Source organism: Pongo pygmaeus, chromosome 22 (assembly GCF_028885625.2).
Source record: "Pongo pygmaeus isolate AG05252 chromosome 22, NHGRI_mPonPyg2-v2.0_pri, whole genome shotgun sequence".
Classification (NCBI taxonomy): Eukaryota; Metazoa; Chordata; class Mammalia; order Primates; family Hominidae; genus Pongo; species Pongo pygmaeus.
The window spans coordinates 57,839,701-57,908,934 of NC_072395.2; the positions used below are offsets into that span (position 1 = coordinate 57,839,701).

Here is a 69,234-nt window from a genome sequence, read left to right on the forward strand (position 1 = left end):
GGCTGGAGAGGAGGTGTAGACGGCTGGAGAGGAGGTGTAGATGGCTGGAGGGGAAGTGTAGACAGCTGGAGAGGAGGTGTAGATGGCTGGAGGGAGGGCAGACAGACATCCACTTTCCTGCTTTGCTTCTGCCCTGGCCAGGCTCCGCCGCAGGCACCTCTTTGGTGGGGCCACCACCGTTTACAGAAATGCACCTAGGATTTGGGACAGGGGCTCAGAGTGGGGCTCTGTACGGACCAGCAGGTGAGGAAGGAAAAGGGAAAACAGAACCTGCCCCACGGTCTGAAGCCAGCTGTGTGCCTGTGTGGCAAAGGTCAGCGGGCAGGACAGGGCCCACGTGCGCCTGGCCACCTTGCCAGTTGGGGGAATACAGCGGACACAGTGCCCAGTTTCCATGGACAGCCTGTATTGAAGTTTTATTTTTTTTTCTATGTACATGATTGATTAACAGTATAATTAATGGGATGTCATTTTATACCCTGACAAGTTTAAATGTAAATAAATTGGCACCACCTTTAATCAGACTGATGTCCTGACTTGCACAGGAAACATGCACCTAACCTCACCAGCCTCAAGCCCTCCCTTCTCAAGTCTCCATGCAAAGACTGTGCTGGTCAGAGTGGGGCTGTCCCCCCGACGAGCCCCCAGAAGCACCCAGCCGGCCACGGCTGTCATTTTGAGGGCGGAAAATAACTGGATTTCTGGTTAATTGGTGACATCCTCAAGAGCTGTCGCAAGCCACGTCTCGGCCACGTGATGGGGCAGACACGGTGGGTCCTGACGGCCTTGTCTTCACCAAGTGCTCCTAACTCTCAGCAAACTTAGGGTTCATGACCGTCGTGGTGGCGCTCTTGAAAAGGGGATTATCCTGGTGGGAAATGCAAACAGGAGCTTGTGAGTGTGGGAGGTTTACAGAGCAGAATCTTTCTCCCTGAGGACACTCCCCGCATGGAAGCCGTCGCTTCGAGGAAGAGCTAGACATGGGGCAGCCCTCCCAGGGTCCCAGCACCGGCGGCCAAGCTCACCCACAGCGGCGGACGCCCAGAGGACAAGCTGCCCAGGGAGGCTGGGGTGCAGCCACACACGGGTGTCCACGGCCTCCCACAGCAGGAGGTCGCGTAGTGTGGGATGCACGTGCCCCTCTGCGTGGGACCCCCAAGGACGGCCACTTACGTTGTTCCACTGGGACTTGAGCTTCTCCTTCTCAAAGCGCCTGTACTCCCGGAGGTCACTCAGGTGGATCAGAGCCTTCCAGATGGCCAGGAGGAGGATGCCAATCAGCACGATGCCTGCCACGGTGCCCCCGACGATGGCGGCGATGTTGGGGCCTGCCACACACTCTAGGGAAGAAGCAGCACACCCGAGTGTCAGTCCAGCCCCATCTCACTGAGCCGTGTGTGCCCACAGGTCTGAGGTCACCCCACAACACAGCACTTAGGGAGGTGGAGGTTCCCAGGGCCGGGGCTCACCATCCATCACCACGGCCAGGGGTCAGTGAGAACCTGGCCCAGCCCCTGCTGGATTCCAGGCCAGGCCCTGTGGTTCCAAATGAAACCTAAGGGCCATTGCTACCACCCCTGCTGACAGAGAAGAAGGCAGGGCCAGGGTACCAGGCAGCCGGGACAGAGTGCTAATACTTGGGGATAGGAGACAGTGTGAGGGACCCTGCTCTCCTACATCAGAATTCAGAACCAGGCTCAGGGTCCCTGCTGGAGTTCGCTCCCCTACTGTGAAGGTGATTTATGGTCATCAAGGACAGGACCAGAGACCTGAGCTCAGCAGGTGAGGCCAGTGCCAGGATGAGCAACGCAAGGTCCTGGTTCCCGCGGCAGCTGTGCCCGCCTCCTGAGCATGGGGGCTGTGGGCCATCGTGGGCCAGGCCCACAGCTGCTGACCCTGGGACAGACACTAGTGTTCAGTGCAGTCCCTGGCCTGGTCTGGCATCCTCACTCCCTGTACCCCCTCCTGCCATCCTGACTTTCCTGGGGGGCCTGCCTTCCTTCACCTGTCCTCAAAGGTGAAGTGACTTGGCCAGGATTGCACAAACCAGACGTGACCCAAGTCTGTCCCTCAAAGTGGCCTACAGGGGTTCCTGCCCTGGCAGGTGGGGGTCTGCAGCCCCAGGCCCACATGTGGGTTGTGAGCTCCAGGCATGTCGCCTACAGGCTCAGAGACCCCCACCGCCTGCCTCGGGTCCCTTCCTGGGGAGGGAGGAGCTCCCAGGTCTCAGTTCTGCAAGTCCTGGCTGGCTGCTGGCCATGCCTGATGGAGTCCGCCAGCGGTGCCCCAGCCCCAGCCCCTCTGCCTCTCAGGAGCCTGTGGAACATGAGACCTGAAGAAGGAGGGCCAGTGTCGCCAAGGTCACTGTGGGGCTGGGCCTGGTTCCAACTGGAGCCGAATGAGACAGGGTCAGTGCCACCAAGGTCACTGTGGGGCTGGGACTGGTTCCGACTGGACTGGAGCCGAATGAGTGATGTGCAGAGAGTGTTGGGGGACGGTGGTGCCTGGTGGCCCTGGGCCCCTCCGGGGCTGAGAGCCGAGCACCAGGATCTCCCAATCCCCTCAGGGGAGCCTCACGCAGCAACCTGACCACGGGCCACCCCCAGGGACCTAAAACTCCGAGCCTTGCCCCATGAGGCATCCAGTGGGAGATGGCCCGGGCCGTGTGGCATGCTGGTGGGCCTGCCCGGTGTGGAGCAGCGGTGCCCCCAGGGAACAGGCCATCTGCTGCCCAGTTTGATGTGCGGTCAGGTGAGAGGGGAGGGAAAGGGGAGGCTGCTGGGGGTGGGGGGACTGGCCTCTGGCCTCCTTGCGATGCCACCAAGGGCATCCCGCATGGCTCACCCACCCTGCTGGGCCCACACCACTGGAGGTGAGATCCTCCTTCTGCATCACCCTCGCCTCTGCGGAGACCCCACAGCCAGAGCTCTGGAGCCGGTCCCCGCTGCACCCCAGTGGCCTCACCTCGGCTTTCATCCACATAGATGAGGTAGCGGTCCATCCCGTCCTGCTGCTCCAGTGTGTAGGTCACCCAGCAGCCCTCTGAGTCCCTCTCCTTGCAGGTCTTGCCCTTCACGGGGTTGTTCGACAGCTGCCGGCGCTGACACGCCGCACTGCAGTTCTTCCCGAGGGGGCCCTTTTCAAACTTCAGGCACTCGGCACAGGAGCTGCGGGGAGCCAGGCGTCAGCATGGGTGTCAGTGTGTGCGGGGGCTCTGGCATCGGGGGCTCGGGCTTGGGTGTGTGTCCACCAGGTGGGGTAGGTGGGGTTGGGGTGCCCTCAGGCCAAGGAGGGGGCCCAAGTGGGGCAGATGCGGGTGCAGTGGGTGAACTGGAAGCCTGATCCCAGGGACAGCGGCAGGTGCGCACAGGAGGGAGGAGGGGCACGGGCACGGCGGCTGCTGAGGGCCCCTCAGTCCAGATGCACCCGCAGAGAGCCCCGCGGTGCAGAGGTGCCCACTGGGGTCCCCGAGTGAGCGTGGCTGCTGGGTAGGTGGCCGGGGAGTGGGGATCCCTACCCACCCTGCCTGCTCCGCCTGCACTCACATGAGCTTGCCGCAGGGTGAGGGGCAGCCGGGGCACTCCTGGCACAGAGGCGGCTGGTAGCCTGAATGGCACTCACATACGTTGCAGCGGCACCGGCCACGGCCACTGCACTCAACGCGCCGCGGGTTCAGGCAGCCCTCGGTGGTCCTCTCGCACTGGCACGCGGAGCCCTCGAAGCCCGGGAGGCAGCGGCACTTCCCGCAGAAGCAGAGCCCCCTCCCTGGAAGACGGGGCAGCACGGCTAAGCTCCTGCTTGGCCTGGGAGACCCGCCCGAAACCCCACTGCCGTTGCTCCCTCCGGCCCGCCTGCCTCCTCCAGCCTGGGGGATGTGCCTGAGCAAAAGGCACGGGGCCACCAGCCAGGCCTTTCTGCCCCCGCCAGCCACGTGGCCACCTCCTGGCCAGTCTGGGCCTCCCCCTGCCCTGCTGTGAATGGGACCTCAACAGGGCTGTGACCGTTCCTCCTGTGGGTCCTCCCCACAAGGACACCTTGTCCTCATGGACACAGAAACTGAGGCAGGGCGGGGTACAGGGTCATCCGAGTTCCTGCTGACGCCCGGTGGCTGGGCGAGACTTGCGCTGTCTGTCCTCAGGATCCCCCCTTTCTGTTCCACTTGTTGAATGGTCCAGAACGCACCCCCCAACGCCAAGTCTGTGCCGCAGGACGGCCGTTGTCCCGCAGGGACCCACGGGCTCACCCGGGCCGCCGCAGACCTGGCCGTTGTAGCGCTCACAGTTGACGGTGTCACACTCGCAGTACTGCCCATATATCTGCTTGCCAGGGACGTCGCTGGTGTGGCACAGGCACTGCCCGCAGACACAGTCCCCCAGCCCTGAGCAGACGATGGAGTTGTTGTCCTTCCGGCAGCTTCCTTCCAGCTCCTGTCTGCTCCGGCCCTGTGTCTGGCACTCACAGTTTTTCCCAATGTAGCCGGTGTCACACCTGGGGACAGGAGGGGCCCCAAGGTCAGGCTCCCCCCCAGTGATGTGGGACGGGGACAGCCACCCTGTCCTCCAGGCCCCTTGCCCTTGGTGGAGAACAACCCTATGGCACATTGTCTGTGCTTTCCTTGAGGCCTACTGAGCACCTGCCACGGACTAAATGTGCTCAAAACGTGCAGGGGCCCTGCGTTCCCTCCCCAGGATGTCCCGAGGGGAAAGCAGAAGAAACCTGGCCTTGGCCTGTGCATGCAGTGGCCCGGCAGGCTCACTGTGGAGCTGTGTTGCAGCCACGCACGTGGACTGTGCTGCGATACCGGTGCTCGTGAGTGGCTGGTGTCTGCTCCTGCATGCGCCACATGGTGGCCAGTGGGGACTTGGCACTGCCACCTGCCACAGCCCCGCCCTCCCTCCTGTGTTTGTGCACTGACAGGCCAGGTTGTGGGAGAATGCAGGGACAAGGGGCTTTTACAGATGTGGAAGCTGGCATCAAGCCGCTGGCAGGCAGGAGCCACACACACCCTGAGGCATCCTCAGAGACGGCCCTGCCACGCGCTCTCCTGCTCCCCAGAGGAGGAAGCCTCTCCTGCTCCCCAGAGGAGGAAGCTGCAGGACCGAGTGTCTGAGTACCTGTGGCAGGGCACCCCCCGACACCTGCCAAGTGTTCCACTGAGTCACCCCTACAGTCCCGTGAAGAGGCTGCCCCAGGGCTGCACACCCAGGACAGTGGGCAGGGTGGCCACTGAGGTACGGGGACAGCAACAGGGACCACCAAGACCACAGAGACCATCACTGTCCTCAGATATGGGAGGAGGCTGGGGGCAGCGGGACCTGCAGGTGGGGAAGGGCGCTGCCACTGGGACATGGATTGGCACAGCGGTCAGGAGAGGGGAGGAGGTGGCCAGAGCAAAGGAGGCAGAGCCCTAGGAGGTCAGCCTAGCAGCTCTGGCCAGGCAGGCAAGGAAAGGGGGACAGCCATCCAGCCCCAGGGCAGGCTGCCTGGCTGAGTGCCATGTGAACCTCCCCACTGGGTCCACCTGTCCCCCGCTTCTCCCTGAGGTGGAGTGCCCACGCCTGGCAGGGAGTGTGCACGCCCGAGGGGTGGCCTATGGGGCCCAGGCTGCCAGAAGCCGTCACCTGTCCCAGGAGGCTCTCTGGCCACCCATGCCCCAGGGCAGCCAGCCTGATGGCCTTGGGTCCCCAAGGTCAGAGAGAAGCCAGCTCCTAGGGTCAAGGAAGGTCAGGCAGAGAAAGTGACCCACTCAAGGCCATGGGCACGCCCAGTGGGGACTCCTTGTGCCCCTGAGATGGGCCTCCATCCTCTGGTGAGGGGGTCCTCCTGCCCACTAGTCCCCTGCCTTGGGTCCTCCATGGCCAGAGAGTGTAGAATACAGGCTGGCATCGCTGGTGCCCTGGCTCAGGAGCACGGGTGAGGCCTTGCCGAGGGATTCTGGGTTCCAATCCCAAATCTCCCCACCTCCTGCGGAAGGGGGCCCCCAGGATGCCTGCTCCATGGAGTGGGGAAAGGGATGGAGCCACCTGCGCCCACCTCACCTGCCGACACCTGCCCTGTGGGGTGGGGCTGGGGGAGGGTTCAACAGGGACCTGCGCCTGCCTCACCTGCAGACACCTGCCCTGTGGGGTGGGGCTCGGGGATGGTTCAACAGGGACTTGCGCCTGCCTCGCCTGCAGACACCTGCCTTGTGGGGTGGGGCTGGGGGAGGCTTCATGGGGACCCACGCCCGCCTCACCTGCAGATGCCGCACTCCAAGAAGCCCTTGCCATGGCAGAGGCTGCGGTCTCTGCTCTGGTCCCGGCACCGGCACTCGCACTGGGGAAGGACCTGCACGGTCACTATGTCCGTGAAGCCCAGCGCCCGGATGACAAACGACTGCTCCTGGATGCACTCTGTAGCCGTGACCTTCACCTGGAAGGTGATCTGCAGGGCAGTGCTGGGCTCAGGTGGGGACCCTCGGCGGCCAGGGTCACAGCCTGGCTCCCAACCCTCGCCTCCTGGCCTCTGCAGGGGTTCTGGGGAGTTCAGCGTGGGGAGGAGGGGATGACCGGGAGCAGGAAGAGCTGATGCTCAGATCCGAGAAGCCGAAGTCAGCCGGCAAGGAGGTGCTCTGCCCGTACTCCCGCTCTGGCCGGCACCAGGATCTCCCGGGCCACACATCAGCAGAGACATGTGACATGCAGACAGCAAATCAGGATAAGCTGAGGACACTCCCACTCGAACCACCCAACATGAGGGAAACGTTCTGAGAATCCATGGGACGGCCGGGCGCCACAGCTCACGCCTGTAATCCCAGCACTGTGGGAGGCGGAGGTGGGTGGATCATCTGAGGTCAAGAGTTCGAGACCAGCCTGGCCAACATGGCGAAAGTCTGTCTCTACTAAAAATACAAAAATTAGCCGAGCGTGATGGCGCACGCCTGTAGTCCCAGCTACTCAGGAGGCTGAGTCAGGAGAATCACTTGGATTGTAGTGAGCCGAGATCGCGCCAGTGCACCCCAGCCTGGGTGACAGAGAGAAACTCCATCTCAAAAAAAAAAAAAAAAAAAAAAAAAATCCACTGGCAGCATTTAGGAAGAAACGTGATTGAGGGAATTCCAAAGTCATATTAAGAAAATGCAATGAAAGCAAGTGTCTTACTGAATATTATTTCACAGCTAGCGAAAAAAAAAAATCAAATGATTGGATAATGATTGGATAATGATTCCCTAATAAAGATTAGGGAAGGAACTCAGTGTCCATTCCTAATCACCTGTGTGGCCCATGCCTTAATGTTTCTGTCAAAAAACAAAATGAAACACGCAGAAAATCATGAGAACCAACCCAACCCGGGTTTGCTGTTTTTGCCTGTTCCGTGAGTCCGGCATCTGCCCCCAGGGGGTGCAGCCATCACTCCGTCCCTCAGTCTACACTGGCCTGACCCAGGGAGTGCATCCGGCGTCTGCCCCCAGGGGGTGCAGCCATCACTCCATCCCTCAGTCTACACTGGCCTGACCCAGGGATTTGGGGCTCCAGGTTGATGAGTAGGACTCTTGGGCCAAGGCATGTGTGAAGAACCCTCCCAGCACCCTCTCACTGAGAAGCACCCTCCCGGCACCCTCTCACTGACGTTCCTGACATCAGCTTCACAAGGAAAGCGTCTGGCCTCGACAGAGAGGAGGTGAAAGAAAGAAACAGGGACCTGCCAGTGGATGCTGCCTGCTCCCAGACAGCCTCTGATGCCTGTGTGCCCCTCCCTGCCCCCGTCAGGGTGCTGGGATGGGGACCCTGGCTCCTTCTGGCTGTCCCCAGAGCCCCTCAGCGTGCTGGGATGGGGACCCTGGCTCCTTCTGGCTGCCCCCAGGACCCCCCAGCGTGCTGGGATGAGGACCCTGGCTCCTTCTGGCTGCCCCCAGGACCCCCCAGAGTGCTGGGATGGGGACCCTGGCTCCTTCTGGCTGCCCCCAGGACCCCTCAGCATGCTGGGATGGGGACCCTGGCTCCTTCTGGCTGCCCCCAGGACCCCTCAGCGTGCTGGGATGGGGACCCTGGCTCCTTCTGGCTGCCCCCAGGAACCCCCAGCGTGCTGGGATGGGGACCCTGGCTCCTTCTGGCTGCCCCCAGGACCCCCCAGAGTGCTGGGATGGGGACCCTGGCTCCTTCTGGCTGCCCCCAGGACCCCTCAGCGTGCTGGGATGGGGACCCTGGCTCCTTCTGGCTGCCCCCAGGACCCCTCAGCGTGCTGGGATGGGGACCCTGGCTCCTTCTGGCTGCCCCCAGGACCCCTCAGCGTGCTGGGATGGGGACCCTGGCTCCTTCTGGCTGCCCCCAGGACCCCTCAGCGTGCTGGGATGGGGACCCTGGCTCCTTCTGGCTGCCCCCAGGACCCCTCAGCGTGCTGGGATGGGGACCCTGGCTCCTTCTGGCTGTCCCCATGAACCCCTCAGCGTGCTGGGATGGGGACCCTGGCTCCTTCTGGCTGCCCCCGGGACCCCTCAGCGTGCTGGGATGGGGACCCTGGCTCCTTCTGGCTGCCCCCGGGACCCCTCAGCGTGCTGGGATGGGGACCCTGGCTCCTTCTGGCTGTCCCCGGGACCCCTCAGCGTGCTGGGATGGGGACCCTGGCTCCTTCTGGCTGTCCCCGGGACCCCTCAGCGTGCTGGGATGGGGACCCTGGCTCCTTCTGGCTGTCCCCGGGACCCCTCAGCGTGCTGGGATGGGGACCCTGGCTCCTTCTGGCTGTCCCCGGGACCCCTCAGCGTGCTGGGATGGGGACCCTGGCTCCTTCTGGCTGTCCCCGGAGCCCCTCAGCGAGCTGGGATAGGGACCCTCATGGCCAGGCTCACCGGGACATTGATCTGCACGCCATCACAGTCACCTCTGGGCTGGTTCCTGTGCGTCACTCCATTGCTGCAGAAGGAGTCATAGGTGACTTTCAGGGTGTCGGGGAGGGCGTTGTGATCCAGGAAGACCCTGGAGGAGAGTTTCTGCGGGCAGAGAGCGGCCACTTTTAGGGGCGAGTCTTTCTGTTGGCCTGGCCCTGCCTGGCCCAGCAATTTAGACCCATCTCCACTCCTCTCCCTGCAAGTCCCCAGTGTCAGCTAATGACACAGAGGAGAGCACAGCAGGATGTGCTGAAGATGGCAGGGCTGCCAGGGCCACAGTCCTGCCCTCGAGACAGCCCGACCACAGGGACTAGCATGGAGCCAGGGTATGAGCCTCAGGGATGGGAGCTTCTGCTGCTCCTCAGCCTTGAGTCCCCGGGACCTAGCACAGGGCAGGAGCTGGATAAATTCTTCAAGCGATAAGAGAGATGGGGAGAAACAGAGAGAGGCAGAGACAGACAGAGATGGGCAGAGCCAGAGCCAGAGACAGAGAGACAGCGAGAAACAGAGAAAGGCAGAGACAGAGACAGACAGAGATGCGGCAGAGACAGAGAGAGACAGAGAAAGAGAGACAGAGACAAAGACTGAGAGACAGATGGAAATTGAGAGGAGGCAGAGGGACAGGTTCATAGGGGCATCGGGTGAATGGCCAGGACAGTGGCGTCACCTGCATCCTCTGTGTAAGGACAGAAACACCTCGGGCAGTGGCTGGCACCCAGGAGGGCCTGCTCTGGGGGTTTGGGGCTCACAGGAGGCTACGAGAAGCAAATGGCACCTCCTCCACGGGCCTTCAGTTCAATTCAATGACCTAGCGTTTGTCAGAGGTACTGATGTGCTGAGCTCCCTCAAGCCAGCAGGACCTTTGGCCTAGAAGGATCCACGCCAGAATTCTGAGAACATCTCTCACCTGGGGGTAGATTTCCAGAGCAGTTGAGACCTCTGGTGCCTGGGGCCCTGAGCCACACCTAGTGCGCACCTGCGCCTACCTATACCCACCAGGGCCACGGGCTCCCCAGGGGAGCAGCCCAGGGTGCAGCTTGATGGGCTGTGCACCAGGGAGAAATTCAGAGGGTGAGGGCTTCTCTGGGGCTTGCCCAGGACAGGTGAACAGAGCAAGAGGAATTCCACCCCCCAGGGTGTCTTCCCAGGGCCCAGGTCCACCGTGGGGGTTTCCTGTCGCCTCCTCCTGCCCCAGCTGCAGTGTCTGCCGCCAGAGCTGTCCACCTCCTTCTCCATAGAGACCCGCAGAGAAGAGTCCAGAATGAAGAGGGCCTGAGCTCGGGTTTCAGGGCGCATCGCCTACACCATCAACGAGAGAGGACCCAGAGCTCCCCGTGGAAGTGCCAGGCCAGGGTGTCCTGGAGGCCCGAGGGCTGGTCTGGAGGCTGCGGCCGGCCCACAGGGCAGGGGCCTTCCTCCCAGACCACCCTCCTGCTGACCTGCAGTGGGGAGATTGTTGGCCACCCCATGGGTCTCAGCTGAATGGTGCAGGAGACTCACATTGTAAGCATTCTTAATGAGCTGGACCACGTTGCTGGAGTCCTCAGACAGCTCCCCCACGGCTGACTTGGGGATGATCTCGGTGAGTTTCTGTTGGGCAAGAGGACCAGACATGGCACGGCTAGGACCTGTGCCATGGCATCTCCACGCACTGGGCTCACCCCAGGGGCTTCTGCACCTGCAGAATGGCTGGGACGGTCCTCAATGCAGTTTTGCACTTGGTCCCCAGAGTGTGTGGTCAGTGATGTGTGGTAAGAGGTTCTTGGGGGTAAAAAGCCCTGAGCTGCCCAGGGGCCATGCCTGGAATCCCAGCACTCAGGAGGCCGATGTGGGAAGATCGCCTGAGCCCAGGAGTTCAGGGCCAGCCTGGGCAACATAAGAAGACCCCATCTCTACAAAAAATACAAATATTAGAGTGGTGTGGTGTCACATAGCTGTAGTCCTAGATACTCGGGAGGCTGAGACAGGAGGATCACTTAAACCCAGGAGGTGGAGGTTACAGTGAGCTGAGATCGCACCACTGCACTCCAGCCTGGGCGACAGAGCAAGACCTTGTCTCAAAAAACAAAACAAAACAAAACAAAAAACCCAGGCCAGGCATGGTGGCTCACACCTGTGACCCAGCACTTTGGGAGGCCAAAGTGGGTGGACCACTGAGCTCAGGAGTTTGAGACCAGCCTGGCCAACATGGTGAAACCCTGTCTCTACTAAAAATACCAAAATTAGCTGGGCGTGGTGGGGGGCGCCTGTAAGCCCAGCTACTCAGGAGACTGAGGCAGGAGAACCTGGGAGGTGGAGGTTGCAATGAGCTGAGATCACACCATGGCACTCCAGCCTGGGCAACAAGAGCAAAACTCTGCTCAATAAAATAAAATAAAATAAAATAAATAAAAAATAAATAAAATTTACTGTTGCATCATGAGGATAAAAAAAGAAAGCAAAGCCCTGAGCTGCAGCGTTGTCCAGGCCTGTGTGAGTGCTCCCGCCTGCGGTGTGAGTGCTCCCGCCTGCGGTGTGACTGCTCCCGCCTGCGGTGTGAGTCCTTCTGCCTGCGGTGTGAGTGATCCCGCCTGCCGTGTGAGTGATCCCACCTGCGGTGTGAGTGCTCCCGCCTGCAGTGTGACTGCTCCCGCCTGCGGTGTGAGTGATCCCGCCTGTGGTGTGAGTGATCCCGCCTGCCGTGTGAGTGCTCCCGCCTGTGGTGTGAGTGATCCTGCCTGGTGGATTTCAAGCTGGCGACATCACTGGGTTGGGAGGACGTGCATGGTGGCCATTGTTGGCCAGCATTTCCACCACACAGCTGTGGTAGGTGGAAGTAGCCCCACGAGGGTGGATCACAGTAAAATCACCAGGAAGCAACAGGCTCTGGGCACTCTACTGAGTTTCCATGGGTGTTAAACAGCCCAGTGACATCGGTTCTGGCCGGCCAGATGCACAGGGGTGCAGCCAGCCTCCCCCACGCTCACACATGCTCAGCTTCTTTCACGGAAGATTGTGGCATCATTTCACCTTCCAGGAGCACAGAGCAGATGGTCGGGTCACCTCCCCGCCCAAACCCTCTCATGACTGCCCTGAATGGACCCAGTCCCTTCCATGGAGCTCCTGGGGCCGGTCACAGCCTGGCCACCACCCTCCTCTGTGCCCTCTGCCCACCGCCCACCTCCATCCGTCCCAGTCTGGGGCCATCCCTGTCTTGGGAGAGCTGGGCCCTCCCACATCCTGTCCCACTGAGCCTCCTGTGCGCTTGGTGCAGAAACACATTCGGAGGGGGCGCGGCATGTGCATCCACACTCGCTGCCCGCTGCCTTGACCACCCCCGAAGGTGACCAGGAAAGGCTGAGGAAGGCTTGTGTGCCCCAAGGCTCAGCAGTAGGCATGGGGTGCGCTGTTCCTGCCTCCAGTGCCTGGCCCTGGTGCCACACCATTGCCCGGAGCCTGGCTCCCATGACAAATGGCAAAGGATTGGGACCTGCTACTGCTGGTGAGGAGGGGACCGTCATGGCCACCTACAGATGGGACACAGGGCTGTGACATCCCGACCAGCTGGTGGTCTCTGTGGATGTCCGGCCCCAGCCCTGCCCTGCGCTGACCCACTGTCCTGGCAGCCTGACCAGCTCTGGGTGCCCACTCGGCGGGTCCCCCAGACACCTGCCCCCATCTCGTGTCTCCCGCAGGGTCCTGCTCCCACTCCAGAGCCTGGGGAACCTATGGCAGGAGCCGCTGGTCTCGCTGTCGGCCCCAACACACCATGAGGTTGAGCTTGTAGGTGGAATACGGGCCTGACAACGGACCCCTGTAGTTCAGCAAATGTGCACTTTACAAAAGCAGCAGCACCCCCGGCACTTTCCTTCCCCAAACCCCAAGCATGTCTCCTCAGCCTAAGCAGCAGGGCAGGGGCTGTGAGGCTGCCCAGCTGGGCAGAGCCCCGGGCAGGGGGAAGAGGGGGCCCTGGTTTCCCGTGTGCCATTTTGAAGAAGATGGCGGTGATGGCCCTGGAATGGCCAGCAGGTCGGTCACTGTCTGGATGAGGATAATCGGGCCCTTTAGGGCAGTTGCTCTGTGAATTCCTGAGAGGGTGAGCTCAGTACCCACGACGCCCTGCCGGCCGGGCACCACTGCCCCTTTCACAGATGAATAAATTGAGGCCTCGTGGTAAGGAAGGGCCTGGGGCGTCCTGTGGTAAGTAACAGAGCTGGGTGTGAGGTGAGCCACCCAGGGCCCTGTCCACCCTGAAGAACGGGGCACGTGGCTGTGTAAAGTACAATGACAACCACCTCCTTCCTCCAGCTCAGTCCTTCTGTCCCTGCGGCCTCGGGGCCACACACTGTGCAGGCTGCTATGGGCGGAGGCTCCTTTCAGGAGGGTGTGCAGCGTTTCCTTCCTTCTAGCAAATCCCTGTTACGCAGTAAAAGCTCCACCTAGCAGGCCTGGCTGGCCACACTCCACACTTGCCGAAGAGTGGTAGGACCCTGGCTGAGCTCCTGAGAGGTGGCCTCTGAGCCCTTGGTACGTCCTACCCGTTGGGGGTGTCATTGTTCCTGGGGCCTCAGGTCATACCGGATAGTCCCACAGTGTGATTTGGGGTGGGGCCCTGGACAGTTTTCAGCTTGACCTCTGGAGGGCTAGAGACTGAGGTCAGCTGTGAGGTGTCAGCCGCACCGCTGTGACTGACCCCCAGTAGACACCGAGGCCCAAGAGCCTCCCTGGGGACCATGTTCTGTGCATGAGGCCACACGTCATCGCTGGGAGGCGTCATCGCCGCCCACACCCCCGCAGGGAGGGGACACTGGGAGCTTGTGCCTGGTTTCTCTCCTGTGCACCTTTGACCTTTGCTGACTTTTGTCTGTATCCTCCTACCTCGGGCAGCGGCTGGCACCCAGGAGGGTCTGCTCTGCAATAAACTGTAACTGTGGGTTTACTGGTTCCTGAGCTCTGCAAGTCCTTCCAGCACATCACTGACCCCGAGAGTGGTCTTGGGAACCCCGACAGCACCTGAGCATCTTGACGCACTAGCCTGCTCAGGCCAGGCTGAATACATGGCACTAGCGGTGGAAATACAGGATGAATGTGTTTCACTGGGGGCCTCTGCTTCTACGAGCAGAGGGTGGTTATCGGCTGTGCTTCCTTCGTGAAATTCATCCCACTCTGCACTCCAAGGTTGTGAACGTTTTTGTGTAATTTTATCTTCATGGAGAGTGTTGATGTTCAAATGTATGTGAGCATAAAATAAGTGTGTTTCCGTAAAATAAAGAATTGTGCTGTATTCCAGGAAAAAACCAGAAATATCACCAATGCCAAGACATGCTGTTAACACAGCTGAGTTTCAGGGACAGGGAGGAATTCCTCCTCCTATTGACACAAAGGTGTCCTGTCCCTGACGGGAAGCCTCAGGCTCCTCACCCAGGGGGATCCGTGACCCGGGCCAGCTGGTTGCTGACATGCCCAGCATGCGGAGGTGGCACTCAGACCTGCAGTGGCGCTGGGTCTGGCCTGTGGCTGAAACGTGCACCCGCCCGATGGATGCTCAGGACCCAACAGCACTCACCTCGTAGGTCTTCACCATCCTACTGGTCACCGCGAAGATGGGCTGGATGTTGTTTTCAGCCAGCTTGTGTGCCAGCTGGCCCACCGATGGGTAGTCCTGGAGAGAGGAGGTCCTGCTCAGCTGGCCCCGAGTCCGGGACAAGCCTTCCAGGTGCCTGCCCCTGTCCGCCCCGCTCAGCCTTAGCCCGGCCAGTGCTTCCGACCCTCTCTGGGGAAGGCTGGAGAGGCAGAGGCTGCTGTGCAGGAGTGCAGGGCAGAGAGCTGCCAGGCCTCTGGGCAACGTGTGCATAGACTCGGGCTTTCAGAGTCCAGGCATGAGCAGCATTTGAGGCGTCTCACTGTGGGACTGGGGATGTCCACGGGGGCAGAATCCCAGCCTTCCCCACACGGTGGACCTGCTTTCGCACTGAGGGACACTCAGTTTCGGCAGAGGCCATGAGTGTCAGGTGCGGCTCTCCCTACCCGAGTTCCGGGACCCGAGGGCCGTCCCTCCCGTCTGTGGCTGCCGGCAGAGGACCTGAGTCTTGTATCTCTAAAGTCCTTTGCGGCCCCCAGAGCCTACGATGTCAGGCCGCAAGAGCATCGCACCACGGCCAGTGAGGACAAGCCCCTTGTGACCGGTGGTTGCCTCTCGGCCCACGGCTGATCCCAGCCAGAGGTCCTGGCCCCTCTGAGCCATTGAGATGCCTTCCCAGAGAGAGGCTCATCCTAAGCCCGTGCATCCTGGGCCCCTTCTCGCCTCTGTCCCTCCCTGCATGTTCCTCATGGTCCCCGCAGCCCCTCACCCAGCTCAGGCAATGGGGGCAGGGAGGGGCCACACTGGAGGAGGCGGACTCAGGGGCAGCAGGGAACGTACAGGGGAGGCCGGGATGGGGAGGAGGCGGTTGCTCAGGGATGGGACCCTGGCCAGAGGCGGGGACGGCAGGGTGCAGCTGTAGCCTGGGGGCGGTTACTATACCTCCACAGCAGCTGTCAGCCCGGGTGGGGGGCAGTGGGGCTGGAGACCAACAGGGCCTGGGTGTCCCACAACGGCGAGGCCGGGCCTCAGCCTGGCTGCCCCCACCAAGCCCATCATCCCCTGGCCTGAGGCCAGTCCAGGAAGACCCCACACTGCCACTTGGGGCTTCCAGAAGTTTCCTCAGGAACCTGCTCCTTGGGTCAGAAGGAGGCTCTGTCAGGTGGAGACCCCACCCTTGTCTCCTCCGTCAATGGTGTCCTGCCAGGCGGTGCCTGGGTGCCTGGGGTGGGGACTTACGAATTCATTGCTCTTCTTGTACATGTTGTCCTCCAGGTGACAGCGGCCATCGTTGGGGGTCAGGATGGCGCCCAGCTTCCCGTCGCCCGCGAAATGGAAGCCGTCATCAGTGGCAAACACCAGCAGCCGCGTGACGTTGCGCCAGCCGATTTCCTCCTGAGAAGAAGGCGTGCGGGGCAGGGTTACCTGCCTCAGTTTCCCAGACTGGGCCCTCTGGAGCAGAGGAGACGATGCAGAGCTGGTGGGGTGGCCCGGAGGCTGGTGCTGGTACCCCTTTCCCCCGGGTCTCAGGGATCCAGCTGTGTCCCCCCAGATGCCACGCCCAGGAGGAGACGACGGCCCCCAAACACCCCGTGCATGTGTGAGGCGCAGGGAGCGGAGGCACGCGTGGAAAGGCAAGGAGAGAGACATGGCTGTGGTCCCTGCACTTCAGAGCTGGGAACAAACCCTCAGGAAACCATCCCCAAGGGGAAAAACCCTCGCAGACGTGTGGGCCACACGCAGAACGAGTGCAACACAGAGGAAAACGAGCCTGAGGAGCCCAGCAGGCCTTGAGTCCACCATTGACAGCCCCTGGCAGGCGCATGTGTGGGCCGCGCGTGTCCTAGGCTGTGACCTCACACTCGTGAGCGTGTGTCTGAGCTGGGACCGCAGGGAAGCAGGAGAGCTAAGGCAGGTTGTGAGGGGAGGACAGTGCGCGGCCTCAACATGGCCCAGGGGCTGTGGCGGCTCTGTTAGGCTCACAGTCACAGACTGCATGGGTGGGACGTGGAGAGCGACACGCACTGGGCAGCCAGCGCCCACCCGGCCTGGAGGGAGGAGGGTGGTTCCACCCCAGGAACCACGGGACCAGCTGCCTAGCAGCCCTGTTCCACCCTTGGCCACTCGCAAAATGTTTAGGCTTCGTAAGGTTTGCCCAGGGTCACAAATTTAACTCACAGCAAACAACGAAATCAGCGCATGATTTTCGAGCCGTCGTGGCCACCCTCCCTTCCTCCTGCCCTTTCCTGCACGGGCAGCAGCAGGGTGAGGGGCTGCTCTCCCCAGGCCCAGGCTGGAGTCCCTTAGACAACCTGCCGGCCAGGGTACCCCCCTGCCCCCCCCACAGCGCCTGACAGAGCCCCCCACACTGGGGGAACGTGGGGACCCAAGAAGGGGCAGCGGCCTCACCGGGCAGGCGGCGACCTGCATCATGGCGTCCAGCCCACCCTCGGGTGCATCCAGGTTTCCGGAAATCAACTGCTTCCCGACTTCGGTCTGAAACTGGTTGGAGTTGTCGGTCAGCTTCAGCACGTGCCTGAAGGCAAACGGGGGCTGGCACTCTTTCTCCTTGTTGGGGCAAGGGTTTCGCAGCTTCTCGGGGTGCGTGTTCACGAACGGCAGCACGGTCTTGTCCACGAAGGACCCAAAGCCTGCAGGGCACATGTTGGGGCTGGGGAGGCGGCAGGCTGGGCCCAGGTAGGAGGGCCAGCTTCAAAGGGGCACAAGGGCAAGCCTGTTTCCTCTCTCCTAGCAGGGAAGTGGAGAAAGCAAGATGGCACATGTGGAGTGTGTGTGAGCATGTGTGTTGTGCAAGCATGCATGGGAACGTATGTGGGTGGGTGTGTGAACCTGGGAGTGTGCAGTCATGTACATGTGTGAGCATAAGTGTATGCATGTGTGTTCCTGCATGTATGTGTGTGACCAGGTATACATGTGGGCATGTGAACACGTGCGTATGTGTATCTGTGTGTGTGCAGCCATCTGCATGTGTAAACATGAGTGTGTACATGCATAGCACAACTGTGTGTGCACGTATTCCTGTATGCATGTGAGCATGTTCAGGTATGGACACACCTAGTTCACATACGTGACCAGGTACATATGTGGGCATCTGTGTTTGTGTATGATTTATACGTGTGAGTGAAGACATACATGGGTGATCATGAGTGTGCATGTGAACATGTCTGTGTGCACATGTGGTCTTGCACGTGTGTATGACTGTGTGCATGTGTGTGAGCGTGCATTCACGTGTGTGAGCATGCATTTGTGTGTGAGCGTGCATTCACGTGTGTGAGCGTGCATTTGTGCATGTGAGCATACATTCGCGTGTGTGAGCGTGCATTTGTGTGTGAGCGTGCATTCACGTGTGTGAGCGTGCATTTGTGCATGTGAGCATACATTCCCGTGTGTGAGCGTGCATTTGTGTGTGAGTGTGCATTCACGTGTGTGAGCGTGCATTTGTACATGTGAGCATACATTCGCGTGTGTGAGCATGCATTTTCGTGTGACCATATATTTGTGTGTGAGCATACATTCACGTGAGAGCATGCATTTGTGTGTTTGAGCGTGTGTGTGAGCATGCATTGTATGTGTGAGCATGCATTCACGTGTGTGAGGATGCATTCACGTGTGTGTGCATTTGTGTTTGAGTGTGCTTTTGTGTGTGAGCATGGATTCGCGTGTGTGAGCATCCATTTGTGCATGTGAGGATACATTTATGTGTGAGTGTGCATTCGCATGTGTGAGCGTGCGTTTGCATTTGAGCATGCATTTGTGTGTGAGTGTGCATTGCATGTGTGAGCATGCATTTGTGTGTGAGCGTGCATTCACGTGCATGAGCGTGCATTTGCGTCTGTGAGCGTGCATTTGTGTGAGCATGCATTTGCGTGTGTGTGTGTGTGTAAGCGTGCATGTGTGCATCCCCGCATGTAGGGAAGGTGGCAGAGTGCTGACGTGAGAAGCCACGCCCAGCGGGGAACACATGCGCTGTGACTGACACACACGTGTGCTGTAGACTTGCTCTGTGGCGAGGCAGTGCTGATGTAGAGCGGAGCCCTTGGCCCAGCAGAGCTTGCCGTGTGGTTTCTTCAGTGCTGCCATCGCTGTGCCGTCTGTATGCGTTGTGGTCTTTAATGTTTAATAATTGGCACTGTCAGAATTTTGTCTTTTAAACATACCAATAAATAAATAAAGGAAGTAGAAGGTGGAAGGGGAAGTGGAGGGCTGGACAATGTCTACAAGTGTTGGGGAGCCAGGGACTGGGTGTGGCTCCTGGCAGGGAGGCAGGCCGACTGCAGCCCTGTGGATGCCCTGGGGGCACCTGCATCTGGGGCCCCCAGATCTGCCCTGGGGACCTGAGTGCGAGGAGGTGTGTGGGCCACAGGCAGGAGTGGCCAGGGTCTGGGCAAGGACTGGGCCTCGTCCTGCAGCGCCTGGCCTTAGTGGCCGGGGTCTGGGAAAGGACTGGGTTTTGTCCTGCAGTGAGTGCCTGGGCCTCACCAATGCGGCCGGACTCAGTGATCTCATTGAGGGCCCGGAGCAGGTCGCCACCCAGCTTCTTGACATTCCTGAGGTCATCGAGCATGGAGTAGGAGAGGTCCATCAGGTAGTACAGGTCGATGGGGTAGCCCTTGGCCCGCCGGAAGGTCACGTTGAACGCTGCTGCCTGGCCTGCCAGTGGGGACAGAACACAATGAGCCACACCTCACGTCTCACACAGGGTGTCTTGGGGCGTGCGGCCCCGAGCGGGTTGTGCGCTGGCGCCCTCTCCTCCAGCCCCCAAATCCTCCCGACCTCCCCTCTCCCAGGCTGGCAGGAGAGCTGAGGACCAGACACAGGACATCCAGGCAGGCTGGAGTTTCAGAGGAAGGACGTGACTTCTGGACGCAGGCATGTGCCTCGCAGTGACACTGAAACCCCGCCTGGGGTGCTTAGAGTTGACGCCAGCGACATCAGGGACGCCTTTCACTGAGAGTGCCGGCGGCTCACCTGGGCTCACACCTAACCCGGCCCCATGCCTGCAGTCCCACAGGCGCCCTCATCAGCAGCGACAGAGACAGGCATCACACGAACCTGGCACTTCCCAGCAAGGCCCACGCGGGCCGTCCCCAGGAGGCCCCTTTCTCCATCCCAGCCCTGGACTTCCGCTCGCCCGCATCTCAGTCACACCTGCGGTTGTGTAACTGTCTGTTTACGTGTCACTGCAACCAGCCTGTGTCCCCGGCTCTCAGAACCGTGCCTGGTACAAGTCAACTCTCCATAAACACACATCACGTTAATGAATGAGCAAGGAGGGAGGGTGACCAGGCCTGTCCCCTCTGCCCCACCCTCCAGCCTTCAGCCCCACTCAGTGGCAGGACAAGTGCAGAGCCCACCCTACCCCCAACCTGCCTGCTGCCATGCCCTGGGAGAAAGGGTATGTGCCCCTCCACGCAGGCACACACACACACACACTCCTACCCATAAATATACCACATGGACACACAGTCACACATGGCATACACACCCACATATATGCACACACAATACTCACACACAAATATACCTCATGCCCACACAGTCACACGTAGCACACACACATCCACATATACACGCACATAGCACCCACACACAGCAAACACACCACAAATATGCATACACACACCACAAACACCAAACACCACACACGCACACATACACACACACCACACACTCATACACAACACCAGACACATACACACACTACATGTACTTGCTCATATACACAAACACACCACATGCACGCACACACACTCACACACACATACACACACTGAACACACACATGCACTCACACACATACACACCACACACATGCACTCACACACATGCATTCACACCCATACACACACGTGCCACACATATACACACACCCCACACACACAATGCTAAACACATACACACCACACACACCATACATACACACACCACACACATGCACACACACACACACACACATGCACTCACACACATACACACATACACACATACCACACACACACTCACCCACATTCACACCCGGCACTCCTGGCCCTGGCCCTCGCCCTGCTGTGCCTTGCAGCCCTCAGAGGCTTCACCTGGCCTCTGGGCCAAGGACCCCAAGCACTTTCTGTGAAGGGCCAGACAGTGAATGTGTTTGGCTTTGGGGCCGTGCAGCGTCTGCAGTGACATGGAGGAGGCAGCCAAGACCATGTCCCCACGAGCAGCGTGGCCGTGCTGTAGTCAAAGGGCACAGACATAGGCCTTTGGTGGCTGACGAAGGGGCCCTGTCCCTTCCCTTCCAGAGTGGAGGCTCAGCGGAGGGCCAGCGGGCTGCGGGGGTAGGGTCAGGACCCCGCGAGAGGACATTCCCCTCCCAGATCCTGCCGCCCTGCTCTGGGAGCCTGTGGCCCTGGGGTGCTGTAAGATCTCTCCCTGGTGCTCACCCGAGCTTGCCTACGCTCACCTGCACCCACCCGAGCTCACCCGTGCCCTCCCAGAGGCCACAGCATTTGCCCCCTGCACAGTGCGGATGCACTCCAGGCCGTGGGCAGCCACTCCCCCACCCTTCCCCACGGCACAAGGATGCCCCCGTTCAGGTGCACCCCCACCCTCCAGGACGATCCTTCCTGACACCTCCAGCACCACAGAGCTGCACAAACTCTGGCCACAGGCAACACCTCTGTCAGCCTCAGTTTCCTCACTGTGAAGTGGGGCGTGGGGAAAATACATCAGAGCTGCCTCCAGGGGCCACAGGGCCAGGCCCTCGAGTTTGAGGTCAGAGGTGGACGTTCCAGCGCGAAGGGGCTTGTGCCTTCTCACGGGGCAGCGAGGGGCAGGCCTGACCCTACCACCAGGGTGGGGTTTTGTCCCTTGCTGCCCCCACGGACACCCGGCCCCTGCTCGTGCAGGACCTCCCCACTGGTTTGGCCCCATCCCTCACTGTCTCCCAGCCACCTCCCTCCCGGCTGCTGCTGGCTCTCACCTGGCCGCCTGCACCCTGGGCCACTCTGCCCCAAGGCTAACTCAGTGGCCGCTGACCTGGGCTTCCCCTGAGGGCAGAGCTCTGAGCCCCAGCCCGTCTGACACCAGCTGGTCCCTCTAAAGTCACCCCGGCCCCGTCTGCACCCTCTCCTTGGGAGACGGCTTCCCCTTCCTTCGCTGGCCCCACTGTGGCCTGGGAGGTCACGGGTCGGTGGTCACAGCAGGTCTCCTTCTCCCATCTGCTGCACCACCACTCCCGCCTTCCTGGAGCAAGGAGAGCGCTTCGTTCCTCCCTCCCTTCCCTCCCTTCCCTTCCTCCATTCCCTCCCTTCCCTTCCGTTCCCTTCCCTTCCCTTCTCTTCCCTCCCTTCCTCCCTTCCCTTCCCTCCCTTCCCTTCCTCCATTCCCTCCCTTCCCTTCCGTTCCCTTCCCTTCCCTTCTCTTCCCTCTCTTCCTCCCTTCCCTTCCCTTCCCTTCTCTCCCTTCCCTCCCTTCCCTTGCCTTCCCTTCTCTCCCCCTCCCTCCCCTTCCGTCCCCCTCCCTCCCCTTCCCTCCCCCTCCCTTCCCTTCCCTTCCCTCCCTTCCCTTCCCTTCCCTCCCCTCCCCTCCCCTTCCCTCCCTTCCCTTCCCTCCCCTTCCCTTCCCTTCCCTTCCCTTCCCTCCCTTCCCTTCCCTTCCCTCCCCTCCCCTCCCCTTCCCTCCCTTCCCTTCCCTTCCCTCCCCTTCCCTTCCCTTCCCTTCCCTTCCCTCCCCTCCCCTCCCCTCCCCCTCCCCTCCCCTCCCCTTCCCTCCCTTCCCTTCCCTCCCCCTCCCTTCCCTTCCCTCCCCCTCCCTTCCCTCGCTTCCCTCCCTTCCCTTCCCTCCCTTCCTTCCCTTGCCTTCCCTTCCCTTCCCTGCCTCCCTTCCCTCCCTTCCCTGCCTCCCTTCCCTCCCTTCCCTTCCCTCCCTTCCCTTCCCTCCCTTCCTTCCCTTGCCTTCCCTTCCCTCCCTTCCCTCCCTTCCCTCCCTTCCCTGCCTCCCTTCCCTCCCTTCCCTCCCTTCCCTCCCTTCCCTGCCTCCCTTCCCTCCCTTCCCTTCCCTCCCTTCCCTTCCCTCCCTTCCCTTCCCTTCCTTCCTTTTCATTTTGAGACAGAATCTCGCCCTGTCACCCAGGCTAAAGTGCAGCGGCACAATCTTGGCTCACTGCAACCTCTGCCTCCCAGGTTCAAGTGATTGTCCTGCCGCAGCTGAGATTACAAGCGCGCACCACCATGCCCGGCTCATCTTTTTTTTTTTTTCTATTTTTAGTAGATGGGGTTTCACCATGTTGGCCAGGCTGGTCTTGAACCCCCGACCTCAAGTGATCCACCCGCCTCAGCCTCCCAAAGTGCTGGGATTACAGGCATGAGCCACCGATAAGGAGGGCGTTTCTCAAAGCACTGACAGGCGACTGTGTTCTGAAACAGGTGCTCTGGTCAAGTTGGTTTGGGCAACACTGGTTTAAACAATTACTTAGGTCTCTTGGCTGCAATACTTATTAGAGCCTTCTAAGGGTACTCTTCTAAGAGTACCCTGGCCTTCTGAGTGTGTAATGGAATCTTCTAAGAATACCCTGGCCTTCTGAGTGTGTAATGGAATAGTGTTTTCCAAATGGTTTGGTCTCCCTTTAAAAAAAAAAAAAGGTGTGGAACGTCGGGCTGCGAGACAGTGCAGACACTGGGCACCAATGGTAAGGGCTGGGGCAGCTCCGCCTGGGGACAGAGCGGAAGGGCGCTGAGGAGCTCAGCTTTCCAGCAGCCTTGGGGCTTCACTGGCCCACACAGCCGTCCGACCCGGACACATGCCCCTTCTGGGCAGCCCTGACACCCCAGAGCAGGGCCAGGCTCCCAGCCAGAGCCAATAACCAGCACAGAGGGTGCCTGGCACCACCACTGAGGCCAAGCCTACCTGGTCGCAGGTAAAGCGTCACTTTTTGTGGGGACAGCTGCTTCTGGCCCCCATCATGGTCTTCCTGGGTTTCAGCGAGGCTCGTGGGGTCCATGATGTCGTCAGCCGCACAGCCCCTCTTGAGCAGCTGTGGCCGGGTGTCGCAGCGAATGGAGTCAGGATCCCCAGGCCCTGTGAAGTTCTGGGGAGGGGGAGTCAGGGGTCAGGAGGGGGCCACACTGCGGGACCTGCAGGAGGCTGACTGGCCATCTAGGACTGAGGACCCACCCTGTCCCCTCCTCCTCTGTGCCTGGAATTTGGGACAGAAGTCCCTGTGGACAGAGACAGGGAGCTCCTCCGGCCTCCCAGACAGCCCCTCCCTGAAGGCTCCCCGCCACAGCAGAGCCCTAGGGGGCGGGGTATCGCCTCCTCTGCCTCTAGCGGCAGAAAGGACTCAGGACCCACTCTCCAGCCCAAGGCTGACCCAAGAGGAGAGGCCTCAGCGTCCTCTAGCAGCTGCCCCAGGGGCTTCAAGCCCTTCATCAGCAGAACCTTTGTCCAAGGGAGTTGCTCTGTCCCAAAGGAACGTGGCAGTCCCTAGGCCCCCAAGAAACCCAGAACATGGGCAGGGTTCTGGACCAAGCCCCTCAAAGTTTAGAAGAACAGAAGCTGGAGGGAAGCCTGGGAGGCCTGGGCTTCCTCTCAGCCACCTTGTCCCTGCAAAGCCTCTGGATTCTGATGAGGGCTGTGTTTGGTGGGTCCCGTCACTGGCCCCGAGCCTGCTGCCTCTACGGGAAAGTGTGCTGGCGATGCGGGGCCAGAAGCACGTGTTTGTGCATTTGCTTTCGTAGAGGGAAGCTCAGGAGGATAAGCCCGGCCCCCCGAGGCTGGTGAGTTCTGGGGGCAGGGGGGCAGGTGGGAGGGGAGGGCGACAGTCCCCAGGGTGCCTCTTTGTAGGGCTCTTTTGAAGCCACAGAAGTTTTTAAAGTCCTCCAGAAATAAAAGAACACCAGCAAGTATCCCAGCAAGAGAGAAAAGAAAGCCTAAATGTAATCCACACAGAAACAAACAAATCTCACTGAAAGGTGTTTATTTCAGAGGAGCTGAAAACCTCCAGAAAGGGGAGGGAAAAAATCCAACCTGACCAAGGTGGTTTCCAACTGGGGCCTGGCCACCCTGCTCAGTCCGAGGACAGACAGGAGCCACCCGGCTTCTCCTCCAGGGGCTGCAGGCCAAGGTGGCATGGGCTGGAGGCCCCAAAGCTGCTCCCCGTGGGACGCAAAATTGAGAAATGAGGAAGCTGCTGATGGTAAGGAATGAGACACCACTTCTCCTGCTGCCCTCCCCTTCTTCTCCACCCCCTCCCCTTCCCTAGTTTATGAGACAGGAGAAAAAGGAGAAAGCAAAAAGTTGGAAAGAAACAGAAGTAAGATAAATAGCCAGACGACCTTGGCGCCACCACCCGGCCCTGGTGGTTAAAATAATAATAATATTAACCCCTGACCAAAACTACTTGTGTTATCTGTAAATTCCAGACATTGTATGAAAAAGCATTGCAAAACCTTCTGTTCTGTCAGCTGATGCATGTAACCCCCAGTCATGTTCCCCACACTTACTCTATCTATTACAACCCTTTCACGTGGAACCCTTAGAGTTGTAAGCCCTTAAAAGGGCTAGGAATTTCTTTTTGGGGGAGCTCGGCTCTTAAGATGCAAGTCTGCCAATGCTCCCGGCCAAATAAAGCCCTTCGTTCTTTAACCTGGTGTCTGAGGAATTCTGTCTGCAGCTTGTCCTGCTACAACAGTGCTGGAGCCCGGACTCTCAGGGAAAGGAACCAGCGCCCTCAGAAAAACATCTGATTCCAGGCTGGGTCAAGGGACATGAAGATGGACCTGTGGCATCATGTTGCTCCAGAAAGCAAGAAAGTGCTCAGAAAAATAGAATGGGGATGCATGGACAGGACATGGAGCCAGACCCAATGGATTTGAGCATCTCGGGGAAGAAAGGACAGCCACAGATCATGCACTTCTGAACAAAATAAAACTGTGGGTCACGCTGATGAGACAGAGGCTGCGGAGAAGGAGAGACCCTTCCTTAGGTTGGCAGCTGTGAGTGGCAGGCAGGGACCCTCACAGCACCAATCTGCAGCCATCGCAATGATGGCGGCTTCAGGCAGGGACCTCCGCGGATGCTGAGCCTGTGGGTGCGATTTGATGAGAGCAGAACATCACCAGCCCGCAGTGGCTGTGAGGGGATTGTGCAGCGGGCTGGGGAGGCCGGGGGAATGCCGTCTCAGCAGAGCCGTCCACGCTGACCTCATCAGGACTGGGACAGGGCAACAGCAGTGCCTCTCATGGGCACTTAGGACACCGTCACTGAGGGGCTCCTGCCAAAGCACACCTGAGTCCAGGCAGAGGAAACTCCAGACAAGACCCCCAAGGGTCATGCTACAAAGCTGCTCTCCTGACTTCCTCAGAAACGCGCAAGGACAGGAAAGACAAAGAAAGCTGAGGACTGGTCCAGATTCAAGAAGCCCAAGGAGACGGCTGAGCGTAGGGCGAGCCTGGGTGAGGAGATTCCGAGCGTTAGACGGCTGAGCGCAGAGTGAGCCTGGGTGAAGAGATTCCGAGCATTAGACGGCTAAGCGCAGTGTGTGAACCTGGGTTAGGAGATTTGGGGCCTGAGACAGCTGAGCACAGAGTGAGCCTGGGTGAAGAGATTCTGAGCGTTAGACGGCTGAGCGCAGGATGTGAACCTGGGTTAGGAGATTTGGGGCCTGAGACGGCTGAGTGCAGGGCGAGCCTGGGTGAGTAGATTTGGAGCATTAGACGGTTGAGTGCAGAGTGAACCTGGGTGAGGAGATTCAGAGCATTAGACGGCTGAGTGCAGAGTGAACCTGAGTGAGGAGATTCAGAGCGTTAGATGGCTGAGGACAGAGTGTGAATCTGGGTTAAGAGATTTGGGGCCTGAGACGGCTGAGCACAGAGAGAGCCTGAGTGAGGAGATTCTGAGCCTGAGATAGCTGAGCACAGGGTGAGCCTGAGTGACAAAATCCACCAGGAAAATATGCTCACGAAGACATCATTGGGACAACCAATAAAATATGCGTAGCGTGTAGGTTTGATCATAATGAGATACCAATGCTGAATTTCCTGAATTTGATACATGAATTTATCAAATATAGATATACATGTATCAAAATACATTTACATCAAAATACATTTCCTCTTGGCCACCTTGTCCCTGCAAAGCCCCGGGATTCTGATGAGGGCTGTGTTTGGTGGGTCCCGTCACTGGCCCCGAACCTGCTGACTCCATGTGAAAGCGTGCTGGCGATGCAGGGCCAGAAGCACGCGTGTTTCTGCACTTGCTTCCGTGGTTTTGTAAGTGAAAACCTTGTTCTTAAGAAAGACCTCCCTTGAAGTACTAAGAGACAAAGGGCTCCATGTCTACAACCTACTCGGAAATGGCGGAGAAAATACAAGTGTGTGTTCTGTGTGTGTTTCCAAACAGACCACACATCAGAACCTCAGGGGCCCTTTGAAGGGGGAGGGTGAGGCCAGGGTCTGGGGATCCCCCCCATAAGAAAATGGAGTTGTTGGTCCTCTGGGTGCCACTGGCTTCAGGGGCAGGAAAGGGCCCCCACCCAGGGGCTGGGCAGGTGGGGAGGGGCCCAGGAGGCACTTACCAGCTTCTGGCACCAGGTGCAGCCGGGCCCCGACTCAATGCATTCCCGGCAGCTGCTAACCTTGAACTTCGTGCACTCCTGAGAGAGGACTGAGGGACGAGGCCGGCTGGTGAGTGAGTGCTTTGGGCCACCCTGCCCACACCCAAGGGGGAGTAGAGCAGGAGGGTCAGAGAAGGCCCCAAAAGACGGGGAGGCAGCCTCCAGGAGGAGACCCTGCATCAGCCACCACCCCCAGGTGCAGAGAGGGGCCCTCGGGAAACAGCACAGCTATAGCCTCCTGGCACGTGGGGAGATGAGGCCTGAGTCCCCGACCTACCCCCAGTAGCAAGGTCCTTCCCCAGCCTCCCGGGAACTTCTATCTATGGGAACATGAGGGCAGGCCCTGTTCTCCCTGACCGGAATGTCACGCATGGAGTCCCCTCCGTGGAACACAGAACTCACCACACCCGAGGGAGAGCAGCCCCACCAGGGCGAGCAGTGGGGGGCGCAGGCCCAGCATGTCCTGTGGAGGGAAGGGGTCTTGGTGACGGTCTCAGGCCCAGCCCCTGGGACTGACCACTCACGAAGCTCCCCTCCAGCTGGCCTGGGACAAGGAGCTGGGGCCCTGTCCCTGCTGCAGGGGGTGGGTTAGAGTCAGGCCAGCACAGCTGCGCTGGGCCCACCTGCCAACAACCACGGAGGGAGGGATCTCGGGCCCGGCAGTGCGGGCAGCACACCTGCTCAGCAGCCAGGCACCCAGGACAGCTGCAGCGGGCCCCTGCAGCGACACACAACACAGGCACACACACACATGCAGACACGTACACACACCACACATGCACGTGTACATGCATACAGATGCGTGCCTGACCGCATGTACACACCATGTGCATGCACACAGCACACATACAAATGCATCACACCACACACATGTACACACAGAGATGTATACACCCCTTACCCACACCATACTCCCCACAAGATGCTACATACCACACACTAATATACACATGCACACGTACACACATGTACACACACGTACACACCACACAGGCACACACACCACACACACATACCATGCACACGTGCAAATGTACATGCACACACACACCACAACCCCACACACCCAGTGTGTGCACTCTGCCCCTGTGTGCCCCAGGTCCTCCATGAGCAGAGCCTGTGCTTGGAGCAGAGCCGGGCTTGGCCCTGTCTCTCTGTGGCAGAAACACAGCCAGGAAGAGAAAGCTGGCTTGATGCCCACGGGTGCCAGGCTGTGTGCCAGGAAGAGAAAGCTGGCTTGATGCCCGCAGGTGCCAGGCTGTGTGCCAGGCCTGCCCAGGAGCCCTGCAGTCCCTGCCAGGTGGGAAAAAAGTCACCTGACTTGCCCAAGCCACCAGTTGCCGGGGTCCTGCCCTTTTGTTTCCAGATACACACCCACCCTGTCCTTAACCCAGGCACCCACAGCCAGGGGCGGCTCAGTGGTCACTCACAGGCCCTCGGCCCCAGAGGCAAAATGACGGAACCAGGCCTCAGCCTGGTGCTGGAGGCCGGCAGCACCTCCTAGCAAGCAGCAGGGCCGTTCCACCTCTGGGCTCCCTTCCCTCCATCCTGGAGGTGCCCAAACCAGCCCTGGGTCGGCTCCCTGGGGGGTCTTAGGGCTTCCTAGGTGGGGTGGGCTCCTGGGTCTGACCTCCCAGGACCTGAGAATGTTGTAGCTGGCTGGGACCCTTTTATCTGGCACCAAGAAGGTGGAGAGGTGCTGAGAAGGGTACCTAGGAGCCTTCCTGCCACGGTGGGGAGGAAGACACTTCTGTTACCCTGGGGCTGTTATCAGAAGCAAAGATCAACAAACCTCCCCCAGCAAATACCAGTTCCTCTCACGGCCTCCCAGGCTGCTGGGACGTTTCTGCCCCACTCCCTTCCCTCGGGTGGTGCTGGCAGGGTCACCCAAGGTTCAGTGGGCAGACACCAGCTAGCAGAGCCCCAAACTAGGGCCTGCCCGCTTTGAAGACAGCACTGGGTGCTGTGCTGTGGCCTGGGAGGCTTGGGTGCCCTCAGCCACAGGCCCTGGCTCCCCTCCATCCCCCGAAAGCCCTACACCTGTGCCGGGGGCTCTGAGGCTGACGGAACACCCACCAGGGGCCCATCTGAGGATCCCACAGCTTAGAGGCCCCAACCAGCCCCAAGGTCCTGTTGTTTTGGAGGTGACCTCATTCCCTGGTTCTCAGCAAAATTATAATCAGAATTCAAAAATGTCAAAAGGGAACCCTTAATCCTTCCCATCCTGGGGTCAAAAACAGAACCTGCACCCTGCTGTAACTTCCTGGAGGAGGTGGTTTTGGTTCACACTGAGCCTACCCTGTGTCTGAAAGCCCCCATATCTCTGATCATTGGGAATTGTGGTTCAGGCCGAGGCCAGTTCCAGCTCTCCATCTGGGCCCCCTCAAAGTCCTGCGCCTGGACTGACCTCGGTGCCATGAGTGCCCACCAGCCCTTCAGCTGACCAGAGGCCCTGTACATGCTGGAGCTACCCCAGGGTGCATGGTCCAGCCGGCTTCAGGACTCCCCCAGGTCGCAGCTGCGCCAAGTGGGGAGGGGGTGCAGACCTCCCCTGGCAGCCCCAGCCAGGCTGGTAAGGACCCACACCCCGGCTCCACACTCTCCCTGGGGCCTCAGACTTGACGTCTCCGCCCCTAACACAGTCATGACCAGCAGCATGCAAACACTTCGTACCCTCAAATGGGGAAACTGAGGCCCCCAGCAGCAGCAAGATATGGACCTGGCGCCCAGTTACCCCGGGCACCCCCACCTGCCCTTGATTCCAGCAGGATTGGCTCAGAGACCACAGCACCCCAACCTCGACCACAGGAAGGGGGCAGGCCGAGAGCCACCCTCTCCCCACTGTTGCTCCTCCATGAGCAGCCCTGGGGGGCTCAGAGCTGGGGACACAAGAGAAGCCAGGCCCTGCCCCACCCCCCCATGCCAGTGGCTGAGCCCAGACAAACAGCCGGGGACAAAGGTCGGCTCCAAGAGGTAAGGCAGTGCACTGAGCCTGGCAGCCGGCCTCCCTTCTGTGGGAGAACAGGGCAGGGCAGCCCCTCTGCCCAGCAACCAGGATGGCCCACGGAGGTCCAGGGCCTCACCTGAGGCCTGAGAGACTAAGACCCCATCAGGCCTATCTGCCTCGGTTTCCTCCATGTGCCTGGAGGTGGTCGAAGGGCCTGTGCCAGCTCCCTGGGGGATGGGAATGGGTAAGGCACAGATGTAGGGCAGCATTCGGGCAAACAGGCGGATACCTGGTCACTGTCACCTCTGGTGCCCTGAGGCTAAGCCGGCAGAGCTGCAGGGCAGGAGGGGAGGAAGAGCACAGACACCCCCCCCGACCCCAGCCCCTGAGCTGGCCCCAGAGCTCCGGCCTGGAGTCTGATCACCCTGCGGCCCTCCCTGCTGCCCCACACCGGGGGCGGGTGCCCTCCTCGTCCTCCAGCTCCTGGACTTCCCCCATCTAAGGGCGGGCGGGTCCCCTTACCAAGACCTAAGGTGCAAAACCCAAAGCTGAGGCTGCTTAGGAATCCACAGCCCCACAGGCCTCTCAGAACCTTGCATCAGAGTCGCCCTTGACCTCAACCCTGCTGGAGAGGGAAGTACTGGTGCAACACCAGCCCAGCTGCAGGAAGTGGTACCTGTCACCAAGTCCCCTGCACAGGGGAAGTGGGGGGCTGAGAGGGCAGGATCGGGGGGACAAGGTCATCCTTCCCCGGAGAACCCCTCAGGGGTCGGGCGCCCTTCCCTCCCGGGCACCAAATGGACACAGCTAACAAGAACCCCACTTCACGGTGAGCAAAGCTCTGAACATTCAGGCTCTGAGACACGAAAGCAGCGTCAGAAGAGATCTGCAGCAGATCCAGGCCAAATCACACACACCCTTTCACAGAAGTTGGGGGCAGGAGAACAGGAGCAAACGTGGGAAATGAAGAGGCCGGCCTGGTGGCTGATGCCTGCAATCCCAGTGTTTGGGGAGGCCAAGGCAGGAGAATCACTTGAGGCCAGGAGTTTGAGAGCAGCCTGGGCAACATAGTGAGAACCCATCTCTACAAAAAATAAAAATAGAAAATAAATTAGCTAGACATGGTGGCATGCATCTCTAGTCCCAGTTACTCAGGAGGCTGAGGTGGGAGGCTCTCTCAAGCCCAGGAGGGGGAGGCTGCAGTGAACCCTAATGGCACTACTGAACTCCAGCCTGGGTGACAGAACCAGACCCTGTCTCAAAAAAAAAAAAAAAAAAAGAAAAAGAAAAAGAAAGGAAACTTTAAGCAAGACGGCAGAGAGAGGGCAGAGCCTATGCTGGGAGAGGAATCGAGCGGGGTCAGGCTTCCTTTTTTTTTTTGAGACGGACTTTCACTGTCCCGGCCTGGAGTACAGTGGCACGATCTCGGCTCACTGCAAACTCCGCCTCCCGGGTTCATGCCATTCTCCTGCCTCAGCTTCCTGAGTAGCTGGGACTACAGGCACCCCCCACGACGCCCCGCTAATTTTTTTGTATTTTTAGTAGAGACGGGGTTTCATCATGTTGGTCAGGATGGTCTCGATCTCCTGACCTCGTGATCCGCCCACCTCGGCCTCCCAAAGTGCTGGGATTACAGGCCTGAGCCACCGCGCCCAGCCTCAGGCTTCCTTTTTGCAACCCCGTAAAACCCTAAGACGAGACTGCTTGAGGAACCAGAGGCCCCGCAGACCCATTAGAACTTTGCATCAGAGCTTCCTCCTGCCTGTGCTGGGGTCAGGGAATAAAACCGACCTTGCGCTGTCTTAGAGGAGACACGCTCGCATCAAAGTGACTCGGAGGTACATGGGAAGCGATGGACGATGCCGGCAGGGGACAAGGTTGGAAGGAAGAGGAGGTGGGAGCCAACACCCGCGCTGGGAACTGAAGGCTCAAGGGATGATTATAAACTAGGCATCCACCTTTTAAGCCAAAAGCCAGAGCATCAAGATGGACTCATTTCTGCGTGATAAAGAACTGGAGAGAAGGGCCATTCAGGTGGGGGCTGGAACACTGTTCTTGAATCACAGAGGCTCCAGGAAATCCAGGGACAAAAACAGGTCAAATCAAATAGGAACAAGTCAAAGCAGAGAGGATGCAGGAAAACCCAGCCCATGTCTCCTCTGAATCTCCGACCCTGCAAAAGTGTATTTTCCCAAGGGTCAGGGAGACGTGTTCCTACCGTTGGTTTGACTATCTGTGAACTTTGATAGCACAATTTTTTTTTTCAGAGGGAGTCTCACTCTGTCATCAGGCTGGAGTGCAATGGCTAGATCTCGGCTCACTGCAACCTCCGCCTCCCATGTTCAAGCAATTCTTCTGCCTCAGCCTCCTGAGTAGCTGGGACTGTAGGTGCGCACCACTAGGTCCGGCTAATTTTTGTATTTTTAGCAGAGATGGAGTTTCACCATATTGGCCAGGCTGGTCTCGAACTCCTGACCTCGTGATCCACCCGCCTCGGCCTCCCAAAGTACTGGGATTACAGGCATGAGCCACCGCGCCCGGCCTGATAGCACAAATTTTAAAGGCCACAATTTCTGGCCAAATGAAATAAAATGAGACACCCCAGCCCCCCGCCCCCCCACACACGCATAGTAATAAGGAATGCTAAAGTACTCTGCTAAATACCTGAAGTCAAAGGGAAATCAAATGATATTTACAGCATTTTAGACAAGGGGACACCACTCCTCCGTCTAACACGAAGGAGACTGTTCCCGGGTGGCGACATGAGGCCAAGGCCCCAGACGCTGTTGTCGTGGACATAAAAGAATGGCCACAAATGTGTAGGACTTCAGTTTTAGGGAATAAAACAATAAAGGAAATAGAAGAATAGGTATCTAAGAGTAAGGAAACCTCAGCATAAAAGCTAAGGGGAGGCCGGGCTCATGCCTGTAATCCCAGCACTTTGGGAGGCTGAGGCAGGCGGATCACCTGAGGTCAGGAGTTTGAGACCAGCCTGAGCAACATAGTGAAACCCCATCTCTACTAAAAATACAAAAATTAGCTGGGCGTGGTGGCGGGCACCTGTAATCCCAGCTACTCAGGAGGCTGAGGCAGGAGAATCACTGGAGCCCGGGAGGCGGAGGATGCAGTGAGCCGAGATCTCACCTCTGCGCTCCAGCCTGGGCAACAAGAGTGAGACTGTCTCAAAAGAAAAAAAAAAAAGCTAAGGGGGAAAATAGCAAGAAGACAGACTCTAAAAATGGCACCTGTTGTACATAACAAATTGCATAGAGGAAATAGCTATTATCTCTCTAGCGCAAAAGGTAAATGGTAATCTTCATCTCTAAAGAGATCTTAGAAATTAATAACAAAAAGGTAAATACTCCATTCAAGGATGTTTCAAGGCTGTTGCACCCTGAGCAGGTAATTCACAAAAGAAGAAAGAAAACTGGCTAAGAAACATATGAGTCACCCCAGGAAAGAACCAGGGATTTCAGCCAAAATATCTTGATTGTCTGTGTAGCCGTCAACCTGTAAGATGCTTTAGCAGTTTTGGTGCCTGCGCTGCGGAGTCCCACACAGCAACAAAAACATGTGAACAGCTGCTCAGGGCAGCTTGGCTGTGTGGTAAAAGTGAATTTATGGGAAAAAAGAAGAGACACAGTTCCAAAATATTCTGCATTTCTCTGGGTGGTGGCACTATGAGTATTTTCAATTTTCATTATTCCTGTTTGTATTTTCCACCCTTTTTGTGATAAATGAATAAAGGACATTTTAAAAATGGAATTTCATGGTGGCCGATGAATTATGCTGAAATTGCTCCTCCAGATTCCAAAGCCACCGGCTTTCTTGTCCCCACTGTGACGTTGATGAGGACACTGCTTCATGGCGGTGGGACCTCCCTGCTGGCATGGGCTCGTTGCCACTGTCACTCACCCATTCACCCATCCATGGGACAGGGGCTTGCCAGCCTCTCCTCTGGGCACGGCACAGGGGCTGCGAGCTGTGCTCCAGGACTCCTGGACTCCTGTACTCTGCCCTCTGCTGAGACTCTCAGCACCTCTTTTCCCCAACACCTACCCCAAGTTTCCATCACACACAGAAACCTCCACCACTCCCAACACCAACACGTGTCCCCAGCGAGGCTGTTTACAAATCAGCTGGGCAGGAAGCTGTTCCCCCGGGGCTAACTCTTCTGCACTCTCGGACCCTGAATGGCCGGAGAGAACGCGCAGCCCCTGGTGGGCAGGGGCCTCTGCTCAGGACAGCACCAGGGCCCTCTGTGCTCGCTCAGGGCCTGGGCTCCACACACATGGGCTCAGAATCAACAAATGCAACCACCTAATCATGTTACTGCCAGTTTGTGCCAAGCAGAATGGGAGGGATCATTGCTGGCACCAGGTCCGACTTGGGGTGAGTATCACCCACATCACCATAATTGCTAGGCGCCCACTGCAGAGCCCCTTGAGTGGGGTGGGTATCACCCACATCACCATAATTGCTAGGCGCCCACTGCAGAGCCCCTTGAGTTGGGGCTTCCCAGCGACCTGGCCTGTACTTGCTGGGCAAATGCCTGTGTTACTGACCCCTGTAGCAGCTGGCAATCTCCTCCGGGAACAGGAGCCAGCCTCCGGTGACATGGCCTCAGGCGGGACCATGGTTCTCTGACACAGGACACGAGTGCAGCAAGGGGGGCCCACACAGGACCTGTTCCATGGAACCGCCACAGGCGTCACGCTGCCCCATCCACAGAGGCAAATGCCCCACAGCCCTGGTACCTGGTGGGGCCCGGCCTGGGCCAGAGTGGACAGAGCTGGGCCTGGCAGGAGCCCTGGGGAAGTGAGTTCAAGTTACACGGTTGACTATAGAGACAGCTGGAATGAGCACAATTGGCCAGACCACCCCTCCTGTTTCACAGATGGGGAAACTGAGCCGCAGGGGACCAAATAGCCTGCTCACCCCATGCCCCTTCCAGACAGGGTGCAGACAAGGCCCCTCTCATCTCCTGGACGGCCACGGCCCCTGTGCAGAACTTCCTTCACGGGCACCTCGCTGTCTGGGGGGCCTCTTCCCCGGGGAGTCTCCTGGTGGTGGCCGTGTTGCCTCAGGCTCGCTGTGCACTAGGCAGGTCACGTTGATGCCACCTGAGGAGCACGGGTTACTACCCTGTGGTTCAGGTGAGAAGCTCGAGGCTCAGGAGTGTCCAGCTGTCCGTGCAGTGTTTGGATCTCATGCCAGCCCCTGCCAGGAGGCACAGCTTCTCCAGCCCAGTCCACGTCCACCAGGAAATGCCCTGATTTACTCCCCTGGGGTAAAGGCCCTTGGGTGGCTGAGCGTTCCCTCTCCCAGCACTCGGAGCTGAGCATCCCCTCTCCCAGCACTCAGAGCTGAGCGTTCCCCTCTCTCAGCACTCAGAGGCGCCTTCGGTTGCTCATCTGTTCATTTAGTGCTGGGAGTGGAAACTCATATGCTGAGCGGCAGTGACGCTGGGGAGCTGACACCAAACCCCACAGCCCACCTGGTCACCTGCTTCACCAAGGGCTACAACCTCCCCCGGGGTCAGGTGGCCACAGGGGTCCTGGCCATTTGGGGAATCTGTCCTGTGGCCCTGCTCAGGATGGGACACCCGGCGGGGACTGGCCCTGGGGCCAAGGCATGGGCTCAGCCACCGCCCTGCAGGGACGCAGCCAGGGACCTCTTCCCAGCAAAGGGACTCCCCCACTCATCCCTGAATACCGAGGGGCACGCTGGGTGCCAGGCTGGCAGGGACCCTGGGGATTCTGCAGTGAGCTGGATGGGGCGGGAGTTCCTTCCTAAAATGTGGAGTCTGGAGGCCACTCTTGGTAAAGTGCTGGCCCCCCGGGATTCTGCAGTGAGCTGGGCATGGAGTCGTGAAGCCACTCATGATGAAGCGCTGAGGTGACGGTGGACAGCCCAGAGCTTCTAGCAGCTCATTTCTGTGAAGCCTCCAGAATCCGGCCTCAGCCCCCAAACCCGCAGGCATCGCGTCACCATCACGGGGAAGGTGAGTGACAGCGAGTGTCCCCTATGTCCTCACAGCTTGCTCCCAGGCTGTGCTCTCTGGCCATCCCCTCCCTTCCCCATTGCAGCCGTGCCACCCCTCCTTCTCCCCACCCAGGAACTGACAGAGGAGAGGGGCCCCGGACGGATGGGGGCAGCAGGGCAGAATCCCAGCTCCCAGATCCAGGGGAGGGGGTATTGGGCGTGGGGACGGTGGTGCAAGGGGTGGTGCCGGGGTGGAGGATGCGTGGGGAGGGCTGGCCCCAAGAGTGCAGTGTTGGGGGAAGGGGGCCATGTGGGCCTGGGACCCAGGGGCGTGGCTTCAATCCCCTTCCCACTAGGACCTTGGGAATGGCCTCCAGGAGCCTATCGTGGGGAGGCCAGGGTCACCAGCTGAACCATCTGGACCAGAATCGCACAGCAGTGCCCTCTCCTCTACAGCAAGATGTCACCCAGGGGTCCCCACGGAGGAGGCAGGGAAGCTCGAGGGTCCCAGAGGAGCATGGGGCCTGTGCCACACCACACCACGCTACACTATACATGTGCACTATACATGTACATACAACAGACTCCACGCCACATCACACACGCACACTCGCACACCATACATGCACACACACACACCACACTACACTATGCTATACCCGTGCACCATACATGCACACACATACATGCACACCATGCCACACTACACACACCACACTGCACACCAGAAACCACACCACACCATATCACACACCACACACTTCGAGTCGATCTGGAGATGGAATCACTGTAGCCAGGCGGGGCGGCATGCAGACAGGAGGGCCTAACACAGGCAGGCGCAGCAGGTTCACAGAGAAGGCCCCAGGAACCCGCCTCCTGCCCAGCCCGGAGCACCAGGACCTCCCAGCCGTCCCCCTAGGGGCTTGTGGCCCAGCCTCCTCCTGGCCCTGCCGGCCTCACAGTCCCTTGTCCTCCCATGCTGGCCCCATCCTCAGCCGCAAGCGCTCCCAGCACGCCATGTGGCTCTGCTCGTGGTGGCAGGCACGTCCCCTTGCTGGGTCTCAAAGGGGACCCTGGAGCAGACGGTCTGGAGACCCCTTCCTGCCAGACACGCCTGGGCCGGGGCCATGAGCAGGGCCACCAGGGTCACTCCAGGCTGGGGCAGGAGAGTGCTTCCCTCCAAAAATCACTGTGGACATGGCAGGGCCTCTGCACACTCACCCTCAGTGCGCTGGAGGCCTCGGCGGTGCTCCTGGCTGTGCGTGGGGGCTTTGCTACCAGTCTGCCCTGGGTCACGTCTAGAAACCTCAGCTGGAGGCGCGGGTCCTAAAGTCCCGACACTTCCTGTTCCTCTCAGCTCCTCCTTGGAGGAAGTGGTGGGTTGCACCACCGTGGCCCTTCACCCCTGCCCCTCTCCGCTCTACAGCTGCTCTGATGTCAGAGAGCAACCCCTGGAGATAAGTGGGACATGTCATTTCTCACATGAGGTCCCGGCAAGAAGGATCTGCCTCCATCAGATTCACACTCGGGAGAGGAGCCCGGCCTCCAGGAGCGCCAGGCAGAGGAGAGGGCACCCATTAGGAAGAAGAACACAGAGCCCATGGGAGTGAAAAGTTTGATGCTGGAAAGCAACAGTAACACATTCTGCTACAGAGCGGAATGAAAAACCCTGGAGAGCAAATTCCTGAGCCAGAGAATGGAGCGGAGGAACCAGCCAAGGAGGATAAAGAGATGGGAACAGGCAAGAAAACCTGGGTGCGTGCACGCATCCATATCCACCTGCATGTGGGGGCAGGAGGGGACAGAACAGGGACAGCGAGGAGGAGACACTCAGGTCACAGGAGGAAGGCTGCAGATCTCGGCGGGGATGCGGATTGTGAGGCCACTGAACACCCTGGGGATGGATGGATGAGGTCCTGTAACTAGGGACATTAGGGGATACCACAGAACACGAAAGGGAAAATACTACAGGCTCAGAGAGAGAGAAGGGAGAGGAGGAGGAAGAGGAAGAGGAGGGAAAGAGATTATGCCTAGAAAAAAAAGCCAAATCAGACATCTTCAGAGCAAGGACTCAGACACATTACTACCCTAAACTCTGTTTTATTTATTTATTTATTTTTATGTTTTCACTTTTTTTTTGAGACGGAGTTTTGCTCTTGTCACCCAGGCTGGAGTGCAGTGGCGTGATCTCGGCTCACTGCAACCTCTGCCTCCCGGGTTCAAGCAATTCTCCTGCCTCAGCCTCCCAAGTAGCTAGGACTACAGGCACATGTACCACCACGCCTGGGTAATTTTTGTATTCTTACTAGAGACAGGGTTTCTCCATGTTGGCCAGGCTGGTCTTGAACTCCTGGCTTCAAGTGATCCATCCACCTCTGCCTTCCAAGGTGCTGGGATTACTGGCGTGAGCCACGGCTCCCAGCCCCTAAACTCTGTTTTAAAGATGTCTTGCAGAAATAGACATGAAGAAGTCCACGAGAAATACAAGAGCAGATGATACAAAGTTGGGCAAAGAAGTAAGTAAAAATTATGATGTCATAACCTGTTGATTTAAAAAATAGTGGTAAAAATATTAACACTGTGAAACAAAACGCCTAGAGGACTGGGTTGGGAGGGGCCAGGGAGCACACTGCCATTCCATCCTATCTGGGGAGGAATATAGATGCTTGTCAGTGGGCATTTTGATAGAAAATATCTAAGTATATATGATAACAATTCAAGAGTCTCCTTAGGAATAAAAACAGAATGTATATACCTGAAAAAAAAAATGACAAATCTTTATTTTGGGTGTGGTGGCTCACACCTGTAATCCCAGCACTTTGGGAGGCCGAGGTGGGAGGCTCACTTGAGCCCAGGAGTTCGAGACCAGCCTAGGCAACATTTGGAGACCCAGACCCTCATCTCTACAAAAAAATTTCTAAAAATTCGCCAGGCATGGCAGCACGTGATATGGTCCTGGCTACTTGGGAGGCTGAGGTGGGAGAATTGCTTGAGCCCAAGAGGTTGAGGCTATGGTGAACCAGGCTTGCACCACTGCACTCCAGCCTGGGCAACTGAGCAAAAAAAAAAAACTGGCAAATCCTTTAAAAGAAAAAAGTAAGGGAAAATAGAACAAACAAGAACGGTAAATAAAAACCAAATAATAAAACATTGGGAATAATTTCAAACCCATCAGGAATCACAGCACCTGTGAATGGGTTACATTTTCTCATTTTAAATCAACAAAGGTCTTGCACTGGGTTTTAGAAATAAAGAGACAAAACAAGTTCCAATTAAATGTTCTCTGTCAAGGGTATCTTCCCATTACAGACTTAGCCTAGAAAATAATGAGGAAGGACAGAAAGAGAATATCATTCTACTGCATCCGCTGATGACTTAAAGTAAGCAATGACCATTGCTGCGAACATCACAGATGCACCAGACGTTATGCACACACCTTTAATGAATTAGTCTTGATGAAATAACAATAGAAATCAAGAAAAATAGAAAGAACAAATGTTACTATTGAGCCTGAATCAGGTCGAACCTTTTAGATCTACAAAGAAACGTCAGGAGGGTGTGTTAGATGACATCGTAGGGATGCAATTAGCAAAATCCAGGCTGAAGAAACCCTCACAAGGCAAACAGCAAAGTACAGGAGGAGACAGGAAGGGAGAGAGACCCTTTAGATTAAGAGATTTAATCTCTTAATAGAACCAATTGCAATGCATGGACCATATTTTAAAATCATTGTTAGTTGTTTTAGGTGTGACAATGGTTTGTGGTTATGTTAAAAAGTCCCCATCTTTTAGAGTTACATGTTGAAATATTTGCAGATGGTGCAGTATGATGTTTCAGATTTATTTCCCAATAAAGAGGGGTGGGTTGGGTCGGGGGAGGGTCGGCAGAGGTGTTGATACAACAAGATCACCTGTGAGTTGATTATTTTTGAAGCCACTGTTGGGGACATGGGGCTTCACTAAACTATTCTCTCTACTTTTGTAGATGTGTGAACTTTTTTGTAGTAAGATTAAAAAAACATTTCAAGGAAGTGTAAAGTTATTATTTCACAGGTATAAAGTTTCCGTTTTGCAAGATGAAATGGTTTTGGAGAAGTTGCTGGTGATGATTGCACAGTAATAAGTGTCCTTAATGCCACAGAAATGCATAACTTCAAATGGTTAAAATGGTGAATTTATGTTGTGTATATTTTATCACAATTAAAAAGTAAAAAGTGTAAAAAAGGCTCTCTATCAGATAAACTGTTAAAAGAGAACACTGAAGGCTGAAAATAAAGAAACGGAAAATACACATATGTGCTAGAAAATACTAACGAAAATATCGCGTAACACCAAAAAGATAGAAATCAAAGCAAAATGCATCAAATGAACAAAGGAAGATGTAGCTAATGAGAGTTAGAATCCACAGACAGTTCAGCAGCCATAATCCTTTATGTGCTGAACTTCAAAATATATAAAACAAAGACTGACAAATATATAAGCAAACTGACACAGCCCCAAACAGCAAATATCTTTAACAGATCTCTCTCAGAAACAAACAACATCAGGCCAGTCGCGGTGGCTCACACCTGCAATCCTAGCATTTTGGGAGGCTGATGTGGGTGGATCACCTGAGGTCAGGAGTTCGAGACCAGCCTGGCCAACATGGCGAAAACCTGTCTCTACTAAAAATACAAAAATTAGCTGGGCATGGTGGCGAGTGCCTGTAATCCCAGCTACTTGGGAGGCTGAGGCAGGAGAATCACTCGAACCTGGGAGGCGGAGGTTGCAGTGAGCTGAGATTGTGCCACTGCATTCCAGCCTGGGTGATGAGAATGAAACTCCATCTCAAAAACAAAAACAACAACAAACAAACAAACAAGAAAAAATCAAATAGAAATGCAAATTTGTCAGGTAGAGAATTCGAGGAATGTAACCCTTTATCTCCAACTTAAACACAATTATGTTACAACGTGGGACAATGATAAACATATAATTACTAGACCACAAGGGAAATAACCACACATTCTAAAGCACAAAGATCATAAGGAGGCCAAATTCATGGACACAATTGAATGAAATTAGATGCTGGCCAAAGGATGGCATGAAAGAAAAAAAACAGCACTCCTGAAAAGTGGATCCAAATATAGCCTAGATCGCATACATCCATGGTGCCACACTCATGCCACGGGGTAATGAATAGGAGCCCTTGAAGTGCTGGTCTGAAGCCTCGTGACCCACAGATACGTAACACTGAGATTCTTCTGAAAAGTGGACCCAAATATAGCCTAGATTGCATACGTCCATGGTGCCACACTCACGCTACGGGGTAATGAATAAGAGCCCTTGAAGTGCTGGTCTGTAGCCTCGTGACCCACAGATCTGTAACACTGAGATTCTTCTGAAAAGCAAAATGTAGAAGGAGGCATTGCAGAATAACACACACCTCGTCCCTGCAGACCCACGCACCCCTACAGCAGGACAGTGGTTACCTCTGAAGACAGAGAAGGCTACGGGCCTGGGAGATGGAAGCAGAGGGCTTCAAAGTTTTATTGTAGAGTTTTCTTTACTAAAAAGGAAGAAAAAGTTCTGGGCAAAGTCAGGCAACATGTTAAGATTTGGTAAGATGAGAGGTAGCCGTTTGGGGATTGGTACTAGTGCTCTCCACGCTGTTCTGTATTCTTAAAATAGTTTATATCTTTTTTTTTTTTAAAGGAGCTAGGAGGAAGTGACTGCAAAATAAGCAGAAGGATCTTTTAGGGGGTGGAAATGCTCTGAAATTAGATTGTGGTGATGATTGCACAATTCCGTAAATTTTCTTTTTGTTGTTGTTGTTTCTTTCTTTCTTTTTTTAATAGAGACTAGGTCTCGCTATGTTGCCCAGGCTATGGTGAGCCAAGATCACACCACTGCACTCCAGCCTGGGTGACAGAGTATGATCCTGTCAGAAACAAAGAAAGGAAGGAGGAAGGGAGGGAGTGAAGGAGGAAGGAAGGAAGGAAGGAAGGAAAAAGAAAAGAAAAAATAAAAACTGAACTCACATGAGAACCACAGCCCACAAGAGGCAGGTCTGGACTTGTGGTCTAACCCTAACCAGACTGACTGCTAGCAAAACAAAAAGATCATTGTTGTCCAGAGGATTTTAGTAGAATCCAGAGTCTTATTAAATAATATTCAAGATGTCCATGATACAACCCAAAAATACTCAAACAGCAACAAAGAAAACCTTGAGAACTTGCAAGAGAAAAGATAGCTAACAGATGCCAACTCTGAGATAATCCCAATGCTGAAATGATCACACAGAGCATTAAAACAGCTATTAGAGGCCAGGCGTGGTGGCTCACGCCTGTAATCCCAGCACTTTGGGAGGCCGAGGCTGGCGGATCACGAGGTCAGGAGTTTGAGACCATCCTGGCTAACACGGTGAAGCCCCGTCTCTACTAAAAATACAACAACAAAAATAAATAAATAAAAATAAAATTAGCCAGGCATGGTGGCGGGTGCCTGTGGACCCAGCTACTCGGGAGGCTGAGGCAGGAGAATGGTGTGAACCCGGGAGGCGGAGCTTGCAGTGAGCCAAGATCGTGCCACTGCACTCCAGCCCTGGGACAACAGAGCGAGACTCCGTCTCAAAAAATATATATACAATAAATAAATAAATAAATAAAATAAATAAATAAATAAGTAAATAAATAAAATGAAAAGAGGCTGGTAGAGGGAGTGGACGGGAGGGGCTAGGGACCCCAGGGCTTCCCAGAGTTGTGATCTTGCTGTTGGGGGACCCAGACCTCCATTCCGGGGACTCACTCAGCACTCATCTTACTATCCCCCATCTGATGTGCCTATTGCACAAGGCTGGAAGTCAGAGGCTGTGCACGTTTTTCTTTGTGGAGACAGTGAGTAATTGGTGCGTTTAGTGTAAAAATATCAGGTGTGGCTGCACGGAGTGAAAATCACAGGCTCCACGGAGCCGGGAGGCCTGCCCTGCCCTCTTGCTTTGATGAGGAAATGGCCACTGCAGAAGGGAGTGTAGCAGCACCGGCAATGGGCATCCGTGGGGCCACGCCGGGCTGCTTCCCAGGGCCCTCCGGCCAAGCAGCCGCAGGAAAGGGTGGATGTTGATCCCAAGCTAGGACTGAGGAGTCCGTCCCTAAGAGCTGAGGGAGACAGGCGGGCAAAACTGGCCGCATGTCTGGGTACAACTGCTCAGGGTTTCTCATCTGCTGAATCACCAAGCTAGGTTCTGAAGCCAGGCGTGAGTGAGCAGGACTGGAGCAGGATTCTGGAACAATCTTTTCCCTCGAGTCAGCCCAGAAATTCCATTTGCAGTCACTTTCACTTATGTCTTCCAGAAGACTACCTGCTGTCATCAGGGGTTGGTTGGTTGAGCCTTTCCCTGTGCTTGCCTGGCAGAGCTGCGTGCTCTGAGGCTGCCCGACCCTGCGTTCCAGAACAGGAGACAAGTGTTCAGGAGACAAGCATGTCAGCCATGACACAAGGCAGATGAGAGGGATCCCCAGCGTCCACATGTGGAGGCAGCGGGGGCAGCCGGTGAGCATAGATGGGGAAGGAGATTCAGAGCCTGAGGGCTGCTCTCCTGCCCTCCCATCCTGGACGCTGGTCTGGGCCCCCCAGCTTCCCTTCGCCCAGCTTGCATCCCCATAACACACAACCCCAGAGCTTGGGAAGGAGGTCTCTCTGTGACAGGTGGGATTCTGGAAGTTTCCACGGAGGAGACCCCATAGGAGCAGGGTTTGAAGGTTGAGAAAGATGCTAAGGATGGAGAAGGCCAGTGGGGAGGGGTTGCTTCCAGGCTCACTTCACAGAGGTGCTTGGGGAGCTGCAATATTTTGGCAGCACCAAGGGAAGAGTCAGGTCAGTGAGGTTCATAAGGGATAAGAACGGGGTCTAACCAGCCCTGGAGACCCCTGGGGTCTGGCGCCAGGGGGAGATGTCCAAATGGCAGAAAGCCCCTTCCTGCCTGGAGAGCACCCCCGCGAGGACCCTGGGGACCACCCGGGAACCGCTGCTCCCTCCCAGTCACTCACCACACTTCTCTCTCCCGCCCACCCTGCAACCTGCCTGCAAATTCCCCTGCAACCCAACTCTGCTCTCCTCCCAACCCTGCCCCCACGTAGGCCTTTTTTTTCTTTTTCACTTCTTCCCCCCAGTGACTTCCTTCTTTAGTGTTGATTCAGCTCCCTTTGCAGGCGGGTGAGGCCTTTTGCAGGCTGGGGGCGGGGGCGGGAGCGGAGAAGAGGGCTGCAGGCAGGGCTGGTGGAGGGGAGAAGGTGACACATACTCCCTGGAGGCGAGTGGGGAGGGCACGGGGCAGGAAATGGAGTTGGGTGCCCCAGGTGGGGTGCTCCAACGAGCTCTTTCTCATGGGATCCCCCACAGATCCATACAAACAGGCCGAACATCAATCAGGGCTGGTCCCAGGCCACTCGGCCGGGTGCAATGCAGAAATGGAGATCTGCCCCGGGGCAGCCAGATGAGTGTAGGAAGGAGGGAGGGCTGCAAGAAGCTGGGGGCAGCCGCCATCCCCCTGTGGCCTGCGCGGGCCTGTGCCCCGCCCCAACCCCTGACGCAGCTTCCCACGTTCGGAGCACAGTTCCTCCCTCCTCTGCCTTCCTCTGCGTGGTGTGGCTCCTCCTTGAGGGACAGAGCTGAGGAGGCGGCATTCTTGCTTCACTGACTCACCCAGAGGAAGATTTCACAGCCCCTGGCAAGGGCTGCCCAACAGGCTCACCTGTCACCCCCTGTCCAGGGACAGACTGACCGGTAGCCTTGGCTGGGTGGGGAGTTATGCTGGGAAGTCTTCCAGGCCCCCTGGGGCTGGGAAGATGCTCAATGTTCAAAGGAGATGGAACAAGGAAAACAGTTAAGCAATGATGGACTCCAGGGGGAAAACCGGAGGAGAAGAAACTGTAATTCCAGTCCGTCCACGTGGCCCAGCAGTGAACGACAATTGCATGGTCAGAGAGAGCAAAAGCACCAAGCCGACTGAAAGCAGCTCGAATGCGGTGGGGCAGTGGGAGATAATGCCCTTATCTACCAAAACAAGGTCTGCCACCTTCACAGACTACTAAACCTCATTCCTCCACCCACCTCCCCACCCCACGAAGTCCAGCTGACCAGAGAGCAGGGCTCCCGAGGGTCGGGTCAGGTCGGGTCGGGTTGGGTCGGGTGGGTGCCCCTTACCCTAACCGAGGCTCTGCCCTGGACTCGGGGTCCACTTGCCCTCAAAGCATGCCACTCTTCTTTCTGATACTTGACATATTTCCTTTACTGTTCAATTCATGGTTTCTGCCCAAACAGAGCCACGCGAGGATGTCTTTGGGGATGTGTCTCCGAGAAAATTCTGGGCAGCCTTCATCACCCTGGATTCCTGTGACTTGGTTTCCATGGGGGCTTTCTAAGCTCAGGGACCCCAAGCCTCCATCAAATCTAATGACCCGCCCTGTCTCTAAACACATCTGTGTTGTCCCTGAGCCCCTCACCAACCCCCTCCGCAACCCCGCCCACACATTTCCCATCCTGAAGGGTCCGGCTCAAAGGCCGGCCCATGCGTTCCCTTTACCCCTACTTTGTCCCTACCTGGTGGGGAGCTGTCCCTTCTTGGCCCTAGTGTGGCACTTCACACACGAATGTGTCCTGTGGGTGGTATCTGGGGCCTCCCCCTGCAGTGAGGGGATGACCAATGTGCAGAGCTCACTGGGCCTGGGTATGGGCCTGGGTGGCACAGAACAGAGAGAAAGTGCTCCGTAAAAGTGAGCTGCGATGCCTCCGCTAGGGTGGAGGTGGGCAAGCTCTTCCCTGGAGGGGGAAGAGCTCTCAACCTAGAGGGATCTGACCAGAAAGGTTCACCCCCCCTCCACCCAGGAAGCCCCTGCAGACAGTATGTGTTTTAGGCTTTGCTGGCCAAATGGTCTCTGCCATGACTACTCAGCTCTGCCATTATGGCTGCAGAGTGACCATAGACCTTCTGAAAGTGAATGAGTATGACTGTGTTCCAATAAAACTTTATTGACAAAAACAGGTGGAGGGCCAGCCTAAGGGCCCAAGTTTGTAGGTCTCTATTCTAGACCAGTGATTCTCTGGAGAGGAATGGGGCATGGGGAGTGGGGATGGTGTGTGGGAGAAGGGGTGGGACACAGGCACGTGGGAATGGTGCGGACATGGAGGACACTGGAGGCGGGGAAGAGCTAGAGAAACTAAATACTGACGCTGGACCCTGGGTAACCCTAGGTCTCTCCACAGCCTCCTCTTTTAGCCTCTCCCTCCAGTTTCAAAATGACTCCTCCTCTGAGGGGACTCAGGCTCCCCACCCGGCTCCCCAGTTCCCACCAGAAACCCCAAGTGGGTATTCCAGCCTCTGCCCCACCAGGCCCCCCTGGAAGGCAGCACCGCCAGGCAGGGACCTTTCCTCGCTGCCCCTCCCTCTTCCAGTTCTGAGTCCTGACCCAAAGATGACCTCTCAACCCAGAGGGACCTGACCAGAAAGGTCCGGCCCCCTCCACCCAGGAAGCCCCTGAAGGCTGGAGGGCAGCCCTCCCCCCTCCCTCCCCCTGTTAGTTTTTCTTTCTGGTAGAAACAGGAGCAACCGCTAGGCACCAGCTAGGCAGGGGGGCTGCACAGCTTCAGGTCAGTTCCTGAAAGGCACCTTTTTCCATTTGTAAATGAGGTGACAGGTCTGCCTCCCAGGGATGAGCAGATGAAGGGTTGGGACTGCAGAGCCTGGGAACAAGGAGTGGTAGTGGGGACCGGTGCCCAGAGGCTGCTGAGTGAGGGAAGGCTAGGGGCAGTGAGGCTGGTGAATGAGGCAGGGGCAGAGGACGGGGTGGGGGAACATGCCCAGCGAGGCTGGTGAACGTGGCACCGCAGGGGCGGGGAGGGGGAACATGCCCAGCGAGGCTGGTGAATGTGGCACTGCAGGGGCGGGGTGGGGGACATGCCCAGCGAGGCTGGTGAACGTGGCACAGCAGGGGCGGTGAGGGGGAAGATGCCCAGCGAGGCTGGTGAATGTGGCACCGCAGGGGTGGGGTGGGCGGATGCAATGATGAGCATTTCCTCCCTGGGGCCAGCAGAGCAGGGGTGAGGCTGAGTGGGTATATTACTCCGATTTGGGTGGGACCTCATGCAGTCACACGTGGGGGACGCAGGGCTGACAGCCTTGCATGACCCTTTCACACTTTAGCCACAGCAATGCCAAGCCCAGAAAGGCTGCAAGGCCCTGGGGAGAACAGAGGCCCCGGAAGGGGTGGCTAGCTGGGCTTCACTGCAGTCCTCACCAGACAGGATTGAGATTTTAACGTGTTAACTTGTTTTCTGTCTTTTCCAAATTGTTCATGGTAGCCATGCATTAATTTTATAATCAGAAAAGCATGTTATTATAACTCAAGTTAAATGGCTCCAAAACAAAAGCACCCAGACCCCAGAGCCCGCCCCTCTCTAGCTGGAGAGAGGGACGAAGTGTAAGGAAAAGGAACGGAAAGCTGAAAGGACCCCCGGGCTCTGGAACCTGACCCAAGGGTGATGCCGCCAGGGCTACCAGGAAGCGGCTCCGTGCTGGACGCAGCCGGTCTCCTACCCACCCCGGCACACCTCAGCCCCCAACCTCTTCCTCCCGCCCTCCCCCGCCCTCACCACTTCCTCTCAATGGTCCCTGGGGATTACAGCACTATTATTTTTATTGCAACAGTTTCCCAATGCGGGAACTCCACAGCCCCAAAGAGTTTGCATCTGAGCTTCCTGTAGCATCCTGGGGCACGGACAGACGGAACCGGGCCATCCGCCGTCCCTGCGCACAGAGGCGCACAGGTTGGATCCGGCCTCGCAGTCCCAGGAGCCAAGCGGGGAGGCACGCGTGCCGGTTCTCGGAAATTCATTATGGGAATGTGCGGGTTATGGAGATGCTCAGACCGCGAACAGTACTGCGGGAACCCAAACGATCATTTTTAACCCCAGACGTCCCTGAACCAAAGCCAGTCTACAGGTCACAGGGGCAGAGGTCGCCCGAAACCAGCTGTCCCGTCCCGGCCTAGGCGCGCCAGGTCCCCGCCCAGCCGGGGCGATCCTTTGGTCGGACAGTGAGGTTGGGAGTCAACCGCACCCAAGTACCACCGCGTCCACCCGGCGCAGGCGACCCCCGACCCCCGACGGGCAGCCGCTCACCTTCTCCTGGCCCCGGGCTTCAGGAAAACTGCCGGGAGGTGGCCGGGGTCTCCTTAGCGGAACCAGGCCTGGCAGAAGCTGGGCGGCGGGCTTCGCGCCTGCCTCAGTCTCCTAATCCGTGGTCCGGGGGATGCAGCCCGCTGGGCGCAGAGGCTGCGGCAGGTCCCAGCCAGGTGCCCTGGAGCATGGCTCCTCCTTCCCTGAGGCGCTCCCCTGGGCACGAGGATGGGTCTCGAGGAAGGAGGAAGCCGCCTTCCCTCCCCCGCTGCCCGGAGCTGCTCAGCCGGTGAGCGGAGCCTCCCCCGCCGCGGACACCACGATCCGACCCCCACCCTAACCCCCACCCAGACCCCCACCCCGACCCCGGCCATATTCCGCTGCGTTTGCTCCCTGCCAGCTCCGGGGCCACCACTGAGCACGCGCTGTGAGTGGGCGCTTCCTGGAGCTTTTCCTGTGGGTCCTCAGAAAAACCCTATGGCGTCCCCATTGTAGAGATGGGGAAACTGAGGCTCAGGAAGGCCAGAGCTTGCCCAAAACCTGCGGTCCGCGGCGGGCAGGGATTCCACGCTCCGAGCCTGGCCGCCTCCCTGGGGCGCGTGAAGGGAGCTTTCCTTCCCCGGGAAAGGCCGAGGCCAGAGACCCGCATTCAGACCAGGCGGGGGCTGCGGGGCCAGAGTGGGCTGGGGAGGGCTGGGAGGGCGTCTAGGGCCGGGTCCTCCAGGCTGGGGCCGCCAGCTCCGGGAAGGCAGTCCTGGCTTGTGGATGGGGCCGCGCGTGGGGCCCGGCGGGGCGGCCTCGGGAGGCGTCCAGGCTGCGGGAGCGGGAGGAGCTGCCGTGCGGGCGCCAGCGCCGTGGGTGGAGGTCGCCGTCCCTCCTAAGGGGCAGCCGGTGCGTTTGGGACCCGGGAGCAAAGCCCGCGCCTCCCCAGCGGCCTCCCCGGGGTCTCACTGGGTCTCCCGAGCGCGGAGGCTTAAGGCCCCGGCTCCACAGAAACCCGGGGCGGCCGCGGGGAAGCAGCGCCCTCAGGCGACTCGAGAATGGGTCGGAGGAGCCCCCAGAAGGACCTCACGCATCCCCGCCCGGCTCCGACCACCTGGGTTCGGTGCGGGACGGCCCAGGCCGCCAGGACCCCCAAGCGCAGCTCAGTCTGCGGGGCACGACCCAGAGGCCAGCAGCAGAGGACTGGGCCGGGGCCGAGGCCGGGGGAGGGCGCTCCGGGGAGGTCAAGGCCAGGGTTAGGCTTCAGGGTCATGGTCTGGCCCCTCATCCCCAGGGAGGTGAGGGGGCTCTGTGAACAGAGGGGCCCCGGTGGAGAAGGTGCTGCTAGCCAGGGGCGGGGCAGGAGCCCAGGTGGGGACTTAGGGGTGGCTGAAGGGACCCTCGGGCTGCAGGGATACGGAGGGAAGCTTGGGCAGGTGCTGGGGGACCGCGGGCACCCTTTATTCTGAAGCTGAATGTGCTGCCGGAGTCCCCAGGGACCTAGAAATCCATTTCAAGATTTTCAGGAGTTTCAGGTGGAGACAAAGGCCAGGCCCAGGTGAAAATGTGGCAGTGACAGAGTGTGGGGTGAGAACCAGGAGACAGGAGGTCTCCGAGGCGGACGATGGGACAGAGAGGGGATCAGAATTTTTTACAACGCATCTGAGATGCGTTTGGCAGCCTCAGCGTTGTTTTCCTTTCACGGAGAAAGTGTGGGCAGAAGCCAGCTCTAAAGCCCAGGCTGCCCAGCCTGCACTGGAGGAGCTGATGGAAGGCCAGGGCAGAGCCTTCCCTCCCTGTCACAGATATGAGCCCTGCAGATCTGGAATGAGGCAGATGTGCCTGGCAAAGCTGACCCGCCCCAACGCCAGGGCCCCCCCGGGTGCCCTTTTGAGCGTGGAATTATTGCCAGGTCATGGCTCCCTGCTATCGAACACCGGACGTGGGCCATGTGCTGGCACCTGGCAGCTGCAGGACTGACAACTGCAATGCCTTAGAGGTGACGACTGCCTTCCGGGGGCCTGGCTGGCTGACACTTTGCATGGCTCCTGGAGAAGAGGGATTGAGTGGAGTCCATGGGTCATGGCCACGTCCTGGGTGCCGCCTCTGAGGCAGCACCAGGCTGGGGTGAGGAGGGGCTGGAGACAGGTTCCTGCCACTTCAGCCTCTAACGGGTGGTCTTCATGCCTAGGAACCCACTGGGGGCTTGTGAAACTGCAGGTGGCTGAGTCCTGCCATGGGGTCTCTCACTCAGCAGGTCTGGGTGGGGCCAGAGACTGTACCCCACAAAGGGTCCCAGGTGAGGCGGATGTGGCCTGGCGCTGTGTGGCTCTGGACCTAGTCCTCGGGCTCGGGCTGGCACCCAGGGCCTGGGCTTGAGACAGAGCTGTGACGCAGGCAAGCCATTTACCCCATTTGTGGGGACATTACATCTTCCTAGCTCGGAACATGCAGGCAGCCAGGGTTGTTATCCACATTCCTCCTCCATGTTCTTCTCTTGAGAACTTTCACCAGGTATGTCAGGAGCTGGGCTCCACAAGGGAGACTCAAGTGGAAAGCCCTCATCCTTGTCCTCCAGGAGACAGGAAAACCTATGGTTACAATTCCAGAGACAAAAGCGATGCATGTGAGGTGTGGCAAATCTCACTGTTCAACTGGAGAAATCAGAGACAGCTTCCTGGAGGCAGTGATACCTGGACAGGCTTCTCCACAGGAGGGAAGCGAGTGGGAGAAGCCAAGTGGGATGGACCCATCATGTAGGGGGAACAGTGCGTGCAGAACCGACAACCACCCCCACCCTAGGCCCAGAGCTCACGGAGAGAGCTGGGCCTCTCAGGGGTGACTACATAGTTCCCTGCTGGATCTTAGGTCTTGTCCTTGGGCAGCTCTGCTGAGACCTCTATGCCTATCCCAGGCTGCGCCAAGGTTTTGTGACTATTGACCCTCGACTCTGAGTTGGGAGTTGCTGTATTTTTACTAAGGGACAGAGGGACACAGCCCCAACCCCCAGGGAGCTGGGCTGGCTCTCCCATGGCTCAGCCCATAGCTCCAGCCCCAGGGATGTCCAGAGGATCGGAAAACTCCCTCCCTCCTTTAAAGCAGCTACCGGCAGAGTCCGTGGAGCTCTTGGGGGCTGGGAGACAGGCAGGAAGCCCACCTGGCAGGCAGGCAGGAGCCCATGGGGGAGGGTTGATCTTTCATCTTCCTCTGATGGCCCAACGGGAACTGTGAGCACCCAGCTGCTCCCTGGGACATCTCAGTGCAGGGAAAGGGCTGAAGCTGGCGCAGCCACGGCAGCATCCCCTCTCGTGGTAGCGCTCCTGAAAGAGACGTGGTCTGGGCGGCATGCTGAAAGGCATTTCTGAATGAAGCCTCCTACTGACCTAGAGCCAGCACACACCACTCCAGGGGCAGGGAGGAGACAGCAGGAGCAGGAGACAGTCCAGCCTCCTGGAGACAGACAGTCTCCATGGAGACCCTCCCTGGGGCACCCCCTGCCTCTGCAGGGGTCCAAGCCTAGCACTCCAAGGGGTCCAAGCCATGCCTCCAGCATGGGGCATCTGTGGGTCTCCCTGAAGGTGGGCACCTGGGCAGCCTTCCTGAGGGGTCAGAGCATCCTTGCAGGCATCAGTGATTCCCCCTGTCCCTTTCACCACTGGCCATGGCTGGGGCAGAGCAGCACCACATGGTTTGGCTCTGGACAGCCGTGAGGCCCCATGAGGCCCAGCATGTCTGCAGGGGCCTCTCCTAGCCCCCTCTCTGCATCCTGAGGCTTCACTTGTTGAACAGAAAGAGGCAGCAGAATCCCAAATAAGAGTGCAACGTGTCACCTACCAGCTCCAGCACCTGGGGGCTGAGTGTGGACTCAGAGCTCCTGTCCAGCAGAGGCCCCTGATGTGCAGCTGCACCGAGACACCCAGGCAGGGTGTCACCTGCAAGGTCAGCTGCAAGGCTGGGGCTGGGGTTTGTAATCGCTGTTGTCTCTTGGCCCGCAGGGTCCTCGCACGTGCTGCTTCGGTCCTGATGGGCAGGACCCAGGTCTCTCATTAGACCAGTGTTTCCCCCTGTGAGGCCTGGAGAGGAGCCTTCTGGCCACTCCTGGGTACAACAGGAAGGGAGCAGCAGGCCTGAGTTATTTTATTTTATTTTTTTTTGAGACGGAGTCTCGCTCCAATGCCCAGGCTGGAGTGCAGTGGTGCGATCTCGGCTCACTGCAAGCTCTGCCTCCCGGGTTCACGCCATTCTCCTGCCTCAGCCTCCCGAGTAGCTGGGACTACAGGTGCCCACCACCACGCCTGGCTAATTTTTTGTATTTTTAGTAGAGACAGGGTTTCACCTTGTTAGCCAGGATGGTCTTGATCTCGTGACATCGTGATCTGCCTGCCTCAGCCTCCCAAAGTGCTGGGATTACAGGTGTGAGCCACCGCACCCGGCCAGGCCTGAGCTTTTTACATACACCAACTGCCAAACATTTCACTGTGAATTTCCTGAAACTTCTCTTTGGAAAGCTTCTGTCTATATGTATAAGGCAATGTGCCTGCCAGCATGTCAGTTACAGCAGGAGAGAGGGAACAAGCTATGTGGGAACTGATGGAGCCACAGCCACATCCAGTGTCCTCTGCAGCCGCTATGGAGTGCCGGGGGAAGGAGGGGCAAACGGTAAGATCTTTATGACGTGAGAGAAGCCAGGCGTGGAGCAGGGAACAGTCAGGTTTAATTGGTGTGAAGAACAGGATCACTGAAAAATATTTTCTCATAGATAAAACTCTTTTTGTATAAAAGTCTACAGAATGGCGATAGGAAACCCATAATCATGGTTTCAAGTGGGCAGAGAACTAGGCTCTGGCGTCAGGGGAGGAAGGGAAACTGTTCACTGTCAACACCTTCTAGGACGTTTCCATTGGGATCGAAGGGTGGCTGACTCTGCCACTTTCACATAAGAATCACTTCTACCTAAGGCACTTGAAAAATGGCACAGGCAAGAGCGTCATCGGATCTCTCCTTTTCTTCCTCAAGACAGGAGATAAAAACGCTCATGTGAAAGATGCCTTCCCTGTACCGGGCAAAGACAGATTCCTCTACAGGGAAGCACGTCATAGCCGACAGAATTCTGTACAGACATTGAAGTAATTAAAGTAATTCCTGTTGTTCTTAAGCCTCCCCACACAGTTTACTTTTCCACAACTGCCTCTTTGTTCAGCCTCCTGCAAAAGCGCATAGGTTTCGTCACTTCTTTGGGTCTTCGCTTCCTTAGGAGGGTCCTGTGTGACATAAAAGTGACATTAAATTTGTATACATTTCTCCTGTTAATCCATCTGATTTCAATTTGGTTCCCAGGCCCAGCCAGGAAACTAAGAGGAGGAGGTGGATATTTGCCTCCCCTACAGTATCATGTACGTATATTACTTTTTAAAAAAGAAAATCTGGGGCCACATGGCGGTGGTTCACACCTGTCATCTCAGCATTTTGGGAGGCTGAAGTGGGAGGACTGCTTGAGCCGAGGAGTTCAAGATCAGCCTGGGCAACATAGGGAGATTGTGTCTCTACAAAAAAAAAACCCAAAAAATTAGCCAGGTGTGGTGGTACATGCCTGTGTTCCCAGCTATTCAGGAGGCTGAGATGGGAGGATCACTTGAGCCCAAGAGGTCACCGTTACAGTGAGCTATGATTGCACCACTGTTCCAGCTTGGGCAACAGAGTGAGACCCTGTCTCTTAATTCTTTTTTAAATTAATTAGTTACCTGATTAACACACTTCCTTATTGGTGAGGGATTGTCTACTGTGGTCCTTCTGCAGTCCCACCCCATACATGAATGGCTTCTTTTGAAGCTTCCTCCTCTGTACAGGTATCTTTGTCACTGTCTTACTCTGTTTTGTGCTGCTATAACAGAATACCACAGACTAGGTAATTTATATAATGAACTGACATTTACTGGCTCATGGTTCTGGAGACTGGGAAGTCTAAGACAGAAGGGCTGGCAACTGGCAAAGGCCTTCTTGCTGTGTCATCCCATGGTGGAACAGCAAAGAGAGGGCAAGAGTGTGCCAAAAGGGGGGCAAACTAGTCCTTTTATAAAAAATACTTTGATAACAAACCCACTCCCATGATAACAACATTAACCCTTTCCTGACGGTAGAGTCCTCGTGGCCTAATCACCTCTTAAAGGTGCCACATCTTAATACTAGTATGACGGCAATTACATTTCAACATGGGTTTCAGAGGGGACCGACATTCAAACCATAGCAGTCTCAAACACTGGGCTGGCAGTGGAAGAGGAGGCTGATCTTTAAAGAATATAGATTTTTTTTTTTTTTTGAGACGGAGTTTTGCTCTTGTTGCCCAGGCCAGAGTGCAATGGCATGATCTTGGGTCACTGCAACCTCTGCCTCCCCAGTTCAAGCGATTCTCCTGCCTCAGCCTCCCGAGTAGCTGGGATTACAGGCATGTGCCACCACGCCTGGCTAATTTTGTATTTTTAATAGAGACGGGGTTTCTCCACGTTGGTCAGGCTGGTCTCAGACTCCCGACCTCAGGTGATCTGCCTTCCTCAGCCTCCCAAAGTGCTGGGATTAGGTGTGGGCCACCGCGCCCAGCCAGAATATGTTCTTTAAAAACAGGCACAATCCCATGAAGTAAACTCACATTGGAATGGTTAACAGGTAAAGTGATCCAGGTGGCTAAAACAATAGACATTCACCGGCATCCAAAGTACATAAAGATGAGCACTTTGAGATTGCGCCACTGCACTCCAGCCTGGGCGACAGAGCGAGACTCTGTCTCACCAAAAAAAAAAAAAAAGATGAGCACTTTCACCTCAAGAGTCGCTGGGCTCAGATGCTGAAGGCACCCTGAAGGAACTCTAAAGACACCAGCCTCTGGAGTTTTCATCTCTGGAGTTTTCACAGCCAACAGCATTCCTAGGTAGACTGGTTGAGAACACGGCTAGTTGGAGGGTAAAAAGAATGACTTGTGAATGCTCAGTAGGTCTTTGAATATGTAAGTAGACACGACTTCAAGCCAGTTGTGCAGCCTTGAATATATCCTAGAGTCTATCACCTTGGGCTGTGAGTGGCTTGTGCGGTCATCTGTCCATCTCTCCGCTGGGCGAGAAACTTGATGTCCTTTCTGAGAGGTGGCCCCGGCTCTGCCTGGGACCTGCTACTCTTCTCCAAAGTGCATTTTGTGGGGGTGGGTTTTCACTGTGGGTCCTGGGCAGGCGAGTGCTGGTGCCCAGTGTTGGGGAGCAGGGTAGAGGTGTGGCCGCTACCTGGCTGGGCCCGGACTTGGCAGCCTTCCTTCACCGCCCCCAGCCACAGCCCATTCCATAGTTTGTTCTCGATGTGTCAGCTTTGTGTCCCCATGAGAAAAATGGGGTCCTTGAGGACAGGCATTGCATCGTACCTGTGGTCTCTTCCCTAACGCACCCCAGTACGCCCAGCATAGACAGCACAGAGTGCAAGCAGTCAGATGAGCAGGGCTCCGGTTCACAGCACGGGACCCAGCCCGTTACCTCGCTGCTACGTTTCCCATGTAAACGGACCAATACCCAATTCTAAGGAACTGTTCTGAGGACTAAATGGAATAGTGTAAAAAATAAATTGACATGAAGTGTAGGTCAATCAAAATGCACTAGCTTGGCCAGGCGCAGTGTGGCTCATGCCTGTAATCCCAGCGCTTTGGGAGGCCGAGGAGGGAGGATCGCTGGAGACCAGGAGTTTAAGACCAGCCAGGCAACACAGCAAGATCCCAGCTCTAGCAAAACATTAATAAAAATTAGCCGGGTGTGGCGGTGCCCACCGGTGGTCCCACCTTCTCGAGAGGCTGAGGCGGGAGGATCGCTAGGGTCCTGGACGTCGAGGCTGCAGTGAGCCGATTTCGCGCCATTGCGCTCCAGCCTGGGCGACAGCGCGAGACTCCTTCTCAAATACAGAATTTAAAAAAGGCCATCTCGACTGCCGCGGGGGTCGCGTCCTCTCCATCCCCGACCTCGGACGCAACCCCGGCCTTGGGTCCCCCACGATCTAGACAGAAACTCGTTGTTTCTCTGCTCCGCGCCACCCGCGTCCTCCGGTCTGTTTCTCCCAGGGGCGTCGGTGAAAGGCGGAGCGCCGCGACCCTATACCCCTGACCCTGCGCCGGCCCGAGCCGCTTCCGGGTACTTCCGGCGCCCGCGCGGCTCCCGGCAGCCGCGGCTCCTGTTTCCGCCGGGCGGCAAGAACGCAGGACCAGCTTCCGGGAGGCGTTGGGCACGTTCGCCGTGCTCCGCCGCAAGATGGGGAAAGTGAGGGGGCTGCGCGCCCGAGTGCACCAGGCTGCCGTGAGGCCGAAAGGGGAGGCCGCCCCCGGCCCCGCGCCCCCTGCCCCGGAGGCGACCCCTCCGCCGGCCTCGGCCGCGGGGAAGGTGAGTTGGGGAGGCGCTGGCCGGGGGCTGCCGCGTGGGTCCGAGGGCGGGTGAGCTGCGGGGCGCCGCCTCCGGGAGGGGTCCGCGACCCCGGCCCGCCCTCGGGCTCTGCGGGCGTTTGCTGCGCGACAGACGCGACCTTCTTGCTTCGCGAAGCGTCGTGAACTCCTAGGCTCCGCTCTGCGCTGCGGTCCTGGGCACACGGACTCGCGCCGCTCCCGGGGCGGGGAGAGAGCCAGGAACCTCTTCCTGCGGTCCAGGGTTGCCACGCGCACCCCAGAGATTCCTGAATCGCACTGAGCTCCCAGGTAAAGGAAAGGACGTTCCCAGGGTTAGAGAAGAACGGAGAGCAAACAAGAGAGACCCCGTTCCCTTTAGCAGTCAGTTGCCTGTTTCCCCATCCTACTCAGCCCTAAGCAAGCACGAATCTACTTTCTGTCTTTATTCTAGACACTGCGTGTGAACGGAATTATTGCTCTCAGGATTTTTTTTTTTTAGCTTTTGCCTTAAATATTTTGACCGATGTGTCCTGGTTTAGGTATCTTTGTATTTATTTTGCGTGTTCACTGAACTTCTTGCATGTGTAGGTTAATGTTTTTCGTTACATTGGCAAGTCTTCAGCCATTATTTCCTTGAATATTTTTTTCTGCTCTTTTCTGTCACTCCTCTCTTTCGGATACTTCCATTATAAATATGTACGTCGTGCTTAATGGTGTCCCACAGTGCTCTGAGGCGCTGTTCACTCAGTTTTTCTCTTTTCTTCAGATGGCATAATCTCTATCTTAATTCAAGTTTACTTATGTTCTGCCAGCCCAGAGCTGCTTTTGAAGCTTTCCAGTGAAATTTTTCATTTTTTTTGACTCCAGAATTTATTTACTTTCTCCTGTTCCTCCTCATTTTAAAAATAATTTCTCTTTACTGATGTTTTTTGTTTGATGTGAGAATGTCTTTATACCTTCGTTTAGTTCTTTAGACATGGTCTCTTTTAGTCCTTAGAAATATTTATAATGCCTACTCTGAATTCTTTACATGTGGGCTGCTCAAAGCAGTTTCTGTTGCCTGGCTCGTGCTGGCAGGTAGGAGCAGGTGGGCCTTCTTTGAATGTATAACTTTTTGTGGAAAATTGAGCATTTTGGATAGTCCTGTGGCAACCAGGGATTAGTATTGCTTGATTACTTTGTTTGTTGACCTGGCACTGAGCTATGTGACCTCTCTCCATGTCCGCTTCCGGCTGTGTGCAGCCTGTGATGTGCCCCCTTGCTTTTTTTTTTTTTTTTTTTTTCCTGTTTTTATCTTTTAGCCTGGCTACCTGGATCTGCTTAAGCTCCTCACTGGTCGGCAATTGTTCTTAAAGCCTCCTTGGCCAGTGTGTTTTTGCCTTTTGCCACTGGATACCTCTGGCTTGGAGGTGGCTGTCAGGTTCAGCGTGTTCACATTTTTGACCTTCATTTCTGCCCTCAGAGGCACAGCCAAGGACTAGTAGCTTACAGAGTCCCTCTCCTTACTCCTGGTAGGGTGCGTCCTTGAACATGCGCACAGCCTCCAGACTGCCAGGGATGCGACTTCCTGGGAGTTGTTCCTGGGTCAGAGGGGCTTACTGTCTACCCAGAAGCCTTGGGCACCCTGCCCTGTGCATCCGTCACCACCCAGAGCTCCTTCCTGGTCAACAACACCCTTAGGCGTGAGAGCCCTTGCACGAGCTCCAGACAAAGTGAGTCCCCTCTGGCAGAGCTATGGAGTTCTTCCTTTTTGCAGCCTACTGCTCCTGGGCAGGAGCTCCGTGTCAGGACACCAGAGATGGGGCAGGAGCAGCTTCGGCTTCTCAGGTGACATCTCTCTCTACTAGCAGGAGAGGGGCGTGCCCTTAGTTGTCTTGGCTCATTGAAACCTGTGCCAGCATTTTTTTATTAAGCTCCAAAAATATGCATTAATGAGATATAAAGTGCCACCATGGAGAATGTCACAGGTACAGTGGGAAAAGCAGTCGTCTGCCGTATACCAATGTACTTTCATGATCTGGAAGGCTGCACGCTACACCCCTTGTCCCCACCTGGTCCCTGTTTGCCTGTGAGGCCTCAGCCTTCCTCTGCTGCCTCAGCCACCTGCCTGCCCATCTGAAGGCTGCCCTGGTCTCCAGCACTGTTCCCCCATGAGTCTGATATTTTCCCACGTACCGACTTTTCTGTCCCTGCCACGTAACCCCCCAAGACCAAGGACTTCTCCCTCAGGTGCTGTGGGTGAGGGCACCTGGGGAGCTGCAGTCCAGCCCGGCACCTCTTGGTGCCCTGGCTGCCTTCTACCTCACGTGCATCCTGTCTCCTCCTCTATAATGTGAGGGAGGCCATATTTTACCTCTACCTTCAGGGTTTTTAGGTTGGGCCTGAGATTTAGAATTACATAAAACAGATTAACAGGAGAAAAGCATACCCATTCATTGAAGTTTTATGTGACATGGGAGCCTCATAAGGAAATGCAGACAAAGAAGTGGGAGAACTTTGTGCTTCTTTGAGAGGGTGAGAGGTTGAACGGAGGTGGTTGTGGAAAACTAAACCACGTGAGGAGGCTGCAGGAGGGGAGGGGTTGTGTTCACCAGGTGTATCTGTACAGAGTGCCCTTGGCTCCTCTGATCTGTCCCTGATGATAAGAATGTCACTTGCCTTCTGGTGTAGGAGGGCATCTTCCATATGGGGGTTTTATCTCCTTTCAGGAAAAACAGGGAGGGGGTTAATAAGCCGTCTTGGTACCTGCTATATTTTTAAGTGCCTTTAGCTCAAAATAATTATTTTGCCAAAGTGACATGTTTTGGGGTGGCGTATTCTGACACCCTTCAGAAACCTCTGTTGAGGTTGATGCTGCCTTCCCTGCCAAGGTCAGCGAGGCTTGCGTATGAATGGGCCGGGCAGCACGGGGGTCAGGGACAGGGGGTTCTGTCTCCTCACAGTGTGGTCGGCAGCTGACTTGGAGGAACTGAAATCTTCATGTGGGCATGAATGTGGCTCAGAAACAGACCTGGCAGAGAGGCTGCTGAGATGACTAGTTCTGATGGGATGTGGTCAGTCTGAGCTGAAGGAGCTGGCAGGCTGGGAGCTGCCTATCCTTCATCTGCTCAGCTGCAGGTTTCTTCTGTGACACAGGAGAATGTTGTAGAAAGAGTAAGACGAAACGGTTGGGAAGGAAATTTGGTTCTTGAGATACTGGTCCTGACTCCTGAAGAACCAGGAGTGAAGCCCATCTGGTGATTGAAGGCAGGGAGCAGGTGGGCTTGGGCGCTGCGGGTCTGCCCTGGAGCTCTGGAACCGGAGGCTCCTGCTCTGGGAGGTGAGGGTTGTTTCCCTCAGGTGCTCCTGGGCAGAGAAGCTGGGGAATCCGGGTTTTTGTCCTCCATCTTCTCCTCACCTTAAACTTCCCTCTGAAACCACAGAGCAAGTCTCAGACCTTTTCTTTTCGTCCTTTTTTGTTGGGGACATTAGGACTGGGCGTTCATCAACACCAACATCTTTGCCAGGACCAAGATAGACCCCAGCGCCTTGGTGCAGAAGCTGGAGCTGGACGTGAGGAGCGTCACTTCCGTCAGGAGAGGTGAGGCAGGCTTGAGTGCACGGGTTACCATGCTGATGCCCAGCAGATCTGGGATTGTTCACTCACACACCCGAGGTCTCAGCAGCTTTCCAGCTAACCTGTACCTGACAATGTCCTTGAGCAAGGGATGCCCCTGCTGTTTCTTGGGGCGATTTGCCAGAGTACATTGCGGCTGTGGTTTTGCCCCTGGGCTGCATTGTGTCCCCGCAGCTCCGCAGGAACTGCCCTGCGTCCTGGCAACCACGCTGCATCATGTCCCCGCAGCTCCGCAGGGACTGCCCTGCATCCTGGCAGCCACGCTGAAGCCACAGGAACTTGGGGTTTGGTAACCAGCAGGGTTTGAACTGTTTTCTCCGTGTGTGCTGATTCTCTCATGGTCTGTGTGTATGTTTGGGGCAGTTTTGATCCTTTAACAAGCGCTTTATGTGTTGCAGAGGTTAGCTGTTTATCATTTTGTACAAATAACTCTTTAGGGTTTAGATCCTGAAGCCCAAGCGGGGTCCTCTCAGTTTCATCAGATCCATGCGCAGCCCTTCCCCGTCTCCTGGTTGTGCTCCTTGCAGCCCTGCAGTACACATGTCAGCCTGGCCAGTGAGAGGGTCTGGGAACTCCCACTCACTCTGGTGTCCGGAGCTTAGCAGGGAACGCAGTCCCCCTGCTCCTCCTACTGAGTCTGAGATGTTTTAGAGAGTTCCAGGCCACCATGGTCAACACCGGGAATGTTGACTTTCTGGCTGGAGGATGGTGAGCAGTGTCACTCCCCAGGGATAAGTCCAGGAAAAAGCTTCCTTCACTCATCTAAGGGAGTCGGTGAGGGGCACAAGGAATACTTTTACATCTTGACAGCCTCGGGGAGCCACAGGTTGGGGAGGGAGAGGCCCTGGCTGTGGGGGCAGAGCTCGGGGCACCAGTGTGACAGTGAAGACTGCACGTGGCTTCACAGTCGGCAGAGCTGGGAGTGCCAGGACAGGGCGTGGCAGGGTCAGGGTTTTGGGTGTTGGGGAGGAGCCTTGGCCTGGGGAGGCACGTGGTGGCTCTGGCCAGGAGCCGGTGGCTTTGTGCCCTGCCCATGGCTGTGATTTCTGCTTTGGTGCCCCAGGGGGATTCAGGAGAAGGTGCTCCAAAATGGTGCCTTGGAGGTTGTCCCTGAGGTGCGTTCCAGGGGGCTGTCCTGTGGGGGGGGCATTCTGAGCTCATCGCCGCAGGCCCCCATTACAGCCCTCCTGGAGCGAGGCCTCTGGCCAGCTGTCTCTGGCTGTGGCTCTCAGCCCAGGGTTCTGATGCACGTTCCTTCCACTGCCTGCTGTGGGTTCTCTGCACTGAAGAGCCCCGGGCTGGATGAAGGGGACCATCGGACCTCACAGAGGGCTCAGACGGAGGGACAGGCCTCTTCTTCCCCTGCCCTGGGATGTGAAGCACCAGCTTGGCAGGGTGGCAGGGGTGCCTGGCCCCATGGATGGGGCCCACAGACCCTCATGGGTGGGACCTGCAGACCCTCAGAGGAGCAGCCCCACAGGCGGAGGGGCTTGCCCTGGTCTGGGAGCCCCAGCCCCTTTTCTTCGGGCCTCCGAGGTATCCAGGCGCCTCAGTGGGGTCCTTTGCATCTTGGCTGCTCCTCACCATGTTCCTCCCTCTCTCCAGGAACAGTTCTGTTTTGTTGGTGTGGTCTTCTCAGCTCCTGACTGGCTAGTGCCCTGGGTCCGTACCCCCACCCCACCCCGGGCTTGTGCTGGGGCCTGGGTGCCCATGTCATGCAGATACTGCATCCTGTGACTTGGCCGCCACCCCTCAATGACCCGCCTGGCTATGGAGGTGAGGTGGCGGCCTGTGGGTGCCTGTCTTCCTGGACTGGTGCGACACCGCCTTCCCAAGATGTGTCTCGTCGTCCTTGCCCTAGCCTGCGTCAGAAATAGCACTGCGTACTGCGTCTCTGCCAAGGAGCCGGGTGGCCCAGGGGAGGGGTCTAGGCTGTGGCCCATCACCTGGTGGACACCCGTGTGCCCATCTGCGTCCCTCCTCTCCCCCTCTAGCCCTGGGAAGTGGTGGGGCTTGTTAGTCCCTGTGACTAACAAGTTCATGGCATTTTTCCTATGTATTTTTTCAAGCCCTTGGGATCCCAGCTCGCCAGGAAGCCACATCTGCCCCCTGTTCCCTTCCTGTGCCCTGGGGCTTGCCTTACCAATACGGACATCCTGGGAGGGACCCTCTGAGCTCTGCAGCCTCCTGCCATGGGAGGAGGAGGGCATGGGTGCAGGGCTGAGGCTGGCCTAGAGTCCCCTCCCCTCCCCAGCTCTCTAAGACCCCTTGCACCTCCCCAGCAGGACTTAGCTTTGCCTGTGGGCTGGGTTATGCATGCAGGGGCTTTGCGGCAGCCTGTGGACCCCATGTCGGGGCTACAGCTCCTCCGTGTCCGCTCTGGGGGTGGCAAGGGACCTGTGGCAGAGCTGGGGTGAGCACCCGTCTCCTGAGCCTCCCCCAACGCAGTGCCACCTGCTGTGCGTGCTGTGCGGCCAGCTCTAGCTGGCGCAGCGAGCTTGTGTGACACCAGAGCCTGGCAGCCGGCTGGGTGTCCAGTGGTGGCTGCATCCTCCAGCCTTGGGCATGGCGCCAATCCTTGGCATCAGGCGGTCCGGGGAGCTGGTCGTGGAGCACGCTTAGAATTGAATTTCTAGTTCTGTGTTCCTTCATACCAGAAAATGAGCCCACCTGTTATCAGACAGGCACTTGGGACTCAAGCCCAGAAACACAGGCAGGGTGGGGCAAGGCCTGGCGTGGACTCAGAGCCGGGTGGGGCTGGGGGCCCCTGGAGCAGAGGATGTTGGGAGGCCTGTCACCATTGCTGGAGAGGGAGCTCACAGCATGGTGGACGGCTTGGGGGCGGGGGGGCCATGAGAGGCACCGGTGGTGTTACAGGATTTTGGGGGTGTTGCTTTTCTGGCCAGATACCTGTGGCCGGTGGCACCTTTGCTTGAGTTTTGTCCGGGCCCGCGGGGCTCATTTCACCCACTTGGCCTGGCAGGCTGTGCTCAGCTTATGCTACTGGCCTGGATCCCACGCCTCCCAGGGAGACGAGTCAGGCGTGGGGCGGTGAAGGGTGTGTGAGAGCAAGTGTGGGGTCTGGCCGTTGCAGGCCAGCACCAAGCCACCCTCAGCCCCTGCCTTGGCTTCCTCCCAGAACTTGTTGATGCCCAAGGTCCAGAGGGGGCCAAGGTGGCAGGGCCTGAGTGTGTGCACACCCGGCCGGGCTCTGACAGCACCCGGGCTCGGCCCCAACCCCCCTTTGAGATTGGAGTGGGCGCTGGAAGCGGGGAGAGGCCAGGCAGCAGGAGCAGGCATCTCTGAGCCTGCAAGGGTAAGAGTGTAGAGAGGCCAGGGTCCCGAGCCCCAAACTTGGCTGCTGCTTGCTCCCGCTCCTGCTGGCTCTGTGGAGCATGCAGCCCTGGCTCCCCCTCGCACGGCTTGTGGCCTTGCCCGGGGGCTGCTCCTGATCTGGGAGTGGATTGTGGGCCATGGGCCCTGGGCCCGGCTGTCAGGAGTGTCAGGCCTGGCAGTCACACCAATGTGGGGTGGATCCTAGGGATGCAGCCCAGGCGGCCCTGCAACGTAGCCTCCTCCAGAGGAACCCGGCACCCTCGGCCAGGTGGACACAGGGACCACACTGCTGTCTGGGTCCCCAAAGCGCAGCCCCAGCCCCGCCTACTCCCCAGAACCCTCTGTGCAGCCGCAGCAGGCCAGAGCGCACCACGGGGCCAGGCTCTGAAGCCACAGAGGCCTACTCTTAGACTCCGGGCACAGGGCACCCACCACCGTCATTGCTGCTCCGGCAGCCACTCCCGCCGCTTCTGCCTGCGCCTGCCGGCTGTGTACGACCTGCTGCTGCTGTCAGTGGAACACGTCTGCGTCTGCAGGCGTGTTGGACTCGGTGACGAGGCCACCAGGCTGTGGTGCAAGGACACCCCGAGCTCCTGCACCCAGCCCTTGGGCAGGGCTGGCTCTCCCGGTCAGCACAGAGCGCTGCCCAGGTGATTGTACCTGCTTAGACCCCACTCCACCCCCAGTTACCTGCGGTGGAGGGACCTGCGGTGGAGGGCGCGACCTTGGCTTCCTGGCTGTCCCTCTGCCCTGGTGATCTGCCCTGGTCGTCCCTCTGCCCTGGTGATCTGCCCAGCAGAGGGCAGCAGAGCTGTGTCCTTGTCAGGTCAGCCCAGGTGTGGGACAGTCGCGGGATAGAGACGCAGGCTCTCCCTCCTGCCTTGCACAGCGGAGACTTGGGAAGTCCCAGCTCCTCATCAGACAGTACAGACTCTGGGGTTACAGGGTTGTCTTAGACTCTGGGGTTACAGGGTTGCCTTAGACTCTGGGGTTACAGGGTTGCCTTAGACTCTGGGGTTACAGGGTTGCCTTAGACTCTGGGGTTACAGGGTTGCCTTAGACTCTGGGGTTACAGGGTTGCCTTAGACCCTGGGGTTACAGGGTTGCCTTAGACCCTGGGGTTACAGGGTTGTCTTAGACTCTGGGGTTACAGGGTTGTCTTCAGGGATTTTTTTTTTTAAGATAACTGGAAAATGGCAGAAAATGAACCTTGACTCACCCTGCCTGTGTCTCTGGGCTTGAGTCCCGGGTGCCTGCCTGAAAACAGAATGAGCTCATTTTCTGCTATTTTCCAGTATCTCAAAAAAAAAAAAAATCCCTTTTTTAAGACCTTTTTCTACAGTTGTGAAGTCAAGGGTATGACAAAAACCATGCAGAACGTTACTTGTTGCTTATATCTACTCCCAAGTTAAAATAAGAACAAACTGACGGAGAGGTTACGTGGAGATGGCTCTGTGGAAGCGAGGCTTAGGGTCAGATGGCCTCGGCTCGGCCGCAGCTCCCTGTGTATCACCTGCCTTGGCTGCGCAGTGCGGCGGCTGGGAATGGGGCGCCTTCTTACCTGCGCTCCTGCGGAGAGTGTGGCCGTGCCAGCCGGTATGTTGGGAGCCCAATGACTTGTTGTTTCTTAAGCCAGGCATCCTCTTGAGCCACGTGTTGTTGAGACGCTAGACCAGGGGTCGGAGGCGTGGCACATGCCAGTCCAGCTGGGAGTGTGGCCCTGTTGGTGGTGCTTCTCAGGCCCACGGTTACGCAGTCACATGGTGCCATGCTGAGGCATTTGACGTAGACCAGACATAGTGCTGTTTCCTCCCATCTTAGTGGGAGTCAGGAGCCAGCCAGGGCCTCTGGGGTTCTAGCCTCCTGCACCTCCTTGCCAGCGTCCTCAGGGTTTCTGTGATCAGCTCCGTCATCTGCGAAAGGGGGGTGTCGGGAGGCTGCTGTAGAACTGCTGTAGAACTGCTGTGGGTTTATCCTCATAGAACTTTGAGCACAGAGACTGGCCCAGGCAGGTGTGGGCTGCACCTGTGCCTGAGGATCACGGTGACCCCACCTGGTCCCTGTCCTGGAGCACGTGGCGGTGACTGGGTACACGTGTCATGGGCGCAGTGCAGCAGGCTAAGCCTTCATCGGATTAAAGTCGACAGTTTGATTTAAAGGCCTTAAAAATGGTTTAAACACACAGCAGCAGCAGAACACACAGGAGAAGATTCCTCTGGGCTTGGCCAGTCTCTCCTGTGCCTGTGTCTCGTGGCCTGGCCCCTGTTCACTCAGCTTGAGATGAAACCGTGGCTGCTGCCATACTGGGCGCAGAGGAGGCTCCCATCTCCTGGTGGCGCTGAAGCCCACAGCCATCCAAGGGGCCAACATCTCACAGCGTCGTGCAGGGAGACAGGAGAGAGGCAGGGAGAGTGGGCATGGGTGGCCCTGGCTTGCCGCACAGCCCGGGAGGAAGCAGGGGGACAGGCTGTGGATGTGGCCCCTTGCCCGTCCTGTTCAAGTCTCAGCTCTACCATCTGGATCCAGGGGCTGAGTCCTCAACGCACGGGGTGAACGGCCGCGTCTTTGGCCACCGTGCCCCACTCACTGTCATGCCTGTGGCTGAGACTTGAAGGTTAGGGATCAACTTTTACCTAAAATTACTTTTGTGGAAAATAACATTTCATGATTGAAAAAGCAGCGTGTATGCACACATTGCAGAATAGACAAATATGCAACATTGGGAGATAAAAGCCAGGCCCTGCCCCCGGAGCCGCCTGAGCGCACTGTGTGGGCACCATCTCTCGCTGCCCGAGGGCGCCGTGTGGGCACTGTCTCTTGCCTACATGTGTTCTCGCCCAGGCCTGCTGCACGTGCCGATCACTAACCAGGGTGGGGCATCTCAGGAAAGGCCCTTGCCTTAGCTAGCAGTGTCTTCAGGAGCCCTTGCTGCTCTTTGTCCGAGCAGGGTTCGCCCACCGTGTGCGGCCTTTGTGGGCCGTGCACGTCTGGATCTCACCGGCTTGCTGAGATCCCTGGGCCGCCGTCTTGGGCTTGCGCTGCTCGCCCCCGGGAAGCTCAGCCACTGCATTTTTCTATTTGCCAGACAGCAATTGGCAGCTTCCCTGGCCACTCAGGGAGTGACGACTCATTATCAGAGCCGTCTGCTGTCAGGGCTGATGTGTAAGTTGTTTCTGGAACTTTCACATCAGAGTGTGTGGCCTGATCACCTTGGGCCTGGCCTGGGGATTCCTGGGGCCACCTTCCATCACCAGGTTGGCCCCAGGGCCCTCCTTCTCCCCTGCAGGTCTGGCCGCAGCTGCTTCAGGACCGTCCTCCCACGGGGGATGCTTCAGGACCGCCCTCCCATGGGGGATGCTTCGCCCACAGAGGTCTTTTGGCCGGTGGACAGTTGGGGTTGTGTGGGCGTCCAGCTGCTTCAGGACCGCCCTCCCACGGGGGATGCTGCGCCCAGCAGAGGTCTTTTGGCCGGTGGACAGTTGGGGTTGTGTGGCCCCACGGGACCCTCACTCGTTTGGGGGTGCTGCTATGTGGGTGTCCGTGTCATGTGCTCCGGGCACCCCCCTGCCTGGGAGACGGCGGGGCAGTGTCTGAGCATGTGGGTTGCTATTTCTGAACCTGGCACTTGGAGCTCGGTGGCTGGAGCTATTTAAGGTTCTTGACATGTTCGGTTGGTGGGGCCTGGCTGGCAGCATCCTGCTGAGGCCATCTGCACGTCACTCTCCTCATCGACAGCTGGGGTGGGAGGGCAGCTGAGTGTTTTCAAATGGAAACTTAGGGGTGAGCAGGGAAGGGCTGGGGTCCCAGGTGCCACTGTATTCTGACTTGCAGGTGCCATCCTGAGACTAGGAGGTCCCCAGGGCCCTGCCTCTGGCAGCCTCCCCCTTGGCACCCCACCTGGTGTGTTTTCCAGACCCCGCCTGGCAAGGCCCAGGCCGAGCCTGTGCAGCAGGCTCTCCTGGTTCACTCCTCAGACACTGCTCCTCATGGGAGGTGGCAGCAAGTGCCCCCCTGGCTACGGGGCTATCCCTTCCCCTGTGGGCGCGTGGCCGGCCTGTCACGTTCAGGGGCCCTGTGCAGCTGTGGGTAGGACCTGTGGGCAGCCGAGGCCTGGGCACTGTGGTTTTCTGATGTGCTTGTCCGAGGTGTAGGCAGGTCGTGGAGGCTGCAAGGTTCCCTAGGTGGGCCCCCCAGACCAGCTGAACCCACCAAGAGCTGTGAGTGGCTGTACCTCCCAGAGCAGGACACCTCTAGGTGAGCAGCACAGCCACTCCCTCGGGCACCATCCCCGGCGCTGGGGCCCTGTATCCAGGCCTTAGGAGCCTCTTCTGCACCATCCCCGGTGGTGGGGCCCTGTGTCCGCGCCTCGGGAGCCTGTCCTGCACCATCCCCGGCGGTGGGGCCCTGTGTCCTGGCCTTGGGAGCCTGTCCTGCACCATCCCCGGCGGTGGGGCCCTGTGTCCGGGCCTCGGGAGCCTGTCCTGCACCATCCCCGGCGGTGGGGCCCTATGTCCGGGCCTCGGGAGCCTGTCCTGTGTTGACTTAGGACTGAAGCAGTTCTCTGGGGCTTCTTCCTTTCCAGGTGGGACAAGTAGTTTGGGCAGATGCTGAGGACACAGGCCGGGTGTGGCTCAGGAGGCCAAGAGTGCCCTCCAGCCCCGCAGCCTGGGTTCCTCAGTGCAGTAGTGTGACCTGGGCGCTCTGCATTTCAGTGTCCCTGGGTCGCGCCACCCCCCGGGGAGCTCTTGGCCATGACTGCTCTTCCCTGCGGCGCTGCTGGTACCTTCCTCGCCGCAAACCTCGGCCGCACCCCAAGGCCTTGCTGAAGTCCTCAGTCCCAGTAGCTGTTGATCCTTTGGCATTTTCTGCATCACGACCATGTCACGTATGGGGATGGTGGTGGTTCTGTCTCTTGCTTCTTCATTCTTAGGCCTTTGACGTGTTTCTCTTGCCTTGTTACCCTGGCTGGGAGCTCACAGGACAGCAAGAAGCCACGCTGCTCCCGGGGCACATGCTGCATCCACCGTTGGCTGTACTGCCCTTGGGGTTCTGGAGGGTCCTTGTGGGGTCAGCTGACACTGGGGGTGGGTGTGGAGTGTGCCAGGAGCCTGCTGCTGTATCTGTGAAGAGAATCCTGTGGGGTTTGGAGCCCACGTTTCTTGTTTGTATCAGCTCCATGGCAATTGCAAGGCCAGATCCCGTGGACTCTGCGTCTTCTGGTCGGTGGGTTGCTGAGAGGAGCAGAGGGGCCGAGCGTTCGGTGGGCGCCGTGCACAGGCTGTCTCCAGTGCTCCTGGGGACCCTTCTCTCAGGGGCCCCGTCTCCCAGGCCACCTTCTCTCAGGAGGAATGTCGAACCCCTGGCTGGGGTGGATGGTGTTGGCTGGAGGGTGGGGGCTGCCCGATGCGGCACTTTGGGAACTCTGGCCATCGGCAGCTTTGTCTGTGGTTTTGAATGCTCACCCTCAGGTCCTGGGAGAAGGGAGTCGAGGTGAGCCATTTGCCTTTCCTCAGAACTGCGGAGGTGGGCACAGGGACCAGTGGTGGAAACATCCTCCGGCCCCGCAGCCTGGGCTCCTCAGCACAGTAGCGTGACCTTGGTGCTACTTCTGCGTCTCAGTGTCCCTGGGTAGCGCCACCCCCCAGGTGCTCTTGGCTGTGACTGCTCTTCCCTGCGGTGCTGCTGGTACTTTCCTTGCCACAAACCTCGGCGGGGGGTGTCTGCCGATGCGGACCCTGGATGGCGGTGCCTGGTTTGTCCCAGTTTTGTTCCAGGACGC

General features: G+C 57.6%; 3 protein-coding genes across 4 annotated transcripts in view; 1 reads left to right on the top strand and 2 right to left on the bottom strand.

Annotated features, from left to right (window-relative positions):
• Positions 1–389: 389 nt before the first annotated feature.
• ITGB2 (integrin subunit beta 2) lies at positions 390–37,414 on the bottom strand. The gene is made up of 16 exons (XM_054468540.2): positions 37,190–37,414; positions 27,439–27,499; positions 26,998–27,086; positions 23,331–23,511; positions 18,924–19,094; positions 16,833–17,074; positions 15,663–15,818; positions 14,409–14,504; positions 10,364–10,453; positions 8,825–8,965; positions 6,236–6,423; positions 4,244–4,488; positions 3,546–3,765; positions 2,965–3,167; positions 1,174–1,340; positions 390–868 (listed from the first exon to the last, which is right to left on the bottom strand). Exons 2-16 carry the CDS (start codon positions 27,494–27,496, stop codon positions 806–808), a joined length of 2,310 nt encoding a protein of 769 aa, XP_054324515.1. The 5' UTR covers positions 27,497–27,499; positions 37,190–37,414; the 3' UTR covers positions 390–805.
• Positions 37,415–50,725: 13,311 nt separating this feature from the next.
• Positions 50,726–56,017, bottom strand: LOC129022412 (uncharacterized protein encoded by LINC01547). The gene is given in 4 exon segments (XM_054468548.2): positions 50,726–51,422; positions 51,937–52,200; positions 53,844–53,983; positions 55,913–56,017. Coding segments are annotated over 3 exon segments (615 nt in total). The 5' UTR covers positions 53,910–53,983; positions 55,913–56,017; the 3' UTR covers positions 50,726–51,137.
• A 248-nt stretch (positions 56,018–56,265) lies between these two features.
• The window catches only part of SLX9 (SLX9 ribosome biogenesis factor), a 36,612-nt gene continuing 23,643 nt past the window's right edge, over positions 56,266–69,234 (top strand). The window contains exons 1-2 of one of the 2 annotated variants that reach the window (XM_054468546.2): positions 56,266–56,504; positions 59,975–60,083. In XM_054468546.2, the coding sequence (XP_054324521.2) occupies positions 56,376–56,504; positions 59,975–60,083 (238 nt within the window). In that variant the 5' untranslated portion in view covers positions 56,266–56,375. Of the gene's footprint in view, positions 56,505–56,677; positions 56,813–59,974; positions 60,084–69,234 lie in introns of those variants that run through there. The other variant, XM_054468547.2, reaches the window with a different exon arrangement.

Excerpts from the sequence above, each read along its gene's own strand:
- ITGB2 (XM_054468540.2), bottom strand. The coding sequence starts at position 27,496 with ATGCTGGGCCTGCGCCCCCCACTGCTCGCCCTGGTGGGGCTGCTCTCC. Across the intron at positions 17,075-18,923 it reads CACTGAGTCCGGCCGCATTG|GCTTTGGGTCCTTCGTGGAC; the intron begins GTGAGGCCCAGG and ends TGTGCCCTGCAG. Across the intron at positions 3,168-3,545 it reads TCACCCTGCGGCAAGCTCAT|CTCCTGTGCCGAGTGCCTGA; the intron begins GTGAGTGCAGGC and ends GGCTCCCCGCAG.